This window comes from Pseudorca crassidens, chromosome X, assembly GCF_039906515.1.
Source record: "Pseudorca crassidens isolate mPseCra1 chromosome X, mPseCra1.hap1, whole genome shotgun sequence".
NCBI classification, from domain to species: Eukaryota; Metazoa; Chordata; class Mammalia; order Artiodactyla; family Delphinidae; genus Pseudorca; species Pseudorca crassidens.
The window spans coordinates 87,688,589-87,760,677 of NC_090317.1; the positions used below are offsets into that span (position 1 = coordinate 87,688,589).

A 72,089-nucleotide genomic window follows, 5' to 3' on the forward strand; every position below is an offset into this window, starting at 1 on the left:
GATATACTCTGTGCTTTCCTCATTGCACCATAGAAGTTCTTCTTCTCCCTTCAATTCCCTCAGCACAAAAGTAATAATGGTAATAATAGCAAATGCATATATAGTGCTTACTATCTGCCAGACACTATTCTAAACACGTTAGATATATTTACTCATTAAATACCCTCAATAACTCTGTGAAGTAAGTACTATTATTATCCCCATTTTTACAGAAGATGAAACTAAAGAATATAGAGGTGAAATGACTTGCCCAGTATGAAACGGCAGATCTAGGATTTGAACCCAGGCAGTCTGGCTCTAGAGTATACTGCACTACCATGCTATCAAGTGACAACTGTGGCACTGACCCACGCTTGCACACTAATGGAGCCCCCCTCAATATCATACAAACTCTCTCTAGGGCTTCAGAATAGGTTATGTCTCTGTGATGCCTTTGGCCAAATCTGGTAGCCAGTGAGTGTTTCTCACTGCCACTGACACCCAAATACACATATTTGGAAACAAAAACTAGGCAAGGAAAAGAACACTTTTTTGAAAGACACTATTATTTAATGTCCTCAGAGTGACAAGAAAAAATATTGTATTCATGAAGCAAGATCAGGAAGCTATACAAAGGTACATTCAGAGAACAACAATGATAAAAAGCCCTTAGAATCAAGCAACAATCAAAGAAGGATCTTCAAAGCAGCCAGAGAAAAAGAACACCTGAAAGAAAAAAGACAATTAGACTGACAGCAGACTTTTCAACAGTAATAGTGGAAACCAGAAGACAGTGCCATAATATTTTATAAGTGTTAAGAGAAAAAAAAAAGGTAATTCAGAACTGAGTACATAGCAAACCTATCTTTCAAAGAAGAATAAAGTGAAATAAAGGCATTTACAGATAAATAGATTCAGACAGTTTCCTGTAAAGAGATCTGCCCTAAAGGATCTTCTAAAGTATATATTTCAAGAAAGAAAATTATCCCCAAAAAGGAGGTCTGAGGTTTAAGAAGGAAGGTGAACAAATAAAATAGTAAACAAGCATTTAAACACTGCACAAAATAATAATATTGTTAATGTCCATCTAGTGTATATGTTAATATCCTCCTTAGAAAAGAAAATTATAAAATCCTTGTATTGTTTGGGTGGGGGATTACGATAATGTTTAACTTTAGACTTTAGGTTGAATATGTATGGTAAATTTTCTAGACTAACCGCTAAAAAGATCTCTGGAGGGACTAATCAAGAAAAAAAGAGAAAAGGCACAAATAAATAATATGAACAATATAAAAGATACAGCAGAAATGACAAAAGAAGAAGATACGATTAATTTGAAAACTTAGATGAACTGGACCGACTAATTTATTTACTGGATGAGCCCACTAATAACCTTGACCAGACAAACATGGTAGATGACAAAAGGTGCAAAAATCCTAAACAATTTATTAGTAAACCAAATGAATAAAAAAAGATTTAGCGTAAGATGAAAATGTTGGGTTTACTCCAGAAATGCAAGAGCCAATTAACATTAGAAAGCTTCCATAACGAGGTAGCCCTATGACACTGAGGGGCCAGCTCAGTCCTCTTTGTTAGCCTTAGAGAGAGGGGGAAGCTAAAGGTAGGTCCCCTGGGGATGGGGGGGGCAGTCTCTTGAGGGGGCAGGTGGGGGAGGAGTCTGGGGCCTGTGAAGGCTCCCACCTCGCATATATACCCTGCTACAAGAACACACATGATAACTCTGAGGTAGGTACAGTAACTTCATTTTACAAATGTTCTAAGGCTAAAAAAGGTTAGGAAACTTGACCAAGGTCCCAGTGCTAGTAAGTAGTTGAGCTATAATCCAAAATCAGGTTGGTCTGGATCTTCAGCTCATGTTCTTAACCACTAGGCAGGCCACTGTCCCTTTAATATTGATAGTAGTAGGTGTTCAATAAATGGTAGCCAGGTGCCAGGTAACTCACATATGCTCTAACACCCACAACAACTATCCAAGGTAGGTATTCAACTCATTTTACTGATGAGGAAACTGACACTTAGAGAGGACAGGTGACATGGCTAAGGTCACACAACCAAGACATGAGGGCTCCATACCTTGAAACTGGGCTTACCAGACTCCACAACCAACTTGTCCTAGATTATTACAGGTATGAATGAATCCCAGAGGAGGTGAACCCTAATGTCTGAGGACAAGACAGACAGGCCCTGCCCATTTCCTGAAAGATGAATAGTCTTTATGCCACAGCTGGTATCAGGAGTCAGAAAAACTCCTCTCCACAATGAGATCTCCACACAAGGAGCTGAGGGAGACTCCATAACCTCCAGGACAGTGGGAATGACCCCAACCCCAGGGGAGGTACAAAGGAAGCAGGTAACATAGACACCATCATCTAGATAAGGAAGCCAGGAACACTGGAAGCTGGTATGAACAAGTTTGTGGACAGTTGTGTCCAACCAACTTTTCATTACCTTTCTGAAGAGTTAACAGATTAGCATGTCAAGGGAGGTCACAAACTCCTCATGTCAGAATTTTGGTATGTGCCAGAGTCTCCTAGAATGATCTCGTAGAAAGAAAGGTGAACAGTGAATGCAGTTAGGTTGGTGTACACCATGCTGCTTCCCATCTTTGGGCCTTTGCCCATGCTGTACCCTTTGCCTGGACTGCCCTCCTCTCCCTTGTTAGTCACCTAGAAGATTCCTACTCATCTTTTTAGAGTCAGTTCATATACCATCTCTTCCAAGAAACCTTCCTCGGTCCCCTGAGCTGGGTCATGTGTTCCATAGGGGCTCTCACAGTCTCTCGTACCCATCACTATTACTGCATTGACCACACTGCCCTGAAATGATGGTTCTGTGTCTGAGAACACACTTTGTTCATCTCTGTGTCCTCGGTGCGGAACCGGAGGCCTGATACATAGTAGGTGTTCAGTCAACTTTGCTCAAGTGAACTTATAACTAGCTGGCTGGTTAAACCCAGTGTGATAATGATTAATGAACTGATGTTGGCCCGGGAGGGGGGGGTCTCTAGGGGTGTGCCACAGGGACCTGTGTGTATTGATGGCATTCTGATGAAATTAGTGGGTTACACAAAAACCAGGGGAGTAGGCCACACATTAAACAGAATTAGTATCCAAACAGTCATGGACAAACAGAAACACTGGAGCCATGCTGGCTCCCAAAGGGGTTAGGGAGAAAGTCAGGACTAAAACCTCACAATCTGTTGTAGCCTTTACAATGGAAAAAAGGTTTTCTGAGCTGAAACTTACTTCCGTGAAGTGTCCACCATTATGACAGCACTTACTATGTACCAGGCTTTATACCAGCTCCTGTACAATTCCCCCACAACCCAAGTACCACAGAAAAAGTCTAATGGGGGTGATCTGCTTGGCCTGGGGACCAAGAAACAGTTTCTCACAGGCAGGAGAAAAGAGGATCCTAGCTGGGACCAGAAGGCCTAATGAGAGCTGGGGCTTTGGTTTTCACTAAGTAACAGGCAGGCATGACAACACAGCAGTTTGAGGGCTGTTTGAAAAAGAGGCAGGTCCACCTTTAGGAGCCCAGGATACAGAGCGAGTCATACATGGGGCTTTGTTACCACCCTACCAACTCTGAACTTGCTTCTCAAAAGAACCCAGGAGCTACCCTCACTGCTTCTTTACAGCCCTCACCCTTCTGAACAATGACACCCAAGCTCCTTTGCATGCCATGAAAGGCGTTCATGCCTAGCCTAGTTCTCAATGCATTTCTCCCTCTATCCTCCACATTAATTCATTCATCAATTCATTCAGTTTATTCCACAAATATTTATTGAGTGTCTACTAAATATTACTATGCACTGTTCTTGGCACTAGAGATACAACAATGAACAAAACAAGAGTCCTTGCTTTGTGGAGCTTACAGTCTATTGTGGAGAGACAAACACTAATCACAATAAATAAATAAAGTATATCAGGTGGTGATCAGTGCTTTGTAGGAAAACACAACACATAAAGTAGGATAAGGGGATAGAAAGTGCTGGTGAATGGGGCTATTTTAGATATGTTTGTCAGGGAATGCTTCTCTAGGAAGGTGACATTGGCGCCTACTGGAAGTGGGTGGGCAAGTCATCAGATTATCTGGGAAGAAGAATGTTCTAGACAGTGAGACTAGCAAGTACAAAGGCTCTGAAGAGGGGGGATACATGACATGTTTAAGGAACAGCAAGGAGGCCAGTGTGGCTGGAGAACAGTGAGTGATGGGGAAAGTGATAGGAGGCAAGGTCAGAGAGATGATGGGGACAAGACTGTGTAAAGAACTTTGGGCCACAGTGAGGGCTTTGGCTTTTATTCTGAGGGAGCCGGGAGCCATGGGGGAATTTTGAGCAAAGGAGGGACATGATCTGATATGGATTTTAAAAAGAATTTCAGCGAGTTCCCTGTGGTTAAGACTCCACACTTCCAATGCAGGAGGCACATGTTCGATCCCTGGTTGGGGAACTAAGATCCCACATGCCATGTGGCGCAGCCAAAAAATTAAAAAGTTTTTTAAAAAAAGAATTTCAGAGAAGAACTAGTAATGGTATTAGAACACCAGGCACAGGAAAAAAAAAACAGACAACTACTAGGAAAACAAAAAGGTATACAACAGAGGATATGTAATCAGACTGTACTATGTTGTTTGGATGTGAACAATATTTACAATGCCATACTTAGACAAACAGCGATTACTGGCTGAACAAAAATTGTATAACATGTTTAAAGAAATAATAAATGCAACCACAAAGATGAGCAAGCAACAAGAGACTATTAGGGATGACTAGGAAGATTAGAAAGTGAAATATATGAAGTTTGTACAAATGAAAAATACAATTCTTGAAATAAAAAACTCAGTGGACAGATTAAACAGCAGATCAGACAGAGCTGAAGAGAGAATCAATAAGCTGAAAGATATATCTGAAGAAATTGCCTAGAATGAAGTGCAGGAAGACAAGAAGATAGAAAATATCAATGAAATGTTACGAGATATGGAAGATAGAATGAGGCGGTCCAAAATATGACCAACTGAATTCTGAGAAAGAAAATATAGAAAGAATGGAAGAAAGGCAATATTTGAAGAGATAATGGCTGAGAATTTTCCAGAAATTATGAAAAACATGAATCCAGAGGCATAAAGCACATTTCCAAAGTAGAATAATAAAAAAGAAATACATACCTAAACACTGATAGAATGAAACTGCAGAACCCCCTGAATATACCCCTCCCCTCCAAGAAAAAGAGAGAGAGAAAAGTAGTCAGAATATAAGAAAACAAAAACACCTACAAAAAACAGAAATTAGACTGATAGTGGACTTCTAATATTACCTATAACAATCTACCTTTTAAGAATGAGAATAAATACATTTACATATAACAGAGACTAGGAGAATTTAACACCAACAGATATGTACTAAAAGAGTATCTAAACATCGTAATCATAATGAAGGAAAATGATCCCAGAACAATGTTCTGAGATGCAAGAATGTATGCATGTAAATCCAAACACATACCATCTATATAAATTAATACTAATGATGATATATTAGTGAGGTCAGGGGAAGAAGGAACTAACACACTCAAAAAAATAACATGTGGTCAAGATAGGAATGACTAGAGTTGAAGGTTCTAAGGTTCCTGCACTCTTTAAGAGGGAGGTTAAAATACTGTTTAACTTTAAACCTTGTAAGTTAAACATGCATGGTAAAATTTCAAGGATAACCACAGAAAGAAAGGAAAAAGAATAGGTAAATTCCAAACAGTAGGGAGGAAAAAAAATGATTAAGAAAGCAAACAAACAAATTTCAAAACTAAAAAGCAGGCAAAAAAAAAAGAGAAAAATGAAGCATCGAAAAGGTGGTGGTAGGAAATAGAAATAAAAAAGTATGATGGGGGCTTCCCTGGTGGTGCAGTGGTTGAGAGTCTGCTTGCCGATGCAAGGGACATGGGTTCGTGCCCCGGTCCAGGAAGATCCCACATGCCGCAGAGCGGCTGGGCCCGTAAGCCATGGCTGCTGAGCCTGCGCATCCGGAGCCTGTGCTCCTTAATGGGAGAGGCCACAACAGTGAGAGGCCCGTGTATCGCAAAAAAAAAAAAAAAAAAAAAGTATGATGGCAGAAACAAGTCCAAATATATCACAATAAGTGTAAACAGACTAAACTTGACCATTAAAAGACAGAGATTATTATATTAGATGTTTTAAAAGGTCCAACTATATGCCATTTCCAAGAGATATGATTAAAGCATAAAGGCATGAAAACGTTGAAAAGTAAAAGGATGGAAAATTATATACCACACAAATCCTAAGAAGAAGAAAAGTTTGTGTTGCTATATTCATGTAAGATAAAATAGACTTCAAGGAAAAAATGCATTATCAGAAATAGAGAGGGTCATTACATGTTTACCAGGAATATATAACAATTCTCATTTTGAATATTCCTAATAAAATACCCTCAAAATAAGTAAAAGAAAAAAAAAGAACTACAAGGAGAAATAGACAAATCCACCATCATAACTGCATATTAACATACCTTATAATTATTGGTATATTACAACCAAAAAATCAGTTTAGATATAGAAAATGTGAACAATACGATTAACAAATTTGATAACAGACTTATGTGGAACTCTGTATTCAACAGTTAGAGAACATACATTCTTATAAATCACATAGGAAACATTAAAAAATACTGATCACCTATTAAGCCATAAAACAAGTCTCAATAAATTTCAGAATTTTTATCACACAGATCACATACTCTGACCATAATGCAATTAAAGATAGAGTTCAATAACATAAAGATAAACTTTAAAATCTCTAAACATTTAGAAACACACTTCTATATAACTTGCAGGTCAAAGAAGTAACCATGATGGAAATGCTGAAATACTTGGAACTGAACAGTAATGAAATATGACATGGCTGAACTTGTAGAAAAGCAGTAGTTAGAGGGAAAGTTACGTCCTTAAATGTGCAAAGTAGAAAACAAGAAAGACTAAAAATTAATAAGGCTGGTGTCCAATTTAAGAAATTAGAAAAATAACAACAAAATAAATCCAAAAAATGTGGAAGGAAGGAGATCAAAAAAGATAAGAGCAGAAATTAAAGAAATAGAAAACAAAGACAAAATAGAGAGGAGCAACAAAGCCAAAAGTTGGTTCTTTGAAAAGACTAGTAAAATAGACAAACCTCTGGTGAGATTGATCAAGAAAAAAAGTGAGAAGGCACAAATAACCAATATCAGCAATGAAAAAGGAGACATAACTACAGATTGTATACAGCAGAGAATAAAAAAATAAGGAAACTATGCCAATAAACTTGAGAAGGCGGACAAAACCAATTCCTAGAAAACTATAACTTACCAAAACTGACTCAAGAAGAAAAAGAAATGCTGACTAGTCCTCTAACTACTAAAGGAATTGAAGCAGTAGTTAAAACTCTTCCTACTAAAAAACAAACAAAGGAACAAAAAACATCAGGAGGGAGAATTTTCCAATTGATATGTGGATGACAGGTAGGTGAAGAAATATTAATCCCCTTAGGCCTGGAAGTGTCCACGTAGGCCTTAAGGCAGTGGAGACCCTAGGCAGGCCACTTCTCTCTATGGGCAGCCTCCTGTGGAGATCCTTAGAGGGTGGCCCTTAGTGAAATGGGGTCTGACAAATCCCTCTGCAGTCCCTGCAGGTGGTGAACACGAATGAGTAACATCCAGCACTCAGTTACTGCTCTGTAGTAAATGTGCTAAGCAGGGCCGAAGAGGAGCTCTAAGACTTGGACAGCCTCTTCAGTAGCCAGCTTCTGTAGTCTTCTGCTCACTGAGGACAAGGGGCCTGCGGAGCTGCTGGAGGAGTCTGTGTTCCAGTTGCCAAGAAACACCACACGACCCAAGTTGTGACTGGATGGGGTAGGGTTGGGTGCAGGGAGGCCAAGCAGGGGCTTTTGGAGAGTGTAGCTCCAGGTAGAAGCCCTGAAACTCTGTCTTCGCGAATATCAGATACTTCTATCCATTTGCAGCTGATGAGCCCTTTTAATGGTGTCCAAGCTAGCTGCAGGGTGATGGTTCTAACAATGATGCATGTTCTGCAAATAAGAGCTTTATCATTATTTTGAAATAGTTAATATGAAAGAGTTCAATTGGATTTGAAATCTAATCATATTATCACAAGATATTTTTAACAATATATTTGTCAGTGAAATAAAAAGAAAAGCTGTTAGATATAACTTCACTTTTTAAACATTTTTGAACAATTTAAAAGTTGGTTTGAAATACTTTATCACCTAATTGTACAAAGAAAGATTTGTATTGATGGTGACCATTAAGAATTTGAAGAATACATCATTAAAAAGTCTTGATCAGGATTTTTCTGTAGCCATTTTAAGCATAAAACCTGATATAAAATAAACATGTTATGGAAGCAGATTTCAAGTTTCTCATTCAAAATTTTGAAAATATTTTATTTAGAAGTTTAATATTCACTTAATATTAAAAAGAAAAGACCAAGGTGGTTTTACAGGAGAATTCTACCAAACAGATCATTCCAAAGTCATATAGCATCTTCCAGAATATTGTAAATGAGGAAACATTGACTCATTCTATGATACCAGCAGAACTTGATGCCAAAAGCAAATAAGGATAGCATGAGAAAGGAAAATTAAAGACCAATTTATGGACACAGATACAGAAATCCTAAACAAAATATTAGCAAACTGAATCTAGTATTGTAGAAAAAGGAAAAGATCACGACCAAGTTATGTTTATACCAGAAATGCAAAGGTAGTCTAACATAAGGAAAATCTATAAATGTCATTTACCACATCATCAGATTATTGGAGGGAAAAAAACATAATCATCCTAAGAAACAGAAAATGTATCTGATAAAAAATTCAACACCCTTTCATGATTTAAAAACAATAACAAAAACTTCTTAGCATGGAGGAACAGGATGGAACTTGCTTAATCTGATAAAAACTGTAGGAATCTACAGCAAATATTGTTCTTACTAGAGAAAAGTTAGTGGTGTTTCCTCTAAAATATCCAACAAGACAAGGATGCCCACTACATCTTTTCTATTCATCACTGTACTGGAGGCCCTGGCCATCTCAGTAAGACAAGAAAAATAAATTAAAAGCATAAAGATTGGAAAGGAAAAAACAAAACTCTCATTATTAATAGCTGATATGGTTGTCAACATAGAAAACACAAAAGAATATGTAGACAACTTAAAAGGAAGCAGGGTTCCTTGAGAAATGGTCGATTCTGGGGTTGGGACTGGGGCAGGAAGATAAAAGATGAGTAGGGAGTATCTTGTAGTGCTGACAAGTAAGGAAGTACTTAAAAACAAAAGGATGGGGCCATGTCAACGGGACACAGAAGCCAACCTAAAAGAGCCCCCGGTGACCAAAGCTGGAACAATTTGAGCCACAAGACAAATAACAGTATTGGATTTATATCTCAAATTATTAAACAAATAAATATGGCATGAGTTCATACTGATATAAACAAGTAACTGAATAAATAAGTAAGTAAATAAAGGAGAAGAAACAAATCTTTTTTACAGAAGAATTCCAAATAATATATGTAATTACATCCCCTTCCAGAGGTGAAGCTTAATTCCTTCCCTTCTTGAGGGTGGGCTAGATTCTTTCAAAGAACAGAGAATGAAAAGGGAAAAAAAATACCAACTTTACAGTGGAGAAACCTGGCAAACACTACCTTAACTAAGTGGTGACGGTCAACATCACCAGGGATGTCATAGGGATTTCACATACCCCTGATATGATGTGATGAAAAGGGCACTTCAACTCTGTGGTATTCCTTCCAAGAACAACCCCAGTCTAATTATGAGGAAAACTTCAGACAAATCCAAATTGAGGGACATTCTATAGTTCATCTCAAAACTGTTAAGCTTATAAAAAACAAGGAGACTAAGAAAATGTCATAGACCATAAGACACTAAAGAGACATGACAACTTAAATGCAATGTATTTGGAATTGGCTCCTAGAACAGAAAAAGGACATTAGTGGGAAAACTGATACATCTATATACAGTCTGAAGTTTAGTTAATAGTAATATACCAATGTTGTTTTCTTAGTTTTGACAAAAATATCACAGTGAAGAGTACACAGGAACTCTCCATACTGTCTCTATTTACTTTTCTATAACTAAAATTATTCTAAAATTAAAAGTTTGCTTAAAGGTAATGAAAGTTTATAAAGCAAGGTGAATGGCTATAATAACAATATAAAAAATTAACTTCATTTCTATATACCTGCAAAAGAGATAAAACACATTAAATAACAAGATCTCATTCATAATAGCAGTAAAAGCCATAAATACCAAGGAAAAAAATCTAACACAAGATATGCAAGACCTTATACAGAAAATTATAAAGTTCTACCAAAAGACATTCAATAATTTATTTAAAATGAAAGGATACATCATGTTTATAGCTAGGAAGACTCAACATCATAAACATATCAATTCTCTTCAAACTGATCTACAGATTTATTCCAATTCCAATATTTCTGTAGAACACGACAAGCTTATTCTGAAATGTGCTTGAAATAACAAAGGGCCAAGAATATATGATACTCCTGAAGAAAAATATGATGGGAAGATTTTGCTCTATCAAATATCAAGATTCTTTACGAAGCTAAAGTAATTAAAGGTAGTGTGGTACTGATTCAGGGGCAAAAAGTTGGCCAGTAGCAGAGATCCCAGAAACAGACCTACACAGATGTGAAACTTTGATGTATGATAGAAGTGGCACTTCAGATAATTAGGCTATCTGTGGGGAAAATAACACAACTGGGTTCCTATCTCATAATTTACACTACACAAAAATCAATTCCAGTTAGATTAAGGACTTAAAAGTTAAAGGTAAACCTTTAAACTTTTATTAGAAGAAAATAAAGAATATCTTCATGACCATAGGTTAGGGAAGACAACACACAAAAAGTGCTGGCTACAGAGAAAAAACTGAATTGTTCAACTCATTTAAAATTAGGAATTTCTGCTCATGCAAAGACACTATAAAGAAAAAAAAGGCCACAAACTGAGAGAAGATATTCACATATAACTGACAAATGAGGAGTATGCAAATAATTAAATAACTTCTGTAAATCAATAAAAATTATAAAAATATCAATTTTTAAAATGGACAAAAGATATTAACAGTCATTGCACAGAAGAAGAAACATGTGTGGCCAATAAACGTGAAAAGATGCTCAATTATATTAGTAATTTGAAAAATGCTAATTAAGTCCACAAAGACTCACTATAATGACAAAAAATTAAAAGTGGCACAATATCAAGTATTAATAAGGTGTATATGAATCAATGGGACCTCTTACAAATTGCTGAAAGGTGTGTAAATTGGTACCAAGAGTTTAAAATACATTTTGGCATAATCCCGTCAAGCTGAATGTTTACATGTCTTATTAACCAGCAATTCCATACATAGGTATATACCTTAGAAAAATGGGTGTCCATGTGTACAAGGAGACATGTACAAGAATGTTCATAATAGCACTTTTTATAAGAGCAAAAAGCTAGAAATGACCCAAATGTCCCTCAACAGGTAGATGGGTGAATAATTTAAGGTCACCCAATGAAATATCATATGGCATTGAGAATGAACAAGCTACAGCTACATGCAAAACAGGTGAATCTTGGAAACACGATGATGAATGAAAAAAGTAAGTCACAGAAGACCACATACAGTATGATACTATTTTTTTCAGAGCTCACAACCAAGCCAAAACCACAATGTATTGGTTAAGCATCTCCACAAATATGAAAAAAAATCAAAAAGAGCAAGGGAATGTTAAACACAAGACTTAGGAGAGTGGTAATTTCTGGCAGGAGGGGTGGGAAATGGGACTGAAAATGACACAGGGATAGATGCTATCATTAATGCTGTTCTTGGGCGGGGTTGGAGTTCCTGGGTTTTCATTATCTCTATAACTTATGTACATAATGTATATATTCTTTTATTATACGTGTAAGATATTTTAATATGAACAAACAGGGAATGGGAGAAGAGTAGGAAGAAGTGAAGAATGACAACTCTTTTGAAGAGTTTTGTTGTTAGAGGAATAGAGAAATAAAGCCATATTTGCAAGGGGATGTGGGATGAAGAGAGTTTTACATTTTTTAAAGATGGGAGCAACAGGAGATCAATGGAATGGCAGAGTGAGGACTTTGGTGAGCCAGCTATCCCTCTAAGACAATGAAAATAAGGGCAAACAAACTAAAATCAATCAGTTCAAAACTCTGGCAATTAACAAAGGCATAGAATGAAGTGAAAATCATTGATCCAAGAGAAACGACTGAATCTTGGCAAGACAGCAGGTTCTGTGCCTTTTTTGTGTGTGACATTTTAACTTGTGGCTATTCCCATCCTCCCTCCCTCTCCAGCTTAGTGGTTCAGTAGCCAAAAGCTAAATAAATTCCAGAAAACAGGGAGATGCCTTGGTCAGGAATTTAAAAGGAAATCCTAGAGAATGAGACAACTATAGAGAACTCTGAAAAGTTCTGACATATTCCTGGGACTCTAAAGGGCTGTGCACAAGAAAGAGCTGGAAAAGGAGAGGGCCCAAGTCATTACTTATGGCTGACTGTGAGGCCTTGTGCAAGCAGAAAGTGAGAACTCAGGCTGGCCTATAATCTGGCTGAAGTTTGAAGGCATGCCTTCTCACACAGACCCCCTTGGCAGAGGGTAGAAGACATATAGACAAGGTATTTAAGGACATCTGACCAATCACTGGCTGACCACCAAATTATACTTACCAGGTGTGACCCCTAGGAATCCAGGCTTAAAAATAAAAACAAGATCTTTTTTAAAAAAAAAGTTAGCAGAGAACTCAGAGGCCACATAATGCAGGGAATATAGAATCCACAGAATTAGTCAAGAAAAGTTGCCAAACAAATAAATGACAACAAGAACAATAACAACAACCACACAACACACACACACACACACACACCAGAACAACAAACCTTGAGGGTGGAAGAGTCTGATACTAGAGTTGTTAGAGGAGAATATCTAAAATGTCCAATTTTTTTTTTTTTTTTTTTTTTTTTTTTTTTTGTGGTACACGGGCCTCTCACTGTTGTGGCCTCTCCCGTTGTGGAGCACAGGCTCCGGACGCGCAGGCTCAGCGGCCATGGCTCATGGGCCTAGCTGCTCCGCGGCATGTAGGATCTTCCAGGACCGGGGCACGAACCCGCGTCCCCTGCATCGGCAGGCAGACTCTCAACCACTGCGCCACCAGGGAAGCCCTAAAATGTCCAATTTTTAACAAGAAATTATGAGACATACAAAGAAACAGTAAAGTATGTTACATATACAGGGGAAAAAGCAGCCAAAAGAACATGTACCTGAAGGGGCCAATGTTTGGGACTTAGACAAAGACTTTATACTAGCTATTATAAATATTTTTGAAGAACTAAAGGAAACAATATCTAAAGAATTGAAGGAAAGTGTGAGAACAATGTCTCACCAAATAGAGAATATCAATAAAGAGATAGAAATCATTTAAAAAATCAAATAGAAAATCTGGAGTTGAAAGTTATAATAACTGAAATAAAAATTTCACTTAGAGGGGCTCACCATCATATTTGAGCTGGCAGAAGAGAGAAAAGGTAAATTTGATGATAGGTCAAATAGAGATTATCCATTTCTTAAAAGCAGAAAGAAGAAAGAATGAAAAAAAAAAGAAACAGTCTCAAACACCTGTGGGACACCATCAAATGTACCAACATATACATAATGGGAATCTTGGAAGGACAAGAGGATGAGAAAGGGGCCAAAACATCACAAATTTGATGAAAGATATTAATCTATACATTTAAGAAGCTCAAGTAGAATAAACTGATCAAAGACAAGAAAATCTTGAATGTAGCAAGAGAAAGATGACTTATTGAATATAAGGGATACTCAATATAAGGGATACTCAATTGAATATAAGGGATACTCAATATAAGGGATACTCAATAATTGAATATAAGGGATACTCAATAAGTGTATAAGGGATATACTCAATAATGAATGTAGCAAGAGAAAGATGACTTATTGAATATAAGGGATACTCAATAATATAAGGGATACTCAATAAGGGATACTCAATAAATATAAGCTGATTTATCATCAGAAACCATGGGGGCCAGAAGACAGTGTAATGATATCTTCAAAATGTTGAAAGAAAGAGATGGAGACTTCTTTATCCAGCTAAACTGTCCTTCAAACATAAAAGAAAAGTTAAGATAAACAAAAACTGAAAGAATTTGTTGCTAGCAGACCTATCCTACAAGAAATACTAATTTCAGGCTGAAGTTAAAGGACACTAAATGGTAACTTGAAGGTAACTACACAGGTATTATAAGAGAAAGTACTTTTGTTTGTAATACTTTTATTCTCCTATCTGTTTTAAAAGATAACTACATAAAGCAATAATAATAAAACTGCGTTGGTAGGCTTATAATGTATAAAGAGGTAATTTGTATGATAATAATACTATGAAGCAAAGGAGAGGGAACAGAGATATATTAGAGCAAAGTTGTTATATACTATTGAAATTAAGTTAGAATTAACCCAAAGTGGATTTTCTCAAGTTAAGATGTTAGTTGTAATCCCTAGGGCAACCACTAAGAACTTAACTCAAAAATATATAGTTAACAAGGAAATTTAAAAGTTATACTAGAAAATATCTACTTGATACATAAGAAGAGAGGAATCGAAGAACAAAGAAACAGAAAAGACATAAGACATACACAAAGCAAGTATCAATCCTTCACAAACTCTTCCAAAAAATATAGGAGGAAACACTTCCCAATTCATTTTATACAACCTGTATTATCCTGATACCAAAATCAAAGACATCACAAGAAAACTACAGACCAATATCCCTTATGAATATAGATGTAAAAATCCTCAACAAAATACTAGCAAACCAAGTCCAGCAACATATATAAAGTATTATATAACATGACCAACTAGGATTTATTTCAGGAACGCAAAGTTAGTTTACTACCTGAAAATTCATCAATGTAATATACCATATTAACAGAACAAACATAAACTCCACATGATCACCACAGTAGATGCAGACAAAGCATTTGACAAAATCCAACACCCATTCATAGCAAAAACACTCAGAGAACTAGGAGTAGAAGGGAACTTCCTCAATTTGATAAAGGGTATCTATGTAAAACCCACAGCTAACAACATGCTTAATGGAGAAAGACTCAATACTTTCCCCCTAAGATCAGGAACAAGACAAGGATGTCTGCGCTCATTACTTCTAGTCAATACTGTAGGTCTAGCCAGGATAACTGGTCAAGAAAAATAAATACAAGGCATCCAAATTGGAAAATAAAAGTAAAACTATCTATATTTGTAGATGACACGATTTTATACATAGAAAATCCTAAGGAAACCACTAAAAACTATTTGAACTAATAAACAAGTTCAGAAATGTGACAGGACAGAAATCAATAAACGGAAATCAACTGTATTTCTACACACTAGCACTTAACAATCAGCAAGTGAAAGTAAGAAAACAACTCCATTTATAATAGTAGCAAAAAGAATAAAATACCTAGGAATAAATTTAACAAAATAAGTGCAAGACTTGTACGCTGAAAACTACAAAACACTTCTGAAAGAAAGAAGATCTAAATGGAAAGATTTCCCATGATCATGGATCAGATGACTTAATATCGTTAAATGGCAATACTTCCCAAATTGATATATAGATTCAACACAATCCCTATAAAAATTTCGGCTGATTTTCTGCAGAAATTGACAAGATGATCCTAAAACTCATATGGAAATGAAAAGGACTTAGAACAGTCAAAAAAAATCTTGAAAAAGAATTACAAAGTTGGAGGAATCCCATTTCCTGATTTCAAAATTTACTACACAGTTAATTTAATCAAGACAGTGTGCTCTGGCATAGTGACAAACATATCGATTGGTGGAATAGAATTGAGAGTCCAAAAATTAACTGTCACATTTATGATTTATGGTCAACTGATTTTTCACAAGGTTGTCAAGACAATTCAATGAGGGAAAGAATACTCTTTTCAACAAAAGGTGCTGGAACAACTAGATATCCACAAGTAGAAGAATGAAATTTGGACTCCCTACCTCACAGCATGTACAAAAATTAACTCAAAATGGATCACTGGCCTAAATTTAAGAGCTAAAACCATGCAATTCCTGGAAGAAAAAGGAATAAATCTTTGTGACCTTGGTTTATGGAGTGGTTTCTTGGATACGACACAAAAAGCTCAAATGATAAAAGAAAAAAACACATAAATTGAACTTCATCAAAATTAAAAACTTTTGTGCATCAAAGGACACCACGAGGAAAGTGAAAAAACAGGGACTTCCCTGGTGGTCCAGTGGTTAAAACTTTGTCTTCCAATGCAGGGGGTGCAGGTTAGATCCCTGGTCGGGGAGCTAAGATCCCACATGCCTTGTGGCCAAAAAACCAAATAAATAAATAAATAAAACAGAAGCAATATTGTAACACATTCAATAAAGACTTTAAAAATGGTTCACATCAAAAAAAAAAACTTAAAAAAAGTGAAAAAATAACCCACAGAATGGAAGGAAAGATGTACAATTCATATATCTGCTAAGAGACTTGTATCTAAAATATATAAAGAATCCTTACAATCTAACAATAAAAAGACAAATAATCTAATTTTAAAAGGGCTAAGGATTTTAATAGACATTTCTCAAAAAAAGATATACAAATAGCCAATAAACACATGAAAAGATGTTCAACATCGTTAATTATTAGGGAAATGCAAATAAAAACCACAATGAGACACCACTTCATACCCATTAGGATGGCTATAATAAAAAAGACAGACAATAAGAAGTGTTGGTGAGGATATGGAGAAATTGAAACCCTCAAACATTGCTGGTGTGAATGTAAAATGGTGCAGCCACTTTTGCAAACGGTTTGGTAGTTCCTCAAAAAGTTAAACATAGAGTTGCCATATGACCAAGCAATCCCACTCCTAGGTATCTACCCAAGAGAAAAGAAAACATACATTCACACAAAAACTTGTACACAAATGTCCTGAGCAACATTATTTAAAATAGCCAAACGTGAAAACAACTGGAGTATCTATCAACTGACTAATGAATAAACAAAATGTAGTATATTCACACAATGGAATATTATTTGGCAATAAAAGCAAATGTCACATGCAACAACATGGATGGACCTCAAAACCAGTACGCTAAGTGGAAGAAGCCACTCATAAAGGCCAATATATTGTATGATCCAATTTATATAAGATGTCTAGACTAGACAAATCAATAGAGACAGAAAGTGCATTAGTGGCTGCCTACAGTTGTGGGGAGGGGAGTCATGGGGAGTAACTGCTAATGAGTATGGAGCTTCTCTTAGGGGGGAATAAAAATGTTCTAAAATTGATTGTGGTGATGGCTGCACAACACTGTGAATATACTAAAGACCACTGAATAGTACCCTTTTAAAGGGTGAATTTTATGGTGTGTGAAATATATCTCAATAAAGCTGTAACAAAAAGATGGAAGCAACAACAGGATGTCTGTGTGCTAATGGGAATGAATTTGTAGAGAGGGGGAAATTGAGGTAGGAGAGAGAGGGGGATATTGCTGAAGCAATGTACTCAAGTAGGTAAGAGGATGGGATCTAGTGCCAAAGTGGAAGGACAGGATTTTGATGACAGCAGGGACAGTTTTTCCATAATAACAGAAAAGAAGGCAGAGTATATGAGTACAGATGCTGCTTGGTGGTTGGATGTGGTAGTGGGAATCAGTGGAGGTTTTCTTTTGATGGTTTAAAATTTTCAGTCAAGTATGCAGCCTGAGCCTAGGATGGGAGAGGAGGTGTTGGAGATTTGAGGAGAGAGAAGGTATGAAATAGTTATCTAGAAGGATAGGACAGTGAATGGCCTAAGAAAGTACAGTGGAGCTGGCAGAGGTGGATTTAAGCAGGGCTGGGGTTTTGCCTGATAAGTATGCTAAAGTGACAGAGGGCAAGGGAAGTGAGGATGTATGCAAGGGAATGATTATTATGATGGACCACGGAATCTAAGCTGATTGAAGGAAGGACATGGGAACATGGAGGAAGTAGAGGGTAATGAAAACGTTCAGTTCCAGTGGCATTGAAGGATTGTTGGAATTGGGGTGCTAGAGGGAGTGAGCTAGAAGGATAAGTACTGGTTAGAGAGCAGGATGCCTGAAACTGAGATTATGGAGGAGATGCAGTCACAGATACTGTTAAGAAGGGTAAGACTATCAGGGTGCGTGGCTGAGGTGGGGCTGAAAGGCAAGAGCACTGTAGAAGAGCAGACAGAACTGAGAGACAAGACCACTGGAAGGGTCATCTACGAGGATATTAAAATCACCAAGAAGTAGGACTGGAGTAGTGTTATAGAGTGACAGTAAGCTAGTAGCTAAATCCTTCTAGGAATGAGGCGTGACTGGGGCAGGTATGTGTGTATGTCTGTACCTGACTACAACACACAGGTAGGTGATGGTATAGTCTGATGAGTTGAGATTTAAAACAAAGTGGTTGATATTTATATAATCTTAATGTATCTCTCTACAAATTACTTATTAATTACAAAGGAAAAAGAGTAACTACAATGGAGAAACCTGGAGACACTAACTTAAACAAATAGTCAATGTGAACAAAACCAGTATTGGGATAAACTGACATCATGTGCCTCCTGATATAAAGCACTGAAGACACATCTCTTCTGTGGTATTCTTGCCAAAATTACATAACTTAACTGTAATCACAAGGAAACATCAGACAAACCCAAGTTCTATAAAATAGCTGGCCAGGACTCTTCAAAAGTATCAAAGTCATGAAAGACAAAGAAAGACTAAAGAACTGTCCCAGATTAAAAGTGCCTAAGGAGATATGACAACTAAACACAATGTGGGATCCTGAATTAGATCCTAGAATAGAAAAATTATATTAGTGGAAAAACTGATGAAATTCAAATAGGTTCTGTACTTTCATTAAGAGTATTGTACCAATGCTAATTTCCTAATTTTGATAATTGAACTGTACTTGTATAATTTCTTAACATTTGGGGAATGTAAGTGAAGGATATATGGGAATTCTTTGTACTATCTTTATAACTTTTTAAAAGTCTGAAATTATTAAAAATAAAAAATTTTAATTCTAAAAAACCAGAGCGTTTAAGGAGGAGGGAGAGAAAATGTCTGGGAAGGACATATAGAGTGAGGACACCTACCCCCATGTCCTGGCCTCCTGGCAGGAGGGGTATGAGGAGGCTGCTGGGGGAGCAGAGTGCTCAGGGGAAAGCCAGATTTCTATTCAAGCAGTGGTTCTCAGTGGGGGATTGAATAGACAGTCAAGGGGTGTTTCGGAGACATTTTTGACTGTCAAAATAATTGGAGATTATAGTGACATTTAGTGGGCATTGACCAGGGATGCTCAGCATTCTGCAGTGCACAAGACAGCTCCACACAGCAAAGAATCGTACTGCATCCCATATGACTTTAGAATGTTCCACCAGACAATCATGTAGGTGAAAAACGTGTTCATTCATTCATTCAACAAACATTTATTGAGAGAGCCTACTGTGTCCAAGCACTGTTTTAGGTAATAGGGATACATCAAGGCACAAAAAAGACAACCATCTCTGCCCTTCTGGAGTTTACAATCTAGTGGGAGAGTCAAACAATAAACAACAAACATAATAAAGATATGTAAGAGAGTGAGGAGCACTATGGAAGAAACAGATAAGGGTACGTGCTAGGGGATAGTTGCAATTTTAAACAGGATGGTTGGGGTAGGCCTCATTGAGAAAGTGACATCTGAGTAGAGGCCTGAAGGAGGTGAGGGCATGAGCTTTGTGGATATTGGTGGGGGGCAAGCATTCTAGGTAAAAGGGATGGCCTAGTACAAGCCCCTGAGGTGGATGTGTGCCTAATATGTTCAAGTAGCCTAGAGGAGGTCAGGATGGGTGAAAGAGAGGGAGCAAATGGGGACAGTGGTAGGAGATGAGGTCAGAGAGGTTATGGGAGCCAGATCATGGATTTTAATATATAATGACTTTTACAGTAATTCAACAACCATATAAATTGAGGGAAGATTGCACTTTGTTTTGTTTAGAACCTTATGAAGAATTGTTCATCATCTAGGAAAATTGCATCACCCTATCCATGGTTTCTGAGTCACAGTGTAGCTGTCACACTCCCAGGTACAAGCATCGTATGTGCAAGACCATTTCATTATGTCTTCTAGTGGAATTATATCCCAGCCTTTACATATTGAAATACATATTGTTTTATTATAAATTATTTTTCCTTTACTTCTCCCTTATATTGAATTAGACATTTTATTGGTTTGGGGGGGAATTATGTGTGTAGACAGATTCTATTATCTATGCACTTCAATTCAGAACAGTGAAAGAGATGTTTCAAAACATACATCATAAAAATGGAGTGTTGTGTTCAAAAGGTATGAGAACCACTAAGGCATGGCAAGAAAACAATGGGACTATTCAGAAATCAGGGAGAGAATGAAGGGGATTTTGCTGATGACTGAAGGTGAGTTCCAGAGACCTGGTCAATTCCAGGGCTGTATGGGAATGTAACTAGGAGACCCCTGGTCTCTGATCTTCTTGTGGAGACTAACACGATACAGGATAAGGGCCTGATCCACTTTTTCATCTAAGCTGCTCCCCACCCTGGCGGAGGGTGTCTCACCTGTTTAACACAGGAGGGTGGGGAACAAAGAGGGTTGTCTCCTCAATGAGGCCAGAAGCAGCCTAAGGCCAGCTCCATTTGTTTACCCCCAGAACAGACAAGAACCCCAGACTAAGCTCATAGGCACTCTCAGGCCAAGCTCATTGCTATAAACAATGCACCTCTAACCTGTTTAGGGATGGGAAAGAGGCAGAAAAAGGAAAAGCAATAACAGAGAAAGACAGAAGCATTCAGAAAGAAGAACAAGTTGGGGTGGGGGTAGGGTCAGAGACAGGGAGAAAATAAAGCCAAAGGCCAAGAGAGACTATATTCTTTTCAATTATAACTGTCATTATTTATTGAAACTTTTCAAGGGGCCAGGCACTGGGCAAAGTGATGCACTGTATTGTCTCAGGTGGAGATTATTAGACTCCCATTTGACAGATGGGGAAACTGAGGCCCAGCTGGGTGAGGCTCAAGGTCTGACGGCTAGTTTTAACTGGTTGGGTCAGGATTCAGCCTTATAGGCCTGGGCGGTCTACTATATCTCAGAGAGGGAGCCAGACAGAAAGATAGAGACAAACAGAAAGATGGAGATAGAGACAGAGGAAGGGGGAACGGGGTGGGCAGAGAGTGAGAGACAGACGGAGACTTACAGACACGCAAGCAGACGATCACGTGAGCTGCAGACCTGCACAGTACACCGTTTCCCAAGAGACAGGAATTGGGGGAGCGCGGAGGGTGGGCATGGGCGGTGGGCTCCGCAGGGTACTCACCTGGTTGCCGTCTGGGGGCCGCAGGAGCGATCGCCCTCCCCTTGCTACCCGCACGATACTCCGCAACCCGCTGACCTAGGGTTGAGAGGCCGCCCAGGTAAAAGCTCGCTCAGGTCCCACCCCTCACGCGCTCCAGCCCGGCATCTTTCCCACCACGTCCTCCACCCCACGTCTTTACAGCGTCTCACCGGGAACCTCGGGCCGTCGGTGCAGCCGCTGCCTCGCGCGAGTAGATTCCAGGGATCGGCAGCTGGATCTCGCGAACGCACTGGACGCGTCCCTCCCGCTTGCTGGAGCGCTAGCGGGGTCGCAGGCCGCCACCGCTACCGACGGCTCCAGACTCCCATTGGAGGAGTGCCCTCCTGTCTTCCCTGGGATTGGCTGGAGATGGACACACTTTATTTTTACCCCCCAAGCCAGGATCCAGGCCGAAGAAAACCCGCCCCTTTGGGGGTCTTTGATTGGTTTATAAGCTAAGCCCACCCTCTAATAGGATTGGCCAGGAGGAGGATCTTCATCGCTTTTTGCCAGTCCATTCGACAGGTCTTCGGGCGGTTAGTTGGGAGCACGCAGGCGCGAACCCCAAAGTGAGGCCTGGCGCGAGTCACAAGACAATCGGAGGCGCGCGGCTTCTTGACGTCTTATTCTCCGTAAGCCACCTTGCGTGAGCCACCGCTCCGCTAAGAGACACGACTCTGCCCTCAGTTTTCCATAGCTTACCCCCACCTGCAGGGATTTCTGAGCCAGGTTTCTCTCGCTCAAAGTGAACGTAGTTCCTAGTTTTATCCCTGGAGGATGAGGTGGTTATAGAGGTCTGGCCAGTCACCCACCAGCCCCTGCTACTTACTGATTAAGACATTGGTCGAGTGACAGCCTCGCTTGGAGCCTCAGTTTAACCATCTGTGAAATGGGAAGATAATTAAAAAAAATCTTCCCTGAAAATGCCATTCATTCAATGGAGGATTCAATGAGAGAACATAAATTAATTGCCTGGAGCATAAATAATTAAGGTCTCCCCTCCCAATTCTTGCCTTTGCCGTTGTTTCAGACTTAGGGAACTATGGCCCAGAGAGGCAAACTGTTTGGCTTGAGGTCACACAGCAATAAGACCCAGCATAAAACCTAGGCTTCTGTCCTCCAAACGAAAGGGGTTTAAGAAGAAAGGAGATACAGGAAGGCCCTTCCTATTACCAGGGTTTCTTAATTTGGGTTCACAGATCTCCCTCCAATCCAGTCCAGGGACAGGGTTTAGAGGGGTCCATGAATTTGGATGGGAAAAAAATTACATCTTTGTTTTCACTCTCCTCTAATTGAAATTTAGCATCTTTTCAGTAAAGAATGTAACTGACCATAGTATAATAGTGATAGTACCTGTGACTCTGTTACTAATAGAAATCACAGAGATTTTTATATCATATTATAGATGTTGTACATTTCTTGAAATATCATGTAATCTCATCTCTATCTCAAAATCATGATTGTCATTAGACTCTCCATTAGATCTCACAAGGATCATATATATTACTATAACATATTTGCTTTTCCATATTTTAGTAACTATTTTTCAATATAGTCAATATTTTGTGGCTCTAGGTATCTTATTTTATGCATTCAAAAGATACTGTTTTCTGAGAAAAGATGCATAGGCTTCACCAGATCACCAAACAGGTCCATGGCACACAAAAAATGTTAAGAACACTTGTCTTCAACTCTGGGCTCCAGGGGGACAAAGACTTGGTCTATTCATGTTTCCTTGTTGTAGTCCTATCACCGAGTTTCTATCAGGCACACAGCAGGTGCTCAGTAATGTTTACTGAATGAAAAATAGGATGCTTCCTAATGAAAAACAGGATCCTCCACACCCCCAACTGAGGGAGCCACTGATGGCCTTTTTGATCACCAAAGAAAGAGGGATCTAGTTTCCTGAATCTAGTTTTGTCCCTGCCAATCTACTTTTATTCACAGAAGTGGGTGGTACTTTTAAGGTCTGGCCCCAGGAAGTCCTTGGAACCTTACCCTCAGGAGCAGGGCCCTCTGCTCCAAGGGAGTTGGGTGAGTTGTGAAGGATACAAGGACAAGTAGCTTCAGCATGGGAAAGGCCCTGGGGCACATTGGGCCTATGACTCCTCATTCTCCTCCTGGTTTCTGTTTGGGGTCCCAGCAAAAGGGCCTGTCTTCACTGGTCTTCAGCAAAGACTGTATTTTGGAGTTGGATGAGACCTTAAAGACCTTCTAGGAGAGTCTTCCCTTTTGGAGGACCAGACTAGGCAGGACCTGAATGAAGCCACACTACACAGTGAGGAGTGAGGGCACAGGGAAAAGATGTCACCCTAGGCAAAGAACATTTTCTCCTCCCATGCCTCAGTCCAGGACATGAGCATCCTGGCCAGCTATATTAGAATCCCATAATTGGGTCCTAACAGTGTCCCTGAAGTCAGAGGCCCTCTCTAACAGGGTGGGTGAAGAGGGGCCTCAAATGCCAGGATGAGGGGCTAGGGATTTGATTAGAGAAACAGAGAGGAATCAGGTAAGAGCATGATGAAGGCCAGGCTTCAGAGGTCTGCTTCAAGGCTAGACTCCATCTTGGGATCTTAGGCTGGTTGCTTCTCCTGGGCTGATCCCCCAGCATGATTAGCCTATTTGCAGATGGGAAAACTGAGACCCTCTATAGAGGGTGAGGAAGTCACGTTGTGAGCCAGAGTATATTGAGGCAAGGATACCCAGGCCGTCTCTCTCTTGAACTGACAGGGATCCTCTTGCCAGGCTGACCTCTTCCTGGCCCACTCCAGGTCCTTTGCCCCTCCTGCTTACCCTGCCCTTCCAATTCATCACATACTCATTGGGACTGGCTCCAGATACTGCACATAGGTGTCTCTTCCCTCTGCACAAGATGCCTTGACTCAGCATCCTGCACTCTCAGCTCTGGCCCTGGGGCAAGATGTTCTCCTTTCTGAGCCAGAGTCTCCTCTATCCACTTCTGACAGTGTGGTCCCAGGTCAGAACTAGAGGCATCCAAGCTTCCATGCTCTCCCCAAAACATTTATCAGAATCTGGAGTATGTCCAAGATCTGGTATTCCAACCATTTCACAGAGGAGGTCCCACAGCAACCTGACAGTCATCCCTGACTTCTCTCAATCCCTCTCTTCCTATATCTAAAGCCTGTTGATTCCAGCATCTTAAAATCACAGAATACACACATTTCTCGTACAGGAGAATTCCAATTAATTTATGTAGATACTTCCTCCCCCTTGAGGAGTTGGAGGATAACTCCCCACTCCCTAAGCACGGGCTACACTTAGTGGCTTCCTTCCAAAGAGTACAGTATGGAAGGTGGGGGAATGGAGTAATTTTACAGTGGAGAAACCTGACATATACTACCTAAGCCAGGTGATCAGGTTAACATCAACAGTGATAAGGCATATCGATAGCGTGTACCCTTGATAGGATATGAAGAGAATGGTACTTTATTTCTGTGGTCTTCCTTTCCCAAACCCATAACCCCAGTCTAATCATGAGGAAAACATCAGACAAATCCCAGTTGAGGGACATTCTGCAAAATACCTGACTAGTAGTCCTCAAATGTTGATGACTCCAGGTCATCAAAAACAAGAAAAGTGTGAGAAACTGTCACAGCCAAGAGAAGTCTATGGCAACATGATGATTAAATGTAATGTTGTGTCCTGGATGGCATCCTGGAACAGAAAAAGGAAATTTGGTAAAAACTAAGGAAATCTGAACAAAATATGGAATTTAGTTAATAATAATGTATTGATATTTGTTGTGACACATGTATCATACTAGAAGTCCAATGCACTATCCATTGCGCCACGGAGCCACCTACATGTATCATACTACATGTAAGATGTTAACAATAGGGGAAACTGGCTTTAGGGTATACGGACACTCTCTGTATTATCTTTGCGATAATTCTGTAAATCTAAAACTTCTAAAAGAAAAAATTTATTTTAAAAACCTTCCATTATTGCCCCCATCACGCCACTCTCACCTTAGGTATAGCGTCAGCTTCCTCACTGCTCTCCCTCCCTCCAATCCATGCTCCGGGCAGCCAGCAGAGGGCATTCTGTAAAACGCAAATCTGACCCAGTCTGAAGACTTCCAGCAAAGTAAGGGCGTTGGATGGAAAGTTCGGGAGGTATATTACAGAAGACATACCTGGATATCTGTGTAAATTATCGTTATGATCCAGAAAGAATCTGGGAGGTTTTTCTGGTGTCCGTGGAAATAAAGTTACTGTATCCAAAATTTAAAGCCACTGGGCCTTTCAGACGCCCAACTCCCGCCCCCCTCGCCCCCCCCCCCCCCCCCGGTCACACAGCTACATAGTAATTTTCCTTTGCTTTTCTTTTATCTCTATGCAAACTCCCCAGCCTGGGCTGTCTTTTCTTGCCTTCTCTCCCAGGTCCAGCTCCAGGGATCCTACACCCCCTTCCTAAGACGAGAGAGCACTCCGGCATTATTGGATTGTTAAGTCCCGACCGGTATCATTTTTATTTTACTACATGCGAGCAAGAAAAATGGATTCCTCTGGTTCCCCCACACTCAGCTCATACTAGGCCCGAGGAAAGGTTTGACGCACGATAAATAAAAAGATGAATCACTGAATAAATGGATGTTCTAGGGCCCAGGGCGTTCCTCTGCGCGTGCGCGGAGGGGAAGGCGTGGGATGCTGTTTGCTACCTGCCTGGGTCTGCTGCGGCCGCCCGGAGAGGGAGGGGCTTCCTCGGCCTCGCCCTGCCATTGGCCAGGATGGTCCGCATTGGCCTGACGCAACATTTCTGCGGTCCCGCGGAGCTCGCCCCCAGCCAGCCACCCCCACCCCCAGCAACTACCATCTTGCAGGCCACTGCGTAGGCGAGGCGACTACTTGCGGGCCTGTGGGAAGGGAGACTGGCTGCTGGGGACCGCGCACCGAATGGGACAAAAGACTCGAAGCAGCACTCTGAATTTGCTCAGAATTTTATTAGGATTACCAGGGTTCACAGGGAACGAGGCGGGACTTCTGGGGGAGGGGGACCAGAATACCGCAATGGCGAAGCGGCCTTGCATAGACACCGAGGCGGGCTAGCGGGCACAGCGGGGAAGGGCGAGGGATGGAGGGAAAGAGACGGGAGAACAGGGTGGCGGCAGAGACCCCCAAGGCCACAGCGGCCCTCCCCGCTTTGGGATCAAGGGTGTCCACTCCACACAGCACGAGGAGGGGGATAGAGGGGCCCTGACCAAGGCATCACAATAAATACGTTTAGCAGCACACAGAAGCCTGCGGGAGAGGAGGGCCAAAAGGAAGGGGGAATCCCCCTTTCCCTCCGCCCAAAATAAGAACTCTGCAATTACTAAACCATAAAAATAATCTTTAAACCCGTGTACGAAGTCAGTCATCCCCCAGAAGTGCAATATGGGGCCGCTCGGCCCTAGCTGATAGGGAGGGCAAATGGGGCGGGGGGAGAGGGATACAGAGAGGCAGCCCCCGCAAAGGTAAGACATTTATCCCGTTTTGCCCCTCTTCCCCAGGTTGGCCCAAGGGTTTGGGACTTGAAGCACCTCCTCCATGTCGGAGTCTTCTGAGTCTTCCCCTCCTTCTGAGTCTTCTTCGATTCCTTCCTCCTCCTCGCTTCCTTCCTCATCATCACTGTCCTCACCTTCTTGTTCACTGCCTGTACAGGGGAGAGAGAAGTAAGGAGGGAAAAATGGAGGAGGATGGTTAGGTAGACAGGTAGATGTCACTCTTAACAGGGAACAGAGTCCATAGTCAGGGCTTTTGAGGGGCGGGACCATTCGCCAAAAGCCTCTGCTTGGAACAAGCAGCCAAGTCTGTGTGAACTCAAGTCCAGAAAGTAAGGGCAAGTGGGAGGGAAGCAGGAAGGCAGAGTGGGATGCCTCTGTCCTATCAAAATTGATACATCTCTAAAAGTAGCTTTTTCACCCCCTGTATGCAACGTGTGTCTCTTCCTGAGCTCTGACCTCAGCTAAATAGAACTTCTGTTCATCCAGAGGCAGCTCCCTCTTTCTCCCCAGTCTGATCCAAATAGGCCTCAGTCTGTTTTCTTCAGCCCAATTCCCCACCCCGGCTCCCACCCTAGGGTTGTACAGATAATTCTGCCTCCCCTTCTCTGAAAGAAGAGATGCCACCGAGTAGGAGGGTATGGGGCCAGCAATTCTCTCCGTTTCCCTACCTAGAAATATGTCTAGATTGTGTCTACTCGCTCATTCAATTCCTCCTTCCTCAGTGCCCTCAATGGAAGTTTGCCAGGGATTCCATGGCCAAAACCCCCAGGAGTGGTTGGTCTTCCTGCACCTTCCACCTACCCCAGGGGGCTGCCTCTCCTCCATCTGCCTGCCTACAGCCAGGCTCAAACATATCCCTTGTCTGCCTTCTGCCATCCCCTTCCTAGCCAAGGTTTGACTCTACTGCCTTAACCCCTGTTCATTTCCTTCCCATTCCTACTGTGGTCTGGCTCTACCCCCACCAATCCATTGAAACTACTCTTTCCAAGGCCACAGATGATCTATTCAGCCCCCAATCCAATGGACACATCCCAGTCCTAATTTTACTTGACCTTTCAGGAGCACTGGACACCGGTGACAATCCCCTCCTTCTCAGAATGTTCCACGACCTAGTGCTCCTCCTAACTCTACCCTCTCAGAGCCTCAGTTTCCCCATCTATAAAAGGATTAGTAGTACCTACCTCATAAGAGTTGCTGTGAGGATTAAATTAGTCAAAGCAAGAAAACCACTTAGAATAGTGCCTGGCAACATAGTAAATACTTCATTAATGTTAATTGGACCCAATTAATGTTAACTGGCTCCAGAATCCAGAGGTAGGATTCTGCTCTGGCTTATCTCCTTTCTTTACAATTTCTGACTTCCCAGGCATATCACCAACCACTTGCCTCTAAGCCACCCGTACCTTATGCCCAACAAGCCCTTCCAACTCCATGTTCCTCCCTGCATCCCATCAATCCCACCACGACGCCCTTCCCCATCCCAGGAAATGGTGCCTCCTTTGGCCAGTCATCCAGGCCAGAACCAAACCTAGCAGTCACCTTAAATACTGCCTTCTCCCTCAACCCCCCATATGCAACCCTTCTTCAGCATTTCCCAAAATGTATTCTTTGGTGGACAGTGAACAATGGCCTTTGTGATCAAGATGTTTGGGAAATGCTGACTTCCACAATGTTTAAATAGGTTTCTTAGAGCAGGACTTATCAGAGCCTTTAAGGTGCCAACATACATGTGACTCTACATAAGGATATTATTGTATGCAGTATTTCCCCAACATATTTGACCACTGAACCTTTTTGTGAGCAGCTTTGGAACCCGTGAAGGGTCCTCAGATGACAATTTGGGAAACCCTGCCCAACATACTATGCATTTTCACCCTTCCAGGTTCTTTTTCATTTGATCCCTTCCACCAGGAATGCCCCATAATGCTCCTTAATGTGAAGACAGCCTCCAATTCAAATGTCACTTCTTTTCTCTAGTTCTCTCCTTCTTGATTCTGGAGATAGAATTAGCTCCTCCCTCCTCTGGACTCACTGAGCACACTGTTCACTTCACCCCCAGCCCCCCAAACAAGCCTGGGAGTTCCCAGAAGGCCAGGGCTGGGTACAGAGTGTGCTGAATTGCAACATGTTTGACATTTTTGTCCCTCTCTCTGTGTGAGAACCTGTCTTACTTAGTATATCACCCACTGCCTCCTATCTCTTCTCTCTGCTTCATTTGTCTTGTGCTCTGTTACAACCTATCTACCCATCACCAAGAATTGAAATTTGTTTTGGTTTTGTTACATTTGTGAGCTAAATGTTCCCTGACCTTGCTCTGTTTAAAAACTTACTCAGAATGCTTTTTTCTTTTCTCTACAAGAGCAGATTGTGCTCATGCCTTGATACTCTGACCATGGGCAGATTTTCTCTGAGAGAAGAGAAAGGAGGTAAGACAAGAGGTGAGGGTCTAGCTCACCTTCCTCACTGCCCTCCTCTTCTTCTTCCACTGATGATTCTTCTACGGAGATGTTCTCTACCTCGTCCTCATAGTCATCCTGGTTGGCGCTGTTATGGTGATCCTTGTCAGAGTCTTCAAGGTCATTCTCATAGTCTTCAGTGTCTCTGTCGTCATCATCACTGCCTTCATTGTCACCTTCATTGCCATCATCATCACTACCTTCATTGTCACCTTCGTTGCCATCGTTATCTTCAATATCACTGCCGTCATTGTCTCCATTGTCACTGTCGCTGCTGTCCTGGTTGCTGCCGTTGCTGCTGTGATTGCCACTTTTGGGGTTCTCATCATCACCATTGGTGTTCTCGTCACCATCGGCGTTCTCATCGTTATCATCAGTGTTCTCTTCGTTGTCATCAGGGTTCTCTTCATTGTCATCAGTGTTGTTGTCTTCAGGGTTCTCATTGTTGTCATCGGGGTTCTCATTGTTGTCATCAGGATTCTCATTGTTGTCATCGGTACTCTCATTGTTGTCAGTGGTCTCGTTGTCATCAGCACTCTCATTGTTATCAGTGGTTTCGTTGTCATTGGGGCTCTCATTGTCAGTGGTCTCACTGTCAATGCTCCCATTGTGGTCAGGGCACTCGCTGTCACAGAGGCTCTCGCTGATGTCAGTTATCTCGTTGTCAGTGGTCTCGAAGCAGTCAGTGGTCTCCATGAAGTCAGAGATCTTGATGTCATGAATGGTCTCATTGTCGGTGATACCATCACTGTCTGAAGTCTCTCCAGTAATGTCTTCCATGATGTGACAGTCATCGGAGTCTTCCACGATCACCACCTCATATTCATCCCTGTTTTTACTGTGGGGAAGCCTGGGGTTGAGTATAGGGTTGGTGGGAGGTGGTGTACCCAGAGCAGACACTGAAAGGTGGTAAGCAACTGGGGAGGCAGTAGGCTACAGGGGTTCCCAGGGACGAGGCTAGGTGGGGAGAGTCCTATTTCTGCCCCTGACTACATAACCTCAGGCCGATCACACCCCATTTCTGGGCATCACTCCCCACTTGTAAAACATAGTGGACTGGATTATCTCAAAGGTCCCTGTTGGCTCTACAAATACTGTGTGACACTAGCCTAGTCTTTGCCCCACCCCTAACAAACCACCTCTCAGCCACCAACCCCCACCATCACCTTTCTTCCTTTTCTTGCTTCTTTCTGCTTGCCCTGTAGCCCCCTTCTCCCATCATGTAGTAACGCACAGGGTTAACCCACAGGTCATTCTTGATAATCTGTTGAAAGAGACAGGGGAAGGGAGAACAAAGCTGAATACATGTCACAGAGCCTACTCCCAATACCCCACGCACCCAGGGGCAAGCTAGCAAGGCCTTCCCTGGCAATGCCAGGAGGGGCCCCACCTCAGCAATCCTGTCAGCCTCTGGGAGGCTATGGTTTGAGAACCAGCTGAAGAAGCTGTGGCTGGCATCCTGGTTCCTGTGCCTGTGGGCCTGAGGTTCCTGGCCCCGGTGCCAGCGAATTGGGGTGGAGTGAGACACCAGCCGGCCTGGGGGGGAAAGGAGGCTATGGAGAGGGCACTGGACAAGGATAGATGGGGCAGGGGGCATGAATTTGCTCTGGGACTGCCTCTTACCCGAGCGGCTGCGCTGGAACTCCTTGACGATCACCATATTTGTGAAGTAGGGGTTTGTCTGGAAGTACAGCTTCATTTTATAGCCCATGGAGATATGTCTGAGATCCTGTACCTGCTCAGGGTGGGGGTAATGGTGGAATTCCCACCACACTGTGACCCCTCCCACCCAACCTCCCCTCACCTCCAAGGACCAGATTCCTTGCCCGGTCCTGGTAGAAAAGATATCTCTTTGGCCTGACCTGCAGATTGGTCAAGTAGCGGAAAATGTCTTCATCACGTTGGTTGATCAAGATTGAAATTTTGGGGTGGTTGAGGAACTGATGGAGGGAGCAGTTTAGGTCAAGGAGTGACTGTTCAATGAGAAGGAGGGAAGGAAGGCCAGTCAGGGCTAGGCAGGGCTGAACAAAAGAGAGGCTGGAGAAGGAGAATTCCTTTTGTGGTCAATGGGACATGACCCATACTTTTATTCCCATGATACTGTCTGTGTGGTAAGAGCCTATGTTTATAAAATGTCAAACCTCTGTATTAAGTGGCCTTGCCATGGTTCATATTTGCCGTGTGTTTGGGTGCTGGGAGTCTATGTCCAAGTGATGTTGTGTCTCTGGGTGCTGAGGGCTTGTGTTCACAAGACATTGTGTGTCTGGGGGCTGAAGGCCCATGTGCAAATGGTGCTATATCTGGTTGCTGAGGGCCTGTCATCACACGATGTTATATATATTTGGGTGTTATGGGTCTGTGTCCACATGATGTTGTGTATCTGAGTCTGAGGGTTTGTGTCCAGGTGATGTTATGGTCTATGTACTGAGGACCTGTGGCCACATAATACTGTGCCTGGGTACTGAGCGCCTGTGATCATGTGATACTGAGAATGCCAAGGGTCTGTGTCCATATAATTCTATTAGGATGTTAAATCCATGTGTTCCTAACATGTTGCATGGTCCCCTAGAGATAAGCTTATCACCAATAGTGAATTCTTGTTATTTTTCCCTTTCCTTCATTTAACTCCTTTCTCTCCATTCCTAGCTACTCCTTCTCCTGATCCTTCAGGGCTCCAGTCCCTTTCTAGCCCCGTCCTCTCCAGCCAGGATTGGGGTTTGCCTAGTATCTAAGCAGAGACCTAGGCTTGCACAGCCATGTGTGACTTGGGCACCCTTTCTGGGCCATTTCTCTGCTGTGTGCCCTTCTCCTCCCTCTTCACTGTCTCTGAGTCAGTTTATCTTCTGTGTGACCCTCCCCTCCTCCTTTCACCATCTCTGGTCCAATTTTTCTGCTGTGTGCCCCTCTACTATCCTCCCCCTTTCACCGTCTGTGATCCATTTTCTTTTATGCTATGCTCCTCCTCTCCCCCTTTCCCATCTGTGGTCCAATTTTTATGCTGTGTTGCCCCCTCCCCCCTTCACCATCTCCAGTCCAGCTTCTCTGATGTTTTGCCACACTCCTTCCATCCCTCCTCCACCAGACCTCGTCATTCTTCCAATAGGGGCCCGCCCCCACACCCTTTCACCCAGCCTGTCCCTCCCCCCCAACGCCCCCCATTTCTGGTCATGGGCTCCTGGCCCATGAATATAGATGACAAGGATACTGCTTTGACCCAGAAGCCTGGGATATGCTGGATGATGAGATCTCTGCGCTCCAGGAAGGGTCTTCGCATCTGGATGAACTTGCGCTTGAGACGGAGGAAGGCCTTGCCCGCCTTGATATTCACCGCCTCCAGGTCCAGCTGAATGTTTTCCAGCGCCTGCAGGATGCACTCTATCTTCTCGGCATTCTTCTCTCGGCTTTCCCTCTTCACCTTCCTGGGCTTCCTCTTCCTCCTCCTCCTCCTCTTCCTCACACTTTCCATTTCATCCTCGTCGTCGTCTTCCACGATGATGATGGTCTCTTCCCTCCCCCTTGGACCGGCTAACCTCTGGTACCCCCGCCCCCCTGCGCTACAGGTTTCTAGGGCCTTCTCTCCTGCAAAGCTGCTGGGCTCCGTCACCTGGAAGTCAATCTCCAGGCTTCCCCCAGAAACCTCCGAGGGAGAAAGCGTTTCCAGGCTCTCCGTGGGAGGGGGCGTCCCCCCGTACCCTGACTCGATCGCGGGCTCCCAGCCGGGACCCCCAGCCCCCAGGGTGAAGTACGCGCGGATTCCCCCCTCCTCCAGAATGACATAGGGCGGCGGCGGGGGCAGAGCGGGGCCCAGTCCCACCCCCCTCATGTCAGCCAGCACCTGTGCCGCCTCGGTTTCCTCCCGGAGCCTCGGGCGCTGCTGAGGTGGAGGCAGGGGCAGGCGCAAGAGAGGTGGAGGCGGCGGCGGCGGCGGCGGCGGCAGCTCGCTCTGAGGGGTCTCAGAGCTACTGAGGCGGCGGGCCTTGGCCGGAGGCCCCTCATCCGGGCCGTCCATGGTGACCGCGTTCGCACAGCTCAGGGGCTCGCGCTCACCCCTTCGCTCTCAGCCAGGCCGCCGCTGCCTGTCACACCTGAAGCAGAGCCGCGCCTCACGCGACGAGCTCTGCTCTCAGCCTCGCTCTGGCGCTCCCTCCCACAGCGCCTGCCCTACTCCCTCCGCGCCAAGCGCCAGACCCCGCCCCCTCGCTGACGCCAGGGGCCATCCCGCCTCTCCATTGGCTGCCAGCCGCCGCGGCTGCTCTCGCGGCCCCCCGCCCCCTGCCCGCTCGCACGCAATCTGCTTGCCAACACCGCACCTCATCACTTTCCCATTGGCTATCCTCGGGCCCGCCAATCACCGGGCCACCTCCCTTAGCGACCTTAGAGACGGTGCAGGACTATTGGCCTCGGGGAGAGCTGAAGGGAAGAAGACCCTCTACCTCACCCTGCCGACGTCTTATCCAATGGGATAAGTACCAGTGGTTCTGAAGACCCAAACGCAAAACAAAAAACAAGCGCAAGTGAGCAGGATGTGCTCAGATAGACTCGAGAGCCTCGCTGTCGTTCTCCCCCTCCTCTCCCCTCCCCGTCAGCAACTACGCACTTCTTAAATCTGCCCCTGCCCCAGCCCTGGCTTTCGCCCCTGCGGCGGCGAACTCGGAGGCGGCTCCTCGCGGCTCAGGGGGCACTCAAGGAGCCTGGGGTTTAGAAATCGAGGGTCTTTTGTTTGGGGCCAGGTTTTGACGTGGCGTTTCCCATTTCTGCAAAATAGCTCTAGCAATAATAATCGCACCAAAAAAAGTAACTTCCTCTGCGTCATGAAAATGTGATTCAGTTCATCTGCTAGATCTTTCTAGGACTTTCTATGTGTTCATCGACTCCATACTTCTCCTTCCCATCCTTTCCATTTCCTCAGTGTATGCTGTTTTAAATTCTATTTTAGATTTTGGGGAGCCAGCTGGATGGTCTCTCGTGAGGCATGGTGGTGGGGTTCTGGCTTAGGTGTGGGATTCGCGTCAAGGATCTGCTCCTCACTTAAACCCTAACCAAATCACTGCCTCTCTCTGAGCTTGTTTCCTCTCCTCTAAATAAGGAGTCCCTAAAAAGACATGTAGGAAACTGCCCATTGCAGGCTTGTGGTAGCAGAGGATTGGAGGCAACCTAGAGACCCATCACCCAGGGGAATGAATAAGAAAAATGTGATACATGTATAAGATGGACCATGTTATAGAATGAATTAGGTCTACATACGGCAACATGGCTGGATCTCTCAAAAACAGAATGTTGAGTGAAGAAAGAAACAGAACAAGATTTATAGTACAATACTGTTTATGTAAATTAAAACACATAACAATACCATACATTTTCACAGATACACATATATGTAAATAAACACATGAACGGTGGATTGGAAGGACGGTACGTTAAATACACGAGAGTGGGTGCCTATGTGGAAGGGGACATGGGATCAGGGATGGGTGATGAAGGGGACAAAACAAAACGAAATAAAAAATATAAGGGCCTCATATGAACCAATGATGATACAGTGTGCCAAGAACTGAGGAGTATGGTCAACTCAATTCTGTGCATCTGAGAGAGTAAAGTAATTGAATGCCCAGGGAACAGGCTGGCTGGGGAGACTCCCAGGCTTTTTTTTTTTCCCCTGTGACATCCCTCCCTCTGAATTTAATCAAAGCTTACCAAAATCCGAGCTGTATACAGTGGACCCTTCCGAAGGGCTCCTATCCCAGACTGAGCAGTCCCTCCAGAAGCCATTATTTTGTGTGTTGGGGGGCGGGCATTACCTAACCCCAATAGTTCCCCTCAAGTTTGATCCCCAATTCCCAGTCAACATTCTCCATGGTGGTCCACTTTCAGGAACACCTTATCTGGCTTTTTGAGAGGAGACTGATACAGGAGTTGGGAGTGGTACCTGGGGGCTCCAGGGTTTGGAAAGAGATGGGGTACTCAAGTATCCTGTCGCCCATGTTCAGAGCCTGGGCCAAGGGAGGAAGATCTTATGAGATGGGAGTCTACCCTCTTGCTACATACATACGTACCGTTTTCAAGTTCCATCTCTCCGACCACTCTACTTCTTGCTGCAGGCACATACTCTATTTTGTCCCCTCTCAATTAGGTGCATATGTGTACATGTGTGCACTGTATATGTCTCCACATACAGGCATTTGGTCACATGTGTGCCCCAGGCAGGAGTGCCCCCCAACAAAGTCACGCAGATACACTGTCTCACTTGACCATACCTCCCCACATGTAGTCACACAGACAGGACACACACACACACACACACACACACACACACACACACACACACAAAGAGAAAACATCCAATATAGCATTGTTCATTTGTTTTCCATTTACAAAATCCAATGGTGAATCCACGCAGTTAGAAAAAGGAAATGGAGGCAAATCCTCCTGAATGTACCCTATCCACCCCCACCCCTGTGGTGCCCCAACCCACCCCCTGAAAGGCACCCCCATCACTATCACTGAGAGAACAGGTACCCCCCACCCCCAGCCTCTCAGCCACTCTGGCCTGCCTTTCCAAGGCCACTCCATAGCCAGGCTCATTAGTGTCTCTCCTGCCTAGAGTGCCTTCTCCATCCCTCTTGGGTCAAGGTTTGCCCAGTTCTGGAGCTGTCTTGGAGTAGGGAGGGAGTGTAGGACAAGGGCTTCTGTAGGGAAGGGAAAGGAGGTGGATAAATACAGATCTCCTGCTCTCCCAGGAGATGAGAGGGGGACAGAGAACTTGGGCAAGACCAGGCAAAGAATGCCAGTTTGGCTCACCAGTCCATGAGACTTGATGGGAGCCCAGAGTGGACTCTGCCCTGGGAAGGAGGCTTGGGATCTCCCGCCTGGGGATTCTGGCTGCAGTCTGCTCCACTTGGGGTGTAAGTAATGGTGGAGGGAGGAAGAGGGGAAGGGCTGTTCAGTGCAAGGAAGTTGGGGGCTGAGGGCCCAGAAGGCCAAGGGTTACCACAGAGGGGCTTGAGGCTCCTGAGGCTTGAGGGGGACAAAAAGAGGTCAGAGAGGAATGGACTCAAGTCCACAGTGCCCTGGAGTTTATACCACTATGACTTACCAAGTCCCTCAAAGAATTTTCATCTTCAGGAGAGTATCATGAACTCAGGAGACAATTCTGGGGTTGAATTCCACTCTGACCCCAGCCTTTGGGATCCAGCCATTCTGGAGAGTTTGACTTTCTCCCTACACTTCCATGGGGTGGGGGGCTGCTCCTGCCTGTATGGCACCCACATCAACCCCGGTGGGGTTGGAGTGGATTTCCATCCTCAAGAAGAAGAGTTGGGGCACGGGGATCCAGTTGGCAGCTTGAGAGAATGCAGCCAAGCTGGGGTCTCTTCAGCTCAAGGCGTGTACTCACATCCTGCTCTTCACCTAACCTGGGCCCATCCCAGAAGCCCTTCTCCCTCCCCTCCTGGCTTCTCAAACAGATGCTCAAGAAACACTTGGGAGGTCTGGACATGGCGGGGATGGAGAAAAGACCGGGCTTGGGACCAGGGTTAGCCTAAAACAACATTGCACACAACATAGCAATTAAACATTCCTTGCTCCCTGGGAACCCAGCAGCCCCTTCGGTCCCTCTTGTCAGCCGATCAATTTCTCTCTAAACATCCAGGCCTTGCTAAAGGACTTGGAAGGGGAGGGTACGTGGGAGCAGAGGGGACAATAAGGACTCTGGAAGTCTATTTTACAGGACAAATTTCCCCCTTCTGGACAATGTCAGAGGAGAGACATTAAAGCAAGAAAGCCTGTCTCCTCAGCTGTGAGTAGAAAAACCTGCATTTTCAGTTTTTTTTCTGAATTGTCACTTCTGTGTGTGTGTGTGTGTGTGTGTGTGTGTGAGAGAGAGAGAGAGAGAGAGAGAGAGAGAGAGAGAGAGAGAGAGAGAGAGAGTGAGAGAGAGAGAGAGAGAGAGATTGTAGAAGTGGAGAAGGAGGTGGCGGAGACGGGCCCCACAGAACTAGAAATGCCTCTTTCCTAGTCCCCCACCCAGTCCCCAACCCTGGGGAGGTGCTGACAAAGGTACCTAGATTCCAGGTGGTTCGAGGGGCTGGGGCTGGAGCTCAGAAAGAAAGGCTCCTGTTATGGAGCCCCACCTCTCCCCTTCTGTTGGCCCCATCATGGTGGCCCTGACTTTCTCCCTGCCTGTCTGCCTACCAGCCTGCTTCACATGACACAGTAGGGTTCTCTAGGCGCCGGGGCATCTCCTGTGCCCCAGCAGGGGGCATGAGTCCTCAGGCACTTCTTGAGGTCCTTGTTGAGCAGGAAGCAGACGATCGGGTTGACGGCAGCCTGGGCGAAGCTCATCCAAACAGCGGTGGCCAGGTAACGGTGGGGCACGGCACAGGCTTTCACAAACACTCGCCAGTAGCAGGCCACAATGTAGGGTGACCAGAGTAGCAGGAAGAGCAGTGTGATTGCGTAGAACATACGGCCCAGCTGCTTTTCACCCTTGACCTCGTCCATGCCCAGCAGCCGCCGGCTGGCTGCATGCCCATTCTGCCGGATACCCAGCAGGGTTGGTGGCATGGGCCCACGGCCAAAGCCAGCGATCCAGTTGGCAGCAGCCTGGCCGGTGGCCCCAGGACCATGGAATGTCCAGTTCTGGCTGATGGCTGGCACCATCTGCACGGGCTTCATCTTGCGGTGACGATACTCGAAGAGGAGCAGCTTGCCATAGACAGCATGTGTGGCTGCCATGAGCACAGCCAACATAAGCATGAAGCCCAGCGTGTCATTGGCCTTGAAGTAGCGATGCTCAAAGATGCACTGGTCCTCCTCACGGATGAACTTGTAGGTGCCCACGTCGAAGACAGGTGGGAAGGCCATGGCCACAGACAGGGTCCAGGCCATGCAGATGACAGCTGTGCATGTCCAGAGTGTCATGCGCTTGGCGTAGAAGCGGTGGTGGGCGATGGCCATGTAGCGTGTGACGCTGATGCAGAACAGCATGAAGGCCGCATGGAAGCAAAAGAGCACAGCCATAAAGGCCACAATCTTGCAGCTGAGCGCACTGAAGGTCCATGAGGAGCCGTGGCGCACAGAAGCCAGCACAAAGGGGAAGCAGACGGCAGAGCGTATGCCATCAGCCAGGCACAGGTCCAACAGAAAGTAGTAAGGAGCCTTGTGCAGGGCACGCTCCTTGAGCACCAGCAGGGACAAGATGGCATTGCCCGCCAGGCTCACGCACATGATCAGTCCCAGCAGCACCAGCTTCACGTAAGCCGATGCTGATGGTGGAGACAGTGCGCCGCTCACCTCCTCGGGCTCTCCAGTGGTGTTGGCCATACTGAGGGGCAGGGGCTGCTCCCAACCCTATGGGGTCAGCCAGTCCGGTGCTCGATGGGCCCCGGGGGACTCCATCAGTTGTCCTGCTGGGCTGCACCTGCAAATGAGGACACAGACACAGAGAGACAGAGATATGAGGGCAGGAAAGAGACAGAGAGAAAACACACACAGGGGCACAGAGAGAGTGAGAAAGGAGAGAACAAAGAGATAGAAAATGGACACAAATTGAGACAGAAATGGAGGGGATGAGAAAGAGTGAGAAGAGACTGGGAGAGAGACAGAACCAGAGAGACAGGAAGTGGGGGAAAGAAGGAGGGCGTAGGGAGGGAGGGAGAGAAACACAAGAAAAAGAGACAGTGAGAAACAGGTGGAAAGGAAAAGTGAGGAAGAAACAGAAAGGGCAGTGTTAGTATGTCTAGGTGGCCTCCCCACTTATTCCCTGGCTGGTGTCAGGCCCTGCCCCTGGCCCACTGCTGCTCCTTCTCCCTCCTTGCTGGATGAGGAGGTGCTTCGTCTCTCTGGATGTCCTCGGTTATCTGTTTCCTCCACTGGTGGGTCTGTGGGATGGGGATGTTGATGCAGCTCTTCTCTCCCTTTGCAAAGCCCAAAGTTTGTGTTCTTCAAACTTTTTAAACTGCCACCCATAGTAAGAAATACATTTTACATCACAGCCTGGTACACATACAAGCATGTGTACATAGAGCTGAACCAAAAGTTTCACAAAACAGTACAGATCCTATGTATAATGTACCTAGTTTCTATTCTGTTTCACAGATTTTTTGGTTAATGCTGGTAGCCACTCATTAAATAGGTTTCTTTATTCATAACCAAGCATGTGCTTAGCATGCTCGTGGAACAATGGGAAGACCAGTGTGGCTGGAACAGGGTGGCAAGAGAGACAGTGGAAGGTGAATTCACAGAGGGGTCTGGGGCCAGATCGTGCAGGGCTGTGGGCCATGACAAGGACTTGGGTTTTTACTTTAAGTGAGGTGGAGAGTATATGTGAATATAAAGACTTAGGTATGCTTGTGTGTATTCATTTGTTGAAAAACTATTTATTGAGCATATACTGCATGCCAGGTACTGGTGATACAGCTGTGAAATAAACTGACAAAGATCCCTGCCCTTGTGAAGCTGATATTCTAGACAATAAAGAAGATACATAGGTGAAGTATACTAGGTCAAATGATGATAGGTTCCTAAAAATAAAAATAAAGGATGGAAGGGGGATAGGAAGTGCTAAGGGTGGGAGAAGTGCAGTTTTAGATGAGGTGGACAGGGAAGGCTTCATGGAGGAGGTGTCATCTGAGCAAAGACATGAAGGAGGTGAGAGAGTGAGCCATGTGGTCATCTGGGGGAAGAGAAGTCCAGGCAGAGGGAACAGCTAGAGAAAAGGCCCTGAGGTGAGACTGCATGTGGTACATTTGAGGAAGAGCAAGGAAGAGGGTGGAACACAGTGAGTGAGGGGAAAGTGGTAAGAGGTGAGGTCAGAAAGGTGGTGAGGCCAGATCACATAGGCCATGGTGAGGACTGTGACTTTTACTCTGAGTGAGATGGGAGCTGTGGGACGGTTTTGAACAGAGGCGAGATGTGATATGACTCAGGATTGAATGGGATCCTGCTTGCTGCGGTGAGGAGCACAGATCATGTGAGGCAAAGGTGGAAGTAGGGAGACTACTTAGGAGGCTCTTGCAGTAATCCAGGTAAGGAATAACAGCACCCCCGTGCCTCTTGCCCTGCTTTGCTTCTCTTCCTAGAATTTCTCTCTTCTAATGTACTATATAATTTACTTTTAAAATAGTTGTTTTAATTAATTAATTAATATTGATATATAGTTCATGTATGGTATTATATAAGTTACAGATGGACAACACAGTGATTCACAATTTTAAAGGTTATACTCCATTTATAGTTATTATAAAATATTTACTTTAAATTTTTGGTTTATTGCCTGCCTCTCCCTATTAGAAGGAAAGCTCCACAAGGGTAGGGATTATCGACTCACACACTCTCCTCTAGAAGAGCAGTGCACAGCCCATGGTAGGCCCTCAGTCAAAAGCTGTCAAATCAATTGGTTGAGGGACTAGAGGGGCTGGTGGCTCAGGGAGGGCTGCCTGGAGGCTTCCAGGTGGGATTTGCTGAGAGAGCTGTCTGGGCAGTGAGTGAATGGGATAGCACAGGCAAAACCTGGGGGGAAGCAGGAGAGCTCCTAGTGTGTGCGGGCTGGGTGTGGGGTGTGACAAGGTAGCAGGGCAGTTCCCTGAGGAGAGGCAGCAAGGCAGAAGCTGGAGAAGCTCAGAACTCCTGCTGGGACTGGGATGGGCTTGAAGTTGGGGGAAGTGGGGCTTGAGTGGATGTCTTTCTACCTCCTCCCTCCCTGGAAAACGGCTCCCCTCTGCACTGTTTCCCAGTTCAACCCAACATGGCCTGCCACAGCCATCTGGGGCCAGACTTTGATGGTACCCCAAAGTCTCAGAGCTGGTGCCAGTGGGCCAAGAGAAGGTGCTAGGGCAGGGGCTTGAGAGAAGCGGAGTTGGTGGGCCCCTTCGGCCCCTCAAGGCCTCATAGCTCCCACACAACTGTGGACCAGCCGATAGCTGGGTGTGTGTAAATATGCACACACACACACACACACACACACACACACACACACATACACACACGCACTTCTTAGCCTTCAGGAGAGGCAGGGAGGCAGTGATAGAGACAGAGACTGAATGTAAGACAGAGTCAGAGAGACACATGAGTGACAAAGAAGGAGAGAGGTGCAGAGAGAGAGAGACAGACAGACAGACAGACAGATGGAGACATAGGAGGGAGGGAGGGAAGGGGTGGGACAAATACACAGAGAAAGGAGAGAGTCTTACACAGAGAAGAGGAGATAGAAATAGAGACAGAAAGAGGAAGAAGAGATAAAGTGAGAAAAAAGAGAGAGACACACACACAGAAACAGAGAAAGTGCAAGAGACAGACAAGGGAGAGAAATAGAGACAGAAAGGGGAAAAATAGAGAGAAAAAATAGAGACAGAAAAAATAGAGACAGAGGGAGAGAGGGAAGGAGGGAGGGAGACAGAGACAGAGAGATAGAAGGAAAGGGATAATGCTAGGAAATAAAGAGAGAAAGATATAGAGAAATAGACAGGGACGGGGAATGAGAGACAGATAAAGAGGGGACGGACACAGAGGCAGAGACAGAGACAGAGAGAGGCAGAAATAAAGATGGAGACAGAGAGGGAGACACAGAGAGACACACTAAGACCAAGAAGGTGGATAATGTGTAGCCAAGTCCCAGTGAAAACAAAAACAAACACTAAAACAAAACAAACAAAACAAAAACCCATAAAATAATAGAAGCAAACAAACAAAACTCTGGTGTTGCCTGGAAAGCTGGGGTGATTATATAAAAAGTGAGGAGAGTGTTCTTCTAAGCATAGACTGGCAGCCACAGCCTGGGACCATCCAAAACTAAGGGTGCATGTGCATACACATAACATGTACACACCTGCTCGTGCTCAGATGCCCTTAGAGATACACAGGCACCTACACACACGCTCACAAACACATAGGCTACTCCTATAGAGACCCATAGACAGCAACCAGCTCACACACAGGGGCACTGGTGTGCACACACGGCACTCATACACACACACACACACACACACACACACACACACACACGGTATATCGTGTATGCGTCCTCATTCACACAGGCACAGTGTACCCTGCTTAAACACCAGTGCTTTGTCCTCAACAAAGGCATTACTGCCCCCTAGGGGACATTTTGGAAATTTATAGGAGCATTTTTGGTTGCCACAGTGCTGGGTGTGTCCTTCTAACATTTGGGGTCCTGGGCGAGGATGCTGGCCATTCAGTGACCTGCGGGGCAGTCCCACACAGCCAACATATGTCCCTCAACCCATAGGATTTTGGACTTGGAATGAACTGAACCTAGAATCTAACTCTATTTCACAGTTAAACACAGTTGTTCCTTTGATTTAATATACCCTGAATTATCCAGGAATGTGGCTGCCATGTAAGTCTAGAGACTGTACTTTGTTTTGTAGAGCACTTTCCTTGAGCTGTTCAGTATTTCAGAAACTCTCACCCCTAGGCCTTTGCCTGTCATTTGCCTGCACTTCGTACAAGGGGCAGCTTCTGATTTTTCCCCTTCTCCTAAATCCACGTTTACTCATCATAAGATGTTACAAGCTTCTAATTCACTGAATCTCCTGGGGAGTGTCATGCCCAAGCATTTCCATATTGAAATGCAAATTATTTTCTTATAAGTCACTTTTATTTCTTATTTATTTATATTAGAGTTAATATAATGTGGCTATTGTATAACATACTATATGAATTTTCTTTTGAAATTATATATGCAGAGAGATTGTATTATCTAAGAACTTCATGTCCAAATAGTAAAGGGGTGTTACAAAATATGTTACATAAAAGAGGGTGTTGGGTATGAGAGAGCTGAGAATTGCTAATATGCAGACACACTCAGACACACACACACGTGCAGTGGCCCACAAACCCACAATTATAACTCCCTTAACATACACACAAACTTTCAAATTGTGACAGATACACACACACAAACCTACTCATTGTCACTCACATGTAGACTCATATATACCCTTTGTCCCAGTGTACCTGATGATTCAAATCCTCTCACGTATTTAAACTCTTGCAACACAGTTGCAAGAAAACAGTGGCATACCTATGTCATCACATATACAAACATGGTTACACATGTTAACACTCAGTCACTTACATATGCCAGCATGCTCACATGCACTTGAACCCTGCCACACATATGTATATACAGACTGCCCCTCAGATACCCACAGAAAAAACAGACAAGTAAAAAACTGCTCACATATCACACATGTACATACTCTAACACACTCTAACATACAGAGACCAACTGATCCGAAACCTCTCACATAGATTAGGCACACTCACCAACACAGATGTGTACACTCTAGCACAGGTATACACAGATGCCCATACATGTACACGCTCACTCATGCAGAGAAGTAGACCAGCTCCAACACAGACACACACACACACCCCTTAGAAATATGCAAGCACAAGCAAACACAAAGAAAAAAGCCAGATATAGTGTATACAGATACACTCTCACACACAGACGTCTATACACACACAAACTTGCTCACAAACCAGATACTTACTTGACATATACAGCCTGCAACAGGTATACACCCAGAGACAAACCCGTGCAAGTGCACAGAGCAGCCAACTCCAGAACGCACAGGTGGAAACATTGGCAGAGCTGTCTGGGGCTGGAGCAAGAGGGGGCTTGAGAGGACCATGTGAGAAGGGAGGTTGTAAATGTCTGGATTGCTTCCTGTCGAAACATCCCAGATAGTCAGATTTATTACTTTGGTTGCCACTGGTTGTTCATCATCAGTGAGGTTTTTTGGCTTTGCCCATATATGTACAATGTTTGTTTTTCTTTTAATTTGATCTCATTCTTATTTTTCCACAATTTTTTCTATGAAAATAGAAGGGCTGTATGATTGTAGCAGTTATTACTATTATATAGAATTAGGTGTTCCTAAAGAGAATATAACAATTTTGTTAATTTCCTTGATTGTTGCTTCTTTATTAAAAAAGTTTTCTTCTAGAACATTTCATAATTAATTTCATAATTAATTATTATCTTTTGTTTTTAGGTAAAATATTTGTCAGTAAATGAGTGCAGCCTGACTATAGTTGAATTGAATTGATTCATTAAAGGGAACTCTAGGCCTTTCTGGGTTTGTCTCAGAGTGCTGCTTAAAAATGCAGAAGACCTAAAACTTGATTTTTGGAAAAAATCAGTTTTCAGAAGTCACAAAGGGTCACACAAAGGGTCAGTCTGCTGACCCCTTCAATACTTTATATTCACGTAGATTTAATTCTTAAGATATTTCTTTCCCCATCAAATTGGACTTTTTGATTAAAGCTGGAAAATCAAGAGACTCATAAGACAAACACAGTAGTCTCCCCTCCAAAATAATCCAGGATGTTCCTAATTTAAGCAATTTAATGAGGATTGTCTCAAATTTGAGTTCAGCTGCCCAGTTAGCCCTCTTTTCCTCAACCTAAATGTCCAATTTGTGTGGAAAAGTTATCAACAGAAACCTTCGCAGTAGGCTATGTTGGTCAACTGACCACAAAACACTCTATCACACAGAGAAAGATTTGGACTTTTTGAAGCATCTGGAAGAACAAATTAAGAAACTGGGCTCTTTTTTGAGATGAGTTAGAACATTCTTAGATGGAGTTCAACCAGCTAGTAACAGGGTTATACAATTAACAAGTAAAGCTAAGATGCCCGCCCAGTAGAATCTCATATGTTAGCAGTCTGCCAGGAAAATGTCCACACTGTATTTGAGACCAACAAGGTAGAAGAAATAGGACAGGGGCCACTTTCAATTATTTCTGTTAGGAGATACACTGGTGACAGGTCAAAGGACATCGAGATAACACTAACCCAGAAGATTGCTGAATCAAAGGAGTTTTCATTTTCTATTGATGTATCTCAGGATGTTGATTAACTGTGCTTGGTTTATAGTACTAGTCAGAAAGCCTGAAGAGAAATGCCAGAAGCACCAAAATAAACTAAGGTTGAAATACTCAAAGTGATACATAAATATTTTGAAATATTGTGGAAACTCTGCATAAATCTGTGGACTGACGCTGCTGTTGTGGTGGCAGGAAGTTTACAGCTGGAATTTGTTCTGAAAATGCTGAGAGTCATCCACTGAGGAGCCTTAACCTATAAAAGTTTGCCTGAAGGTCTAACTTCCACAGTAAATGATGCCAGGTGAATTTAATTAGATCCAAGGCACTACCCACCCACTTGTCAGCTTTCTGTGAAGCACTGGAATCAGTACACCCTTCTCTATTGTTTTAAGCCTAAGTGTGTAGAGTTTATAATGGATTTATGAGCTAAAAGAAAAATTTCAGCATTCCTCTGTGAATGACTCTCACTTTGCAGATTTGATGCTTACTGGCTTCAACACATGGCTCTTTGAGCACATGAATAAAACTACATCAAAAATTTTCGACACTCAAAGATACATGAAAGTATACCAACAAGGTTTATGGATTTGAAGCCAAACTTCAACTTAGAAGAAATCAGGTCAAGTACGGTTCCTTGGGTGATGTTTAGTTAGCATTATAAGTTAAATACTAAAGAAGATTTACTAGGATGAATAGAACAAGGTCTACTTAGGGGAAAACTTCATCATTATTTTTAAATACTCAAAATGAAAATTTTCTGTTGGATCCAAAATTCATGAGCATTTGTTACAAGAAATTTCAAGATCACATTTGACTGAAAGAAAAGAAAGAGGTGTTAGATTTAAAGAAGGATCTCACCTTTGAAGTACGAAATTCAAAGACTAAGAATTATAGATTATTGATGAGAAAAGAGTTTTAATAAATTAAAAAATACCCTTTGACCATTTGCTGCCACTTAGGCAAATGGTTTCCTGTTGATGGTGACTACCAAGAGACAGAAGAGAGTATGTAGCTATTCTGAGCATAAAAGCTGGGTCTCTGCCTGGGCATAGCAAGAACAAGTTATAAAAGGGAGGTGAAAAAGGGAGGCACGAACAAGCAGTTGTTCCATTTGTTAAGAAAGGTTGGTATGGTGTGAAAGCACCAGCCATATTCAACACAAGAAACTGCACCTGATGCTTCAGAGAAACCAAAATGATACCTGATGACCCCAAAGCTCATGCTTTTGAGGTGAGTTTTGCTGACCTGCACAACCATGCTGCTACATTCATACATTCAAGCTAATTATGAGAACATTAGGGCAAACTATGCCTAAACAACCTCCATGGAATGGGTCTTACCTTCAACAACATGCCTTCCAAGATCAAGAAGAGGCAGGCCACAATAGAAGTTTATATCCGTGTCAAAAGTACCAATGGTTATTTGCTTCATTTGTTCTGTTTGGGTTTTTACCAAGAAACACAACAACTTGGCATAAGGGATCTACGCTCGGCACCAAGTGATTTACCAAATCATGATGAAAATGACCATAAAATAAACCAAGACAGTCATGACCAAAGATGCAGAAGAAGTGGGCACGAATGTTGACCACTACAGATTTGCACGAGTGAATTAAAAAGTTATGTTTACAGAAGTGAGCTCAAGTGTACTATGAAAATATTTGGAAAAGATTTCATTTGAAAGTTGCATACAAATTCAATATTAAATAACTCTCCTAAAACTTGGCATTTTAATTTTTCTTACCACAATTTTTATAATATAAAGAAAATGTAAGGAATTTCTTTTCACCAAACCCCAGTAGCCCTACATCCTCTTAAGTTTACTACAGTGTGCCATACAAATATTTCACCTTCTCTGTGTGCCTGACACATTCACAGCTAGTCGTATTGCGTGGACACTTGCACACATGAACAGATACACAGCACACAGGCATAGGTGTACATGGAGATTCAAATTTACACACACATCCAGACTTACCCCAGCTGATAGGTGCAGTCAGATGCTCACACACACACCTCCTCCTCTACACAGAAAGAGGCATGTGTGTAGGTGCCCACTTACCAGCAAATCATGCAAAGATTTATATAACACACACACACACATATAACCACACTTCTATAGAAATACAGGCCTAGGCACCGATACATTTGCCATTCACATGGGCACGTGCACACACATACACCTACAGACCAAATCGTATGGACCTATATGCTTTCAGACACAGTCATGTATGCACAGATGTAAGAACTTGACATTCAGTCACAGGGCAAGTGCAGCTCACATCCTACAGATCCAGGCCCTTCCCCACCCCAGGTTCTTACACTAAGAGATTAAAACCTACCATCTTATATGTACCCTGCCCTGGCACACATACATATACACACAGTACAGACTTGCTCGCCCATACAGACACATGGCTCAGGCTCACTGAGGCAGGCATGGCTCAGGCTACACACAGAGGCAGGCAGGCAGGTGAAGCAATGCAGGCTCACACATACACACCCAGATAGCTACTGCTGCTTATAAACACAGACAGACACACTCATTCACACCTACACATACATTCACATGACACAGATACACACATCCTAGTACATGGCCATATAGGCCTAAATCCTCTACACACACACGCATCCACCTACATCATCACATATAAACCTGAACACCAACCTTCTTACATTTACAGACACTCACAACATGCACACATTTACATCCTGACCACTATAAACCCGTTTACATATTCAGATAAAAACGCACTGCGCACTACCACAGATACAGGTATATGCACTCATACACTCAGATGTGTGTATGCTGGGAAGCATACACACAGGGCCAAACCTCTTCCATCAACCTCCTAGACCCACACTTCCATCGTCATACACCCATGGTTTTATATACACACTGGGACACATATAAGTACAAACCCACTTTTATGTATAAACACACCCTCACATACACCCACAATCTGCTCATTCTCTCACACATACATGTGGATACTGATAATGTGGCAAATACACACATAGAAACTACCCCGTTCACACTTGCAGATAGACACATACTGTCACTTACACATAGGCGTATGTGACAATTATAGTACTGGGTAACTCCTTATGTGGCACAGAGGACTCAATATGTACCAGGCACAGTCCAAAGCACTTTTTGAATATTAACTCATCCAATTCTCACTCTATGAGATAGGTAGTATTATTACCCCTACTTTACAAATAAGAAACTAGGGCTTAGTTGAGGTTAGGTGACTTGTCCAAAGCCACACAGCTAATAAAGGCATGTAAACCCAGAGCCTGGCTCAAGACCTTACAGATCCAACTTACTCACATGTAGAAACACACTCACCTCATACACATATACAGATACACACTACTTTAGCACAAGCACATGCACACACAAGCCATGTACTGACAGGCTCAGGTACAAACAGTTACACACATACACATACACAAACATGGACATGCTCACATTTACAGACACTCCAGCAGAGGTATATCTTGCCCCAGGAAAGATATACACATTCATACACACACCCACAATCATGCACCCCACCAATACACACCCACACTACTAAACACACAAAACACCCACATATACCACCTACACACCATCTAAATAAATCCACACTCACATACAGATGCACCCACATTCTCAGATACTCTCCCCAACCAGATATACCCAAATGCTCTCACACACACTACCCACATATATTCACATGCACACACATCACCCAGATATACCCTATCTCCCTCCCATACACCATCCAGAGAGAACCGCACACATCCTACTTAGATATACCCACTCCCACACTCCCCAGCCCAGGTGGGTACACATTCTCTTTCTCACACACACTATTCAGATGCACCCACTCTCACACACACACCCAATACTGATACACACTCTCTCACGCACATCCCATCTAAACACACCCATCCTCATACACACATACCTCAAATACATCTACACTCACAGGCACTCCACCCAGGTACAGCCACACTTTAAGCAAACTTCCAACTCAGTACACCCACACTCTCACATACAACATTCAGATAACACCCAAACTCACACACACTCCCAACCCAGAGCCCTCATACCCAACCCAGGCAAACCTACAGTCTTTTTCACATGTGGTATCAAGATACGCCTACAATGACACACACACCATTCAAACACACTACACTTACACCCCACCCAGATACTCACACTCACCCAATTCAAATACATCCACATGAACAGATACCCACATACACATAATCCAGAGACACCCACTCACAAACAAATCCTATCCATATATGCCCACACTTCTCATGTTCTTTCTTTGTCTCTCTGTCTCTGCCTCTCTCACATATACACACACACACAGAGCCCACTCACACAGCCCCAGCCAGATACATCCACACTCTCATACATACACACAATATCCAGATTCATCCCATGTGGACCACTGAGATACATTCACACCCATATGCATCATCTAGATACACTCCACTACCATCTAGATACACTTGCAAATTCACACACACACATCCCATCCAGATAATCCAACTTTCATACATGCCATCCAGGTGCACTTCCCCAGACACTCCACTGCCCAAACACATCCAATGTTCTCATCCTCTCCACACCACCCAGATGCCCCCACATTCCAAACTCACACTTCCCACCCAGTAATGTCCCCCAAACTCTCGTTCTCACACCTCATCCAGTTATACACACACTCACACACATACCCCAGTACATATATACCCAGATATGCACCCAAAGCTCTAACAACACACCATTCAGATATACCTTAATACATACTCCACCACCCAAATACACCTGTGCTCTCACCCACCCACCATCCAGATGCACTCACATTCAAACACACTCCACCCAAAATACACCCACACACTGTCTCACAAACAGCCCAGATGTACCACATTCTCTCACACATCATCCAGATACACCCAGCCACACACCAAAACACTCACATTCACTCCCTGACCCAATAAAACCCAAACACTTCTACCCCATCCAGATACACCTACACACTTCTCCCACTGGATACATTCATGCTCTCACACTCCCACCACACTCAGAAACACCTACGCACTCTCTTATACATACACACAATCCAGCTCCCCCCTCTCTCTTAATCACCATCATCCAGAATACCCACACTCCACGCACACCATGCAGGTATACCCATGCTCTCTCACACACCACACACACCTCACTCACATATACCCCCCACAGCATCCACAGATACTCCCAATTATATACACACTCACATATACCCCACCCTCACCCAGATGTGCCCAAATTCTCTCTCTTACACACACACACACACAGACACACACACCATCTAGATAAACTCCATCACACACTTATATTGCCTAGATACACGTGTTCTCTCACCCACCTACACACCATCCAGATACACCCACACTTGAATGCCCCCACCCCAATACACCATACTCCTTCATACACTCACTCTACCCAGAAATACCCACACTCCCTCTTATACACGTAACATAGATAGGTCCACACTGTAAAACATACATCATCTAGATAACCCCCGACTCTCTCTTGCGCCATCCAGATACACGCATACCTACATACCCCTCAAATATATATATCCTCACACATATTCCCACACAGCCACACCCAAAATGTTACTTATACCATCCTCCACCGAAATAGGCCAATGGTCTCATAGTGCCTCACAAATGCACCATTCACACACACCCACATCCACACTCATCCCTCTCAAATACACCCAAATGTCTCACACTCAAACCCTACCCAGATACGCCCAGGCTCTCTCTTACATACACACAACCCAGATCCCTTCTCTCTCTCTCTCTCTTTTTCTCTCTCAACAAATATAGCACCCACTCCACACACACACCCCACTTTACCTGAATATACCTTCACTTTTCACTTATACATACACATTTAGATCTAGATTTCTCCCTGGATAGCACAACTTGGGTGTTGTGTGTGAAAACCATTTACCAACCCTTGATACCATACAATGCCATTTTGTCCTGGGCCTTTGATGGTGGGGGGAGGATGGGAAATGAGGTCTTTGTGTTTCAAGAAATCCTTTTCTAAAGAGGTCACAGGCCCCCTTCCCTAGTAGGATATCAGTCATTTTTGGTTCTTACTTCTTGAGTGTGAATGATGACAGGAATTCTCCTGAGACCCTCACAGAAGCCCAGCACATGGTCAAGGCCAGAGAAACCCCAGAAGGGGGTCATGGATTGCTCAAGTGTTTTGGCTTCCATCATCTAGGATGTCTACACAATTAGAGCCAGACATAGTCTAGCAGGGTACCTGACTTTCAGACAGGCACATAAATACACGCTGGAGTACACATAGCATCCCACAGACTCATAAGTACCCCCCCTTATCACCCTCTCAATGATAAGGCCTATCTGCACAAGCCCAAGGCCAAATCTTTCTCCCTCTCTCACATACATACCATGAGACAGGCACATGCACAAATACCTACACTCATCCCTACAACAGGCACACCCACAGCAGTGCACACTCACACTGCACTTGGTCCCACATATGCACATCCATTTATTCTCAAACACAGACATATATGCATAGCATATACTCACATGACATAATGCCCATGAAGGACATACTTTCACTCACAAACACAGGCGTACACACAGGCATATTTACATATGTCCACAGACAGGCAGACTCTGTATCACACCCAGTGAGACAATGAACAAACATGACACACAGAGGTGAGCTCCCAAATGTATACACATACAGCCCCAGACATGACCACATAAGCATATTCACACATACTCACACCAGGATGTACTCACACAAATGAACACCCAGATGTGCACATGCTTGTCAATTAGATGGTGTACTCATACATGGACATTCTAACACACATAGACTTATACACACAACTGGGCATGTACACCTATAAGCGTATTCACATGAACTTAGGCTTGTACCTCATTCATTTCTGCATGCACAGAATCAGACATGGAGACACAAATGTACTTACAAAACACAATTACGCACACCATTTATGTTGACACATGTTCATACACCCATGAGAAAATATGCAAACAAAAGAAGACTCATGCACACATGGAAGAATAGTCACATATTCTCACACACTTGTACATCTGCACAAGAAGAATTGCTAACACTCATTACAGACACACACATGCAAAGACAACCTCACACACACACACTCAAACGCACTTATAGGCCAAGAGTGGTGTGTATGTACATTCACTTACACGGTTCTACAACATATGCTCCAGAACAAACAATGGTAGATAAATACAAATACACATATGCAAATAATTAGAACTATACAAATTGGTGCAGTTCAGACACCACCTGTACATTCAGACAGACACACACCCAGGCATATTTACACACACATACACTTAGATGTGTGTGAATACACAGGTAAATATACAGACATGTTCACTCAAGTGCACACACAGCTAGATGTTCACACATACTAGCATATACACACACATTCACTCAGTCACTCACAGGCATTTCCACACACATGTTCACATTCACTCAGAAATTCAAACAAAATACATAATGAGACAGGTGCATCCAAGTATTATGAGTTGTAGTTACTCATGCACACACCACACTGAGTGAGTGTGAGTGCACACTCACACTAAGAGATGCACTCACACCACGCTCAGAGATGTACGCTCAGAGGTACAACAGTGTACCCAGAAACACAACTAGACATATACATGAATGCAGCCATTTACCTATGCACACAGCTTTTTGTGCATATATTTAAAGGTGTACAGCCCCCCAGCCATACCCATATATATAATCAAATGTGCACACATAGGCAAACCACAAGGCATACTTTCATGCACAAAACATGTGCATTCACACACTCTCCCCTACCCACACAATTAGTTATCCTTATACTAGTGTGACCATCTACACTAACATTTCCCTAATCAGATGTAGACCCATGGGTCTGTCTACAGACAATATGTATTCAAACATGCACACACAGACGTAGACATAATTCAAAATGCTGGAGAATCCACAAAGACATTCACACACAGGCCTACTCATACATATACATGACAGGCACACCCACACAGAAGCATGTGTATCCACACTTACCCTCCCATACATGCATGGCCATACACACATACACATGCCCTTACACTTACAAACACACCATTTAGATGCACTTGTATTCATATGCACACAGGGGCATACACAAATATACACAATCAGATATATCTGGGCAATCACCTAATAGGACGTGTACACCCAGGCATTCTGAAACCCTCACACTCATACACATACAATCAGACATGTACACTCAAAGACAAATGTATACCACATACATATATTTAGCCAGACATTCAACAGGCCTATTGGCTCAGAGAAACACACCCTCACTGAGGCTCAGGATCCAACATGCCCATTTGCTCACCCACACAGACATGCAAAGTCATACCCACTCCTTTGTACACACACCATCCTACCCAGACACCCACACACTTTCACACCATCATGTGACCTGCTAACACACACAGACTCATACACATTCATAGTGCCCATGAACAGACAGACACACACAGCTATATGTTTTCAGTTGCACATATACACCCACGCTCAGGCCTAGATGCCTCTGGACCACAGGTGGGGTTCTCTCCCTTCTGCACCTAATGCTTCTTCAGAAAAGTCTACTCCATAAGCCTACTCTATATATCCCACCCCTCCCTGCCCCCACAGAGGAGGTCTTCTGGGCCTCAGTGTTTCCCCTCTTTCTAAAGCTCCCCTGGCCTTGAGGACTCTCCTCCGGCCACTGACCCCTCACTCAGTGTTCTACCACATCTCACACCCAGAAACCAGCCAGCAGACCCAACTGTCCCTCCAGCCTAGGCTCTATGTTAGTGACTCCCTGGGACCCGTCCCCCACAGCTCTGGCTGCTGCATGGGCCACACCCGAAGCCCTGTGATCTCAGAAGCTTCAGCCCTGTCCCCACGCCCTGCCAACCACTGACCACAGGCCAAACTCTTGCCAAGTCTCCCCTCAACAGGGAGATGCATATATCACCAGAGTCAGCAATGCTGCAGGCTGCAAGCCAGGCCTCTGCTAGCTCACGGGGGCTAGAGCCTCTGTGTGTGTGTGTGCACAGACAGGGGAAAGTGCAGGAAAGGAGCCTGGAGGAGGGTGGGGGCAGGAGGCTCTGCCCACAGCCACCACTTATTCCTCCTTACAAATGAGGAGTAACAACACAGAGTTGCTCCTGCCTCCCCTTCCCCTCCTCCATTTACCTACCTGCTGCCCTCCCCAGATCTCAGCCAAGACCCTGGAGAAGAGGGGCCAGTCCTTCCCCCAAATAATTAATGACAATATTAATCATGAACAATCAGCAACAATATTGACCATGAGCTTTGCTGACATTGCTTCAGGGCCACTTCTATACACATCCTTTACTTACATGCACCAACTCATTTAGTCACTACACACAGCCATGAAGGAAGGGTTACCAGTCTCTTTGACAGATGAGAAAACTAAGGTTCAATAAGTAGCACACTTTCACTAAAGTTGCAGAGCCAGTAGTTGAGGGAGGTGTCCCTAAAGAATCCATGTTCTCCATATACCAGGCTTTCCTGCTTCTTCAGACAGAGGGACCACAAGGCCATAATATCTGGGGAATCCCAGACACAACATGGGAGTCCGAAACAGACTGAGAGCCTTGGATGAAGGCTGGGGCCCACACTGTGGGGACAACCATGTTGTGTCTGGCCCCTGCAGGATGTTGTGTGGCATGGTCCTTGCCTCCACCAAGGCATCAAGCAGACTAGGGCCTGGAAGTGCTCCCCACCCCCACCTCACCTTCCTTTTAGCCCTACAGTGGCTTCCTCCCCCTTGCTGGAAATCACAGCAGTATCTTCCCTGGTGAGTGAGCAAAAGTCAGTGCTACTTGTGGGCAGAGACAGGGGAAGGAAGGAAGGAAAGAAGGAAGGAAGGAAAGAAGGAAACAAGGAGTGGGGGGTAGTCTGGGCTGGGAGCAGCTTCTCTGTCACGTCTACTCACCTGCCAGCTCACACACTCAGGCAGACACACATACACCCTGCATGCTGGCCAAGGAAGCTGTCGGAGAGTGGAGGAGGAGGGAGAGGGAGAGGAGGCAGCTGCAGGAGGCTGAGCCTGCCCAGGGTGCAGGCATCATGAGGGGAGCACAGCCGGGCTCCAGGCATGCCTTCCACAGACAGCACACAAGGAAATATTAACACAACCTCATGCTCAAATGCGACCATAATGATAAAAACAGACCTTGTACGGGGAAACAGGTGGTGGTTCCCTTCCTCACGGGACATTTGGGATTGAGGAAGATGGGGATGGCTAGAGGACTCTCCAGGCTTGAGTGCCCAAGTAGCCCTTGTGATGGAGTAGAAAGAGAGAGAGACTAACAGAACCAGAGAGAGACAGAGAGCATGGCAGTGATGGAGACTCTGGAATATGTGTGGGGAGACAGAAGTCCCAGCCCCCCATCCTCGGTGGAGGGACGCTGACTACTTACCTTGGCTCTCTCAGCAGGGCTGTCTTGGAATCGAGGGAGGGGGCTCAAGCTGTCTCACTCAGGATAAATCACAGCCCAGGCCACATTGTGGGACCCTCCGTGAGCTGGCAGCCAGTGACATTCCTGCTTCTGTTGCCGTGGATACAGCCGGGCTGGTCTAAATCGCAGACATCAGGGGAAGCAGGCACTGAAGGAGTGCACTGGGCAGGGCTGGGGGTGTTGGGGAACACCAGGTGGGCAGCACACAGCCTTGGGGTGCCCAGCTAGCTGGCAGGTGGGGGTCCAGGCAGGTGCTTCCCCAACTACACACTCCCACCCCCATCTTCACGCCACCGCCAAGCTGGGAGGGGGGCCAGCACTGGCCCCTGCTACCCGTCTGCCCACCTGGCTGCCGGTCCCCCCTTCCCCCTCCCTGTCTGCCCGCTGGCCGCCGCCTTTTGTCCTCAGAAGACACGGTCCCCGCGGGGCCTCTGCCAAGCCTCCAGCAGATGCTCAGGGTCTGGGGCTCCTCCCTGGGAGCACTCGGGCCATGGCCTGGGAGAGCCCCAGGTTGTGGGAGCTCTCATCCAGGCTCACCTCGATCCCCAGGCCTGTCGGGGATGGGGAAGAGGTGCAGGTCCACAGCCAGAGGCAGCAGCAGAGGTGGAGTTGGGGAGGGGACGGACGCCAGAAAGAGGGGGTGGGGTGGAGAGAGAGGCTGGCCTGATAGCTGTGTCCCGGGTTTTAGATCCGGGTTGAGGAGGGTGGCTCAGAGCATCCGAGGGGGGGGGGGGTCCTGATGCAAAACAGGGGCACCGTGGGCCTGCCGGAGGGACCCTCCAGGCCTGGGAAGCACCCCAGCTTACACAAATTTAGGTCCCAAGATGCTGGGGACACCCAGCCTGGATAAGGCATCGGCGGGGAGCCCAGGGCACTAAGCTGGACCCCATCTGGGCTGTCCGTCCCCCCTCTCCTCGATTTGCACGGTCCCTGCCTCAGGGGCGGGCGGAGGAGGGAGGGAGGCAGGGAGGGAGAGGGAGGGAGGGAAGGAGGGAGGCTGAGCAGGCAGGGAGACTCCCAGCCGCCAGCCTGGTCCTCCCTGGGGCGGAGCGGGGCGGGGCGGGGCGGGGCGGGGAAGGGGGGCTGGTGAGGCCGGGGAGGACCCGGCTGGCTGGCAGGCCGACTGGGTGGGGATGCTGGCGTGGCGGCTGTGCTGCCAGGACAATAGCTGCCTGGGGAATTCAGACTCCGGCCTTTCTGAGATGCTGGAGAGAGGCATGCGTGGAGGTGGGGAGAAGTGCATGGGCTACAAGTGCAGAGGAGGCAGGGGTGGGGGGATCTACGGTTGGGGTCAGAGCAGAAAGGTCCTGTGGAAGTTTCTCAAAAGCTTTCGCTTGGGAGGGATCCTTAAAGCTCTGAGAGGTAGGATAGACAACCTTATTTAGAATGGGTTCTATGGGCATTTTCCCAGCAAGGCCTGTAGGTGGGAGGGGGTGGGGGCGGGGGCGTGGCAGGGAGCGCTGCCCATCTCTGAACAGCCCTTCTCAGGACGTCATCTCCCGTGCCACCCCTACTTTCTCTGGGCCAGTAGACAGACACGCACCATAGTTATGGCCACGTTCCAGGACAGCAGAATGGGCCAGGGGAGGAGAAGCCTTGTAGGCAGAGGTTCGAAGGCAAGGAAGAAATACTTCTGTCCTGAATAGATTAAATTGGGACCAAATGATGCCATAGTGGTTCCCCTAATTTATAGCATTTAAGAATTCCAGTTCCCTTGATATAAGCAATTTTCTTCTATTTTCTTTCTTCCCTCATTCATTAGTTCACTCATTTATTAAGCATGGCTGTATGCTAGGTCCAGTGGTGGGCACTGACAATGTAGGTGAATCAGACTTGCTCTCTGCCCTTAGGAAACCCTTGCTCCACTGCCAAGCTGTGGTCCTGCAATCCACCTGCATCTGAACCCCCATAGAGTTTGTGAAACCCAGGCCTACCTCCCAGAAATACTAATTTAGGAGGTTTGAGATGAAGCTCCAAAACCTGTATTTTGACACGGCCCTCAGGTGGTTATTGTTATGTTTGGGCATCATGCTTTGGAGAGGGAAGAAAACCCATGAGTCAAATATAAATTCACAATGGAAATTAGAAAATATTTTGAACTGAGTGATAATGAAAATATTATATCTGAAATTCTGTTGGATGCTGCTAAGGCTATGCTTAGAGAGAAATTATAGCCTTAAATATATATTATTCTTTAAAAAGGCTGAAAATCCATCTCAAGAAGTTAGACAAAGCAAATTAAAGAAAGTAGAAGGAGAGAAATAACAGAGATAAGAGAGAAATCAATGAAACAGAAAACAGAACCACAACAGAGTATTGACAAAGCTAAAAGTTGATTCTTTGAAAAAAAACTAGAAAAATGATAAATCCCTGAGACTGATCCAGAAAAAAAAAATAGAAGGCACATAACTAGTATCAGGAACAAAAGGGGGCACTACAATATGGGTTGGATATACATTAAAAAATACAATAAGGCAGTATTATGAAGAACTTTATACTAATAAATTTGAAAATTTTGATAAGATGGGGACATTCCTAGAAAAATACAATTTACTAAAACTTGCACAAGAAAAATTTTTTATCTGAATAATCCTATAACTATTAAATCATTGAATTTATAATTTAAAAAGCTTTCCACAAAGAAACCTCCAGACCCAGAAACTGCCAATGGTGAATTTTACAAAATAAGGAAAGAAACCCCATCACTTTTCTAATTTTACACAGAATTTTCCGGGGAATTGAAGAAAAATCATATGATCATTTCAATAGATGAAAAAAAAAAAGCATCATGACAAAAAACTTAGCAAACGTAAGTTTGCTAAGAATATAAGGGAAGTTCCTTAATTTAATGTACATTATCTACAAAAAATCTATAGCAAATATCATACCTAATGTGGAAACGTTGAATGCTTTCCCTCTAACATAGGGAATGAGGCAAAGATGCCCGCTATAACCACTTCTAATCAAATTGTACTGGAGGTCCTGGCCAGCACACTAAAGCAAGAAAATAAATAAAAGACATAAAGATTAGAAAGGAAGATATAAACATACAATGTCATTTAGTAGTCAAGAAAATATGAAATAAAACCACACTCACTAGAATGACTAAAAAGAGAAAGATAATACTGGATGTGAGAATGTGAAGTGACTGAAATTCTCATACAATCCTGATGAGATATAGCTGATATAATCACTTTGGAACCTGGTTAGCAATATTTACTAAGGGTGACCATATACACATCCCATAACCCAGTGATCCTACTCCTAGGTATATGCCCAACACAAATGCTAATATATGTTTACGAAAAGGCATATACAGTAACGTTCATTTCATAAAAGCTATTTGTAATAGCTTTTTGTAATAAATAGCTACAACTATTTGTAATAGTTAAACTGGAAACAACCCAAATGTCATTAACAGAAGAATCATAAATAAATTGTAGTATATTCACAGGATTCGATATTACACATCAATGAGAAGAAATGCCTCACAACTGCATACAACAATATGGATGGATTCTGTAAACATTATGCTGAGGAGCATAAACCAGACACAAAAGAGCACATACCCTTTTGGTTCCATTTATAGAAAGGTCTAAAACAGGTGAAACTAATCTATGGTGATAGAAGTCAGAATCTTGATTGCCTTTGGGCCCTGAGTAGGAGGCCCAAGGAGACTTTCTCAGGTGCTGGGAATGTTCTGTTTCTTGATTTCGGTGCTGATTACATGGGTGGTTACTTAGTAACAATTCATTGAGAGCTGTACATTTATGCCTATTGTACTTTTCTTTATATGTGTTATGCTTCAATTTTTAAAAGTTTTTAAAAATGAAAAAGTAGAACAAGCAGTCAGAATGTTTCACATAATGGGAGGCAAAAGTGGGATTTGGGAGCTGTGGGAGCTGGAAGATGTCAAGGCCAGTGTGGGGAGAGGTGGTGATACCCAGGATAAGTGTGGAAGAAGTGGAAGTGAGTTGGAAGAAGTTTAAGAGGCAACATAGTATGGTGGCTAAAAGCACTGACTTTGGCTCCAGGCTGCTGGGGTTTGAATCTGTGTCTCTTAACTTCCTTGCACCTCAAGTTCCTTATCTGTTAAATGAGGTAGTAATACTGCTTACAACATAGGGTTGTGAAGATAAATGAGGTAATATTTGTAAAGTGTTCATAATAAAGTCAAGACATAAAATTAATACCATGAGCATCTTGATTAAATAAAAAATGGTGCCTAGGTAAGTGAAACAGCCTGTACAAAGGCTTGAAGGTCCCAGAAGGCAAGATGCATTTGGAGCATGGCAGAAGCAATTTGTTGTGGCCTGGGTGAAGGATACTCCTCTGACATAGGCCAGACCCTGAATGCCAGGCTAAGGCTCTCAGACTTTCTCTTGAACACAGAGATATTGACCTGGGCTCCTGCTATCTTGATTTGCCCTTAGTTGGCCTCCAACTCATGTCCTTCTAAGGCCTCGGGAGAAAGGATTGTTCTGTTGAGGTCGTTGGAGATGACAGGGAACCGCGATGAGGAAAGAAGGGCTTGCAAAAGAGGGTGGGAGACGCCAGCTGGACTCAAGCCCCCCACCCTACCCTCCACCCTGAAGCAACCTTCCTCCCTTAGGAGGGGAAAGAAAGAGTTCTTCAAAAAAGGCATGTCTCTATGAGATAAGCACATAGCATCCAATAGGCAGAGCTGTAGGTGGAGAAGACAGGGGAAGCTGCGTAATACACTTCTAGCCACAGTCCCCCATTTTTAATCAACTCCAACATTCCAGGAATGGGAGAACCCTGGTTCCCTTCTGCCTGTACCATTCTGTTTACATCCCCTGAGCAGGTGAGGAGATAAGCACATTTTAGAAGATTTTAAAAGTTCCTTATTTCCTCCTGTTTCTTTCTCTGAAATTACAGTACTGCACCACCAGGTGGGCAAAAGCACCTTAGTGGGTTCCTGTGGTCTGCTTAACAAGTCCAGGCTGCATTGGATTGGGAGAAAGAGTGCCATGTTTTACCATTCAATTATGATTTGAAAAATTTAACATTTTAAAGTGTGAAATGTAATATACAGATAAAAATGTGCATGAGATGTATACATACAGACTAACAAATAGTTATAAAGTGAACACCCATGTAACTAACCACTGCTCAGCTCAAGAAATAGAATATTAACAGTATCCAGAAGCCCCTAGCATTAATGAGTCTTTTGTTTTACAAAACAAAAAACACATACTTATCATAAGGAATGTTCTACTTGGTGTCTAAACAGTTGGGAGTGGTTTGGTACATTTCTCACCCATGTTTAACTGTCCTAGTTACTGAATCTAAACAAGGCTTTTACCCCAGCCTTGAATAAAAATGCTTCTTTCCAACTTATTCTGGAATTTTTCTTAGTTGGGGCCCCCTTTCATTCTCTCAACAAACTTTAACTTTTTTATTATGAACATTTCAAACATACAAACAGGGAGTAGTATCATAAATACAGACACACACAACCACGATTGGATAATGAATAAGATGCTGCCATATTTGTTTAATCTATTCCATTTTTTCTTTCATTGAAGTACTTAAAAGCAAATCTCAGACACTGAATCATACCCATATATACTTTAGTATGCATTTCTAAAAAAGGACTTAATTTAATAAAACCACTATTCCATTATTACACTTAATTCCTTGGTAATGTCTAATAATAAATAAGCAAGTCCATAATTACCCAATTGTTTTTATAATCAAATGACTTTTTACAGTGGGTTTGTTCTAATCAGAACACACTGCATTATTTGATATGTCTCTTGATGGTCCCTTAATCTAGAGCAGGTCCTCTCTTCGCGCTTTTTGTGTCATGCCCTTGACTTATTGCAGTTGTGCTGTAGAAGGACTCATCTTCTCAATTTGTCTGTTTGCTCCCTTGTAGTGTCATTTAACATGTTCTCTACTCCCCATTTTTCCTGGAGATAGAAGTTAGCTCTGAGAACTCTATTGCATCCGGGTTATTATTATTATTATTACTAAGAACACTTCAAAGGCGGTGCTGTGAGATTCCTATTTCATCATACCAGGAGTCATATAATATCTGGTGGTCCTGCTTTTAATGATGTTAAGATTCATCAGTGGGTTAAGGTGGTAATAGCCTGATACCTCCATGGAAAATTTCCCCATCAGCCTTTCATTTAATGATTTCATCTATTGATGATAGTTGCCTGGATCAGTTATTTCATTAGGACTTGCAGAGTGGTCATTTTTCTAAAATTCTATCACTTTTCTACATTTATTAACTGGCGTTTTTATATAAGTAAAAACGTTCCTTCATCAACTCAGGCTATTGGGTTACCCAAAATACAGTGAATACAGGAAAAACAAGATATAGATGTAATTCTGTCATTATAAATGCCAATTTTAGAGCAAGGAATTGATGCCCTACGGTTCTAGTGGTTCAAATGAGGTTTTTGGTTAAACTTCTTTTTTGCTTCTTCTTATTTTTAGTGTCATTATGAACTCATGGGTTTGTTGTTGTTGTTTTATTTTGGCTGCTCCAGGTCTTAGTTGCGGCACGTGGGATCTTTTTTGCGGGATCTTTAGTTGTGGCATGCGGACTTCTTAGTTGCGGCATGCGAACTCTTAGTTGTGGCATGCATGTGCGATCTAGTTCCCCAAGCAGGGATCGAACCCGGGCCCCCTGCATTGGGAGCGCATAGTCTTACCCACTGGACCACCAGGGAAGTCCCAAACACATGGTTTTTATTTTTTAAAAGTATATTTAGTGTTTCGATCCATTGCAATTATTATTCTATTTGATGTTCAAATTGTCCCTCATTTGGCCATTGGGAACCCCTTCAAGTTTGCTCCTGTACCTTTTTGACATGAGACTAGTAAAACTTTGATAGTTTTCATGGTTTCTAGTATGAAAAGATGTTCCAGGCTCATAGTAGACATTTACTGCTCCAGATCTAAAATCAGCCATTTCTCCAAGGAGTCCTGGTTCTTTTTAGTTGGGATATATTTGGACAAGATAAGGGTGCTAGGTGTGTGTATTGATAGTGGGTGTCACTGCTTCTTGGTATTTTCAGTGAACAGAGCAAGAAAATTTTTTCGTTGAGAGAAACAAAAAAGTCATCGGATCATATTGATATTTCCAATTCAAAATGAATATTCCAAGTTGTTTATGCAATTTTAAAATTTTATACTTCAAAAGTGGCACTTTTATATGGAAAACCTTGGTTCCTAACAGCATTTATATAATGGCTTCTTTGCAGTAAAGTAACAAAACCAATATTTCTACCAGCAATTAGACTCCTGAAAGAAGTCTAAGATTTCTTAGCAGCTCTATTTGTCCTTGGAATATATTCCATTAAGGGCATGCGTTCAAAACACGGTGTTCTAAATTTGCTGGAAATAATATTTTATCTTTGGAAGCTATGTCATGAATGTGATATAGCTAGGTTTTTTCAGTCCCGTTTGTTTTCAATTTTGGGGGATTGTTTTTAAAATTTTTCGTCGAATTTTTGAATATGTAAAACATTTTTATGTTTTCAGTATATAGGCTAAACTATATAACTTCCATCCTGTCCTTACACCCTGTTATGCTCTCTCCCTCATAGGTCACTTTTTAAAAATGAGTTTTTGGTTTATCCTTCCAGTGTTGCTCTTTGAAACTATAAGTATCTACCTATATGCTTATATATGTATATCTATATATACTTATATATCATACTTATACTTTGCATTCCCCCCTTTCTTATGCAAAGGTAGAGACTGGATATACTGTTTTACACCTTATGCAAGTTTCTATTGAGTGCTTATTGTGTTCCCAGCACTGTGCTGAGGTACTTAGGCAAGAGTGATCCCACTTATCACCATGTTCTAGTGTATTTTTTCGGTATTACAGTTAATTAGAACTGCTGCTCTTATCTCTGTCTCTCAGGAGACAGTGCTCCTGGGTATCACCTCAGTGCGACTTATTTATCTCCCACTATCTCGCAACAAACACTGACAATGACAAACACTTGTCCCTCAGCATGTCAAAAGAATAAACATATTTTTAATTACACAAGTGATGCAACATGCACACTGTGATATGCTCAAACTACACAGAAGAGTATGGAATAACAAGCCATGGTTTGCCCTCACTCTCGCCCCATCCCACTGCACTTGGCTGAAACAATTATTCCTACTGTGGTTGCCAAATGGTGATTTTCTAATCCTATTATTCCTTCTACATTTATTAATTCACATTGTACAATAAGGAAGAGTTCTCTCTCTTTTCCTTCCTTCCTTCATTCATTTATTCATTCATTTAGTTTTGTCATATGGATTTGTGGATTCTTATTTTATCCAATAAGTTATAAACTGCTACATTCATTATTTATTTTGTTGCCCAAATTGTCCCAGAATTTGACAAGGGGAGTCCTTTCAAGCTTCCTTTTTTGTCCTTTCGATATGTCGATCGTCCTTTGAGCATTCCCTTACTTTCTGGAACATCAAGGTGTTTCAGGCTCATCTTGTGCTTTTCCTGCCCCAGCTCTGGAATCAACCATTTCTCCAAGAATCCAGCCTTGGTTCCTTTTGGTAGAGATACCAAAATAGGGGCATGAAGTGTGCTCGTTGCTGCAATTAGGAGTCACTGAATTATAGTCCATCTCAGTGGGCAGAGCTGGTGTGTATGTATATATTCCTAAGCACATACACACACATTATCTATCTATCTATCTATCCATCTATCTATCATCTATCAACCATCTATCTATATCTATCTATCTATGAAATCTCTGTATCAACTTAAAATCATGAATTCATACTGGTACTCCAACTCTTATCTCAAACCACAAGATTCATTCTAGCCTTCCCCCCTTTCCATATTTCTAACTCCCTTCTCTGACAGTGAGAAATCTGGTTCTCATTATCCATAATATATTTACTTATTTGTTCAATCCTAGGATATGCATATAGTTGTTTCAGAACTGCCAACCCACTACTGTGAAAAATAAAGCTACTAACTAGGGTTTAATATTTGTTTACAGTTTTTATTTTGTTTTTCCCCTTCAGTGTAGTTGTTATTCATTTGAAATAGACTCATTTGTTTCCATTTGTATTTCATTTTGTTTCTCCCCCATCCTTTTTGATTGATTGACTATGTAGAACATTAATATGAATTTTAAAAATTGAAGTATAGTCAATTTACACTGTTGTGTTAGTTTCAGGTATACAGCAAAGTGATTCAGTTATACATATATACATATATACATACACCTATTCTTTTTCAGATTCTTTTTTATTATAGGTTATTACAAGATACTGAGTATAGTTCCCTGTGCTATACAGTAGGTCCTTTTTGTTTATCTATTTTATATACAGTAGTGTGTATCTGTTAATCCCAAACTCCCAATCAACCCCTCCCCCATTCCCCATTTGGTAACCATATATTTGTTTTCTATGTCTGTGACTCTATTTCTGTTTTGTAAATAAGTTCATTTGTAGAATTTTATAGATTCCACATATAAGTGATATCACATGATATTTGTTTTTCTCTTTCTGACTTACTTCACTTAGTATGTTAATCTCTAGGTCCATCCATGTTGCTGCAAATGGCATTATTTCATTCTTTTTTATGGCTGAGTAATATTCTGCTGTATATATATCACATCTTCCTTATCCATTCATCTGTCCATGGACATTTAGGTTGCTTCCATGTCTTAGCTATTGTGAATAGTGCTGCTATGAACACTGGGGTGCATTTTCAAATTAGAGTTTTCATCTCTTCTGGATATATGCCCAGGTGTGGGATTGTAGGATTATATGGTAGCTCTATTTTTAGTTTTTTAAGGAACCTCCATACTGTTCTCCATAGTGGCTGCACCAGTTTACAGTCCCATCAACAGTGTAGAAGGGTAACATGATTTTAAAAGTCAAAGCCATACAAAGTATTATATCCAGAGAAGTGTCACTCCCCTATCCCCTGTACCCCATTCCCATCCTCCCATCCTTTTCACCCTATTCCTGCTCATCCCCTGTAGGTAATAAATCCCACTAGTTTCTGATTTACACTTAGTGTATTTCTTTTTGCACAAATGAACAATACATTTTTTTCATTTCTACTTCTTTCTTACATAAAAGATAGCATACTATTGATACTCTATTGCACTTTGGTTTTCTTTGGCACTATTTGCTTTACAAAATATATCCTGAAAATGTATGTACTTATAAAAACATTTTAACGGTTAAATATAATATACATACAGAAAAGTTCAGAAAACATATATCCACTTTTTAAGAATAATTATAATTCAAACACCTGTATAAACACCACACAGGTTAAGAAACAGAACATTGCCAGCACCCTAGAAGTCTTCTGCGTGACTTTTGCTAATCGTAGCTCCCCCTCTCTCACCCTGAATTTTATGCTATTTACTTCCTTGCTTTTCTTTATGGTTAATCATCTTAGTTTAGTTTTGCTTTTATTCAAGTATAACACATATACCAAAGTGCACAAAAATTATGGACAACTTGATGAGTTTTCACAAACCAAACATACCAGATTCAAGAAACAGATCATGACCAGTACCCCAGAAGGCCCACCTGTGCCCCCTCCTAATCACTTTCTGCCTCCGGGTAGCCACTATTTTGATTTCTAAGGATGTGGTTTGGTTTTGCACTTTATATAAATGGAAAACTAATAGAGTATATGCTTCTTTTATTTAATTATGCTTGTGCAATTTCTCCACTCTGTTGACTGAACAGATAGTTCATTTTTATGGCCGAATGGCATCCTATTGTATGAATATGTCACAATTTCAAAAATCTGTTTCATTGGCACTGTTGGAAACTTGAGTTGTATACACATAGCTTGTAAAAGAGGGAAAAAAATAACCTGAAGATCATAGCCCTGCAGGTGAGACAGACAGATGAGGCAGAGAGTTGCAGCATAAGCTCTCCATGAGAGTTATACATGTGGGGTTATGGATAGATGGACTTTGAGATGTTGAGGAAAGTTTTGAAGGACGAGAAGACATAATGTCCTTAAGAGGATATAGGGAGAGAGGGGGGGAGGGAGGGAGGGAGGGAGGGAGAGAGAGAGAGAGAGAGAGAGATTCTAGGCAGGGGAGATCTAGGAACTGGTACCATTTTGGGAAGGCTGGGTCAGAGCGCACTGCATTTAGAGGTGGAGGGGAGAAATGAGGTTGTAGGGTAGATTGGTAAGGCAAAGAACATGTCACAAAAATCCTAGGGTGCTAGATTAAGAACATGAGACTTTATCCCTTAGGGGACTGGGATGCTACTGAAAATTTTTTTCTCCTCCTCCTTAATTTCCTCCTTTATTTTTTAAGCAGGGGCATTATATGACCTATTTTGCAGTTTAGAAGGATTCAACCAGCAGTGGGCAGGGAAGATGGATTGGAGGGTTAAGAGCAGGAGGCAGGGAGACTTGTGAGGAAGCCATAGCAACATTCATATTGGTGGTTATGCCTGAAAGCCCTGGAGTTGGGCTTCCAAATTTTCTCCAGCCCAGTTCTCTCTTCTGATCTCCAGTCTCTCATATCCAGCTTTCTACTCAATATCCCCATTTGAATGTCTAATAGGCATTCTCAAACTCAACACAACCAAAACTGAACTCCTGACCTTACCCCTAAAACCAGCTCCTCCTGCAGTCTTTCTCATATCATGTTCCATCCTTACGGTTGCTCAGGCCTCATTCTTAGAGTTTTTCTTCACTCCTCCCTCTCTTTCACACCCCACATCCTGAAGTCTACTAATCTATTTGTTTGTACTTCCTAGATTTCATATAAATAGAATCACACAATATGTTTTCTTTTTTTGTCCAGCTACTTTCACTCAGCATAATTAGTTTGAGATTCCTCCTTGCGGTTGTGTGTGTCAATAGATCATTCCTTTTAGTGCTGAGTAGTATTCCACTGTATTTATATACCAGAATTTCTTTTTTTTTTTAACATCTTTATTGGGGTATAATTGCTTTACAATGGTGTATTAGTTTCAGCTTTATAACAAAGTGAATCAGTTATACATATATACATATGTTCCCATATATCTTCCCTCTTGCATCTCCCTCCCTCCCACCCTCCCTATCCCACCCCTCTAGGTGGTCACAAAGCACCAAACCGATCTCCCTGTGCTATGCAGCTGCTTCCCTCTAGCTATCTATTTTACGTTTGGTAGTGTATATAATAGAACTACCATCCGACCCAGCAATCCCACTACTGGGCATATAACCAGCTTTTAGTTTTAGTGATCTTTGCTATCGTTTCCTTCATTTCTTTTTCATTTATTTCTGATCTGATTTTTATGATTTCTTTCCTTCTGCTAAATTTGGGGTATTTTTGTTCTTCTTTCTCTAATTGCTTGAGGTGCAAGGTTAGGTTGTTTATTCGAGATGTTTCCTGTTTCTTAGGGTGGGCTTGTATTGCTATAAACTTCCCTCTTAGAACTGCTTTTGCTGCATCCCATAGGTTTTGGGTTATCGTGTCTCCATTGTCATTTGTTTCTAGGTATTTTTTTATTTCCTCTTTGATTCCTTCAGTGATCACTTCATTATTAAGTAGTGTATTGTTTAGCCTCCATGTGTTTGTAATTTTTACAGATCATTTCCTGTAATTGATATCTAGTCTCATGGCGTTGTGGTCGGAAAAGATACTTGATACGATTTCAATTTTCTTAAATTTACCAAGGCTTGATTTGTGACCCAAGATATGATCTATCCTGGAGAATGTTCCATGAGCGCTTGAGAAAAATGTGTATTCTGTTGTTTTTGGATTGAGTGTCCTGTAAATATCAATTAATTCCATCTTGTTTAATGTATCATTTAAAGCTTGTGTTTCCTTATTTATTTTCATTTTGGATGAGTTGTCCATTGGTGAAAGTGGGATGTTAACGTCCCCTACTATGAATGTGTTACTGTCGATTTCCCCTTTTATGGCTGTTAGTATTTGCCTTATGTATTGAGGTGCTCCTATGTTGGGTGCATAAATATTTACCATTGTTATATCTTCTTCTTGGATTGATCCCTTGATCATTATGTAGTGTCCATCTTTGTCTCTTCTAATAGTTTTTATTTTAAAGTCTATTTTATCTGATATGAGAATTGCTACTCCAGTTTTCTTTTGGTTTCCATTTGCATGGAATATCTTTTTCCATCCCCTTACTTTCAGTCTGTATGTGTCTCTAGGTCTGCAGTGGGTCTCTTGTAGACAGCAAATATATGGGTCTTGTTTTTGTATCCATTCAGCCAATCTGTGTCTTTTGGTGGGAGCATTTAGTCCATTTACATTTAAGGTAATTATCGATATGTATGTTCCTATTCCCATTTTCTAAATTGTTTTGGGTTCGTTATTGTAGGTCTTTTCCTTCTCTTGTGTTTCTTGCCTAGAGAAGTTCTTTTAGCATTTGTTGTAAAGCTGCTTTGGTGGTGCTGAACTCTCTCAGCTTTTGCTTGTCTGTAAAGGTTTTAATTTCTCCATCCAATCTGAGTGAGATCCTCGCTGGGTAGAGTAATCTTGGTTGCAGGTTTTTCTCCTTCATCACTTTCAGTATGTCCTGCCACTCCTTTCTGTCTTGCAGAGTTTCTGCTGAGAGATCAGCTCTTAACTTTATGGGGATTCCCTTGTGTGTTATTTGTTGTTTTTCCCTTGCTGCTTTTAATATGTTTTCTTTGTATTTAATTTTTGACAGTTTGATTAATATGTGTCTTGGCGTATTTCTCCTTGGATTTATCCTGTATGGGACTCTCTGTGCTTCGTGCACTTGATTAACTATTTCTTTTCCCATATTAGGGAAGTTTTCAACTATAATCTCTTCAAATATTTTCTCAGTCCCTTTCTTTTTCTCTTCTTCTTCTGGAACCCCTATAATTCGAATGTTGGTGCGTTTAATGTTGTCCCAGAGGTCTCTGAGACTGTCCTCAGTTCTTTTCATTCTTTTTTCTTTATTCTGCTGTGCAGTAGTTATTTCCACTATTTTATCTTCCAGGTCACTTATCCGTTCTTCTGCCTCAGTTATTCTGCTATTGATCCCTTCTAGAGCATTTTTAATTTCATTTATTGTGTTGTTCATCATTGTTTGTTTCATCTTTAGTTCTTCTAGGTCCTTGTTAAATGTTTATTGCATTTTGTCTATTCTACTTCCAAGATTTTGGATCATCTTTACTATCATTATTCTGAATTCTTTTTCAGGTAGACTGCCTATTTCCTCTTCATTTGTTAGGTCTGATGCATTTTTATCTTGCTCCTTCATCTGCTGTGTGTTTTTCTGTCTTCTCATTTTGCTTATCTTACTGTGTTTGGGGTCTCCTTTTTGCAGGCTGCAGGTTCGTAGTTCCCATTGTTTTTGGTGTCTGTCCCGAGTGGCTAAGTTTGATTCAGTGGGTTGTGTATGCTTCCTGGTGGAGGGGACTAGTGTCTGTGTTCTGGTGGATGAGGCTGGATCTTTTCTCTCTGGTGGGCAGGTCCACGTCTGGTGGTGTGTTTTGGGGTGTCTGTGGACTTATTATGATTTTAGGCAGCCTCTCTGCTAATGAGTGGGGTTGTGTTCCTGTTTTGCCAGTTGTTTGGCATAGGGTGTCCAGCACTGTAGCTTGCTGGTCATTGAGTGAAGCTGGGTGCTGGTGTTGAGATGGAGATCTCTGGGAGATTTTCGCCATTTGATATTATGTGGAGCTGGGAGGTCTCTTGTGGACCAGTGTCCTGAAGTTGGCTCTCCCACCTCAGAGGCACAGCACTGACTCCTGGCTGGAGCACCAAGAGCCTTTCATCCACACGGCTCAGAATAAAAGGGAGAAAAAGTAGAGAGAAAGAATTAGTAGAAGTAGGAAGAAAGAAAGAAAGGAGGGAAGGAAGGAAGGAAGGAAGAAAGAAAGAAGAAAAGCAGGAAGGAAGGAAAGAAGAAAAGAAAGAAAGACGATAAAGTAAAATACAATAAAGTTATTAAATTAAAAAATAATTATTAAGAAAAAAATTTAAAAAAAAACGGACGGATAGAACCTTAGGACAAATGGTGGAAGCAAAGCTATACAGACAAAATCTCACACAGAAGCATACACATACACACTCACAAAAAGAGGAAAAGGGGAAAAAATCATAAATCTTGCTCTCAAAGTCCACCTCCTCAATTTGGGGTGATTCGTTGTCTATTCAGGTATTCCACAGATGCAGGGTACATCAAGTGGATTGTGGAGCTTTAATCCGCTGCTTCTGAGGCTGCTGGGAGAGATTTCCCTTTCTCTTCTTTGTTTTCACAGCTCCCAGGGGCTCAGGTTTGGATTCGGCCCCGCCTCTGCGTGTAGGTCGCTGGAGGGCGTCTGTTTTTTGCTCAGACAGGACGGGGTTAAAGGAGCCGCTGATTCGGGGGCTTACCAGAAATTCTTGATCCATTCACCCGTTGATGGATATTTGGTTTGTTTCCAGTTTTTTGTCTATTATAAATAAAGCTGCTATGAACATTTATGCACACATTTTTGTACGGACATATGCTTTCATTTCTCTTGGGTAAATACATAGGAGTGGGAAGTCTAGATCGTATAGTAGGTGTATGTTTAACTTTGTAAGAAGCTGCTAAACTCTTTTCGAAAGTAGCTGTACCATTTCATTCCCACTAGCAGTGTGTGAGGGTTCCAGTTCCTTCACATCCTTGCCAAAACTTGATATGGTCAGTCTTTTAAATTTTAGCCATTTTAATAAGTGTGCAGTAGTACCTAATCATGGTTTTAATTTGCATTTCCCAAATGACCAATGTTATTGAACATGTTTTCATGTGCTTATTTGTCATCTGTATATTTTCTTCAGTGAAGTGTCTGCTCAGATCTTTTGTCCATTTAAAAAATTGGGTTGTTTGATTTCTTATTATTGAGTTTACAGAGTTCTTTACATATTCTGGATACAAGTCCTTTATTAGATACATATTTTGCAAAAATTTTCCTTCCAGTTTGTGGCTTGCCTTTTTATTTTCACAGTAGTTTCTTTTTGAAGAAAATATTTCTAGTTTTGATAAAGTCCATGTTATCAATGCTTTTTTTTTTACATTACATAATTTTAATTTTATCTTTCCAATAAATTTGTAAGGTGGTTGGTTATGGTCTTAAGTAAGTCGCTTCTGTGAACTTCAGAATCCTCACCTTTAAAATGGAGATAATATTTCACAGGGTTGTTGTGAGGCT

At 43.0% G+C, this 72,089-nt stretch overlaps 2 protein-coding genes and 1 long non-coding RNA gene across 5 annotated transcripts; all 3 read right to left on the minus strand.

Moving 5' to 3' along the window:
• Positions 1-521: 521 nt before the first annotated feature.
• On the minus strand, positions 522-21,919 carry LOC137216414 (uncharacterized). Of its 2 annotated transcripts, XR_010939766.1 has the most exons (4): positions 21,692-21,919; positions 21,504-21,578; positions 12,993-13,274; positions 522-8,070 (listed from the first exon to the last, which is right to left on the minus strand). It is a non-coding gene; the product is annotated as an uncharacterized lncRNA (long non-coding RNA). The 2 variants fall into 2 exon arrangements; XR_010939765.1 differs by lacking the exon at positions 12,993-13,274 and having other exon boundaries at positions 21,692-21,909.
• A 4,546-nt stretch (positions 21,920-26,465) lies between these two features.
• Positions 26,466-33,645, minus strand: TSPYL2 (TSPY like 2). The gene is made up of 7 exons (XM_067724618.1): positions 32,689-33,645; positions 31,346-31,423; positions 31,107-31,218; positions 30,874-31,019; positions 30,650-30,747; positions 29,483-30,321; positions 26,466-27,176 (listed from the first exon to the last, which is right to left on the minus strand). The coding sequence occupies exons 1-7, from the start codon at positions 33,490-33,492 to the stop codon at positions 27,007-27,009; spliced, it is 2,247 nt and encodes a 748-aa protein (XP_067580719.1). The 5' UTR covers positions 33,493-33,645; the 3' UTR covers positions 26,466-27,006.
• Positions 33,646-34,787: 1,142 nt separating this feature from the next.
• GPR173 (G protein-coupled receptor 173) lies at positions 34,788-56,895 on the minus strand. Of its 2 annotated transcripts, none has more exons than XM_067724486.1 (3): positions 56,752-56,895; positions 55,907-56,063; positions 34,788-38,901 (listed from the first exon to the last, which is right to left on the minus strand). In XM_067724486.1, exon 3 carries the CDS (start codon positions 38,802-38,804, stop codon positions 37,683-37,685), a length of 1,122 nt encoding a protein of 373 aa, XP_067580587.1. In that variant the 5' UTR covers positions 38,805-38,901; positions 55,907-56,063; positions 56,752-56,895; the 3' UTR covers positions 34,788-37,682. The 2 variants fall into 2 exon arrangements, with proteins under 2 accessions (XP_067580587.1, XP_067580586.1); XM_067724485.1 differs by lacking the exon at positions 56,752-56,895 and adding an exon at positions 56,483-56,725.
• Positions 56,896-72,089: the final 15,194 nt, after the last annotated feature.

Bases quoted from the DNA above. Each gene is read 5' to 3' on its own strand.
- TSPYL2 (XM_067724618.1), bottom strand. From the start codon at position 33,492: ATGGACGGCCCGGATGAGGGGCCTCCGGCCAAGGCCCGCCGCCTCAGT. The intron at 31,424-32,688 runs GTATCCTTGTCA...TCCCTCCATCAG, and splicing joins CAGGCTTCTGGGTCAAAGCA to TTCCTCAACCACCCCAAAAT. The intron at 30,322-30,649 runs GTGATGGTGGGG...GCTTCCCCACAG, and splicing joins AAGCAAGAAAAGGAAGAAAG to TAAAAACAGGGATGAATATG.
- GPR173 (XM_067724486.1), bottom strand. From the start codon at position 38,804: ATGGCCAACACCACTGGAGAGCCCGAGGAGGTGAGCGGCGCACTGTCT.